The 72089-nt window shown below is 40.0% G+C and overlaps 3 protein-coding genes across 3 annotated transcripts in view; 2 read left to right on the top strand and 1 right to left on the bottom strand.

Moving 5' to 3' along the window:
• The window catches only part of fam53b (family with sequence similarity 53 member B), a 27944-nt gene extending 26187 nt beyond the window's left edge, over positions 1-1757 (top strand). The window contains exon 5 of the mRNA XM_034708084.1: positions 634-1757. Within this exon, the coding sequence (XP_034563975.1) occupies positions 634-984 (351 nt within the window). The 3' untranslated portion in view covers positions 985-1757. The remainder of the gene's footprint in view (positions 1-633) is intronic.
• An 11895-nt stretch (positions 1758-13652) lies between these two features.
• On the bottom strand, positions 13653-56219 carry lhpp (phospholysine phosphohistidine inorganic pyrophosphate phosphatase). The gene is made up of 7 exons (XM_034708780.1): positions 55985-56219; positions 55542-55729; positions 54073-54226; positions 53917-53980; positions 53725-53817; positions 48520-48611; positions 13653-16950 (listed from the first exon to the last, which is right to left on the bottom strand). The coding sequence occupies exons 1-7, from the start codon at positions 56113-56115 to the stop codon at positions 16857-16859; spliced, it is 816 nt and encodes a 271-aa protein (XP_034564671.1). The 5' UTR covers positions 56116-56219; the 3' UTR covers positions 13653-16856.
• A 1866-nt stretch (positions 56220-58085) lies between these two features.
• Positions 58086-67257, top strand: oat (ornithine aminotransferase). Its single transcript, XM_034708457.1, has 10 exons — positions 58086-58213; positions 60699-60930; positions 61030-61254; positions 61338-61433; positions 62881-63008; positions 63679-63801; positions 65378-65506; positions 65623-65736; positions 65844-65988; positions 66074-67257. The coding sequence occupies exons 2-10, from the start codon at positions 60717-60719 to the stop codon at positions 66232-66234; spliced, it is 1335 nt and encodes a 444-aa protein (XP_034564348.1). The 5' UTR covers positions 58086-58213; positions 60699-60716; the 3' UTR covers positions 66235-67257.
• The last annotated feature ends 4832 nt before the right edge of the window (positions 67258-72089 follow it).

Raw genomic sequence — 72089 nt, 5'->3', positions numbered from 1 at the left:
GAACATGGAGCATCTTTAACCAAATACTTGATTTTTTTGGCGAATCAGCACCACATGGTCAAAAGTAGCAAGACTCGGGGTGCTGGTGGCCCAGTGGTCTAAGCGCCCCATGTATAGAGGCTATAGTCCTCGTTGCAGAGGTTGCTGGTTCGACTCCCAGCCGGTCGACCGATCACTGCATGTCTTCCCACTCTCTACTCCCCACATTTCCTGTCTCTCTTCAGCTGTCCTGTCAATAAAGGCAAAAATGCCCCAGAATGTAACTTGAAAAAATAAAAGTATCAGGACTCTGAAAACATTGTACAAAAAGAGTACAACTTAACAACAACTAACTTTAGGGCAGGCAGCTTTAACATTCCCCTTTAACACAAAGGCGAGCTACAGACTGAAACTTCTCTTTATTGATATATTATTACGACTTAATCCTCAAACATATAAAAAAAGTTCTCAATGTCTTTTTTGATCCTTCTAAATGTGGCCCTAAAACTCTGCCCTGTCTTTGAATGTAATTGAGTGTTCTTATATAGTTTCTCTCAGTCTCCATGAGCTGTAAACAAAAACGCCATTGTACCTGTACTGTCCCATACCTGCACAAACAGCAGTTAACATCTACTCTATTCTGCTTTATTACAGAAACTTCGGAATTTCCACAGCCTGAGCTGTCCTGGAATCACCGGCGAGGACATCTGTGAGTCGCACCAGAGCCTCTTCACTCTCAGGAGCCCCGCTCAGTCTGACACGGACGACTCTAACGGCTTTGAGTGCAATCAGCCTCGGACCAAAGAGGGGCAGACCACCGGGAAAATGTCATCAGATCGTACTATTGAAGAAGCGGACTGGACCTCTTCAGACTACGGCGACCTCACGCCCGGGACGACTAACGGGAAGGACAGTGAGCCTCTGTGGGCGGGGCTCTGTAGCATGAGGAAGGACGTGTATCAGCTCGGAGGGGAGCTGGACATTGAGCAAATTGAGAGGAACTGAGCTTGACCGTCTTCCTCTCATGTGGAAGCTTATGTAGCAGACTTTAAATGTATCTCCAGATGGTACAGGAAACAGTACTGATAGTCTTAAGGACAAAGCAAGTGGAAAGCAAACGCCACGAGCGAGACTTCACTTGTTTGTTTTTCTCAAGGAGGGACTGAGCAGACCCCTAGTCAGCTAAAAGCTCAACTTTTTGAGACTTTGTGTCAGAAGCTCCTCCTTCACTGTGGCGAATCTCAACTGTGTCTCAGGAGAACAAGGAAGTCTGGGAAGAAGAATTCAGGTGGAGAGAAATGACCTTATGAATAAAGATATTAAGGTTGGGCCCAGAGACTGGGGTCTTTAGCATTTCTGTGTAACCCTGATCACCTTCCTTGTACTACATTTGTAGAGAATTCACAGCAGGTTTGTACGAATTCTCCACACTAGAACAAGCTCCTGTCTCTTTGACCCTTCGTCAGTCGTACGTCGGTCCACGATGGACAGAAAAGGAGACTACTTTGAGAGCTACTGTTAGCAAAGCCTCTTTCACTCTTAAATGAGCAACAAGCTGCACGCACACACAGCCTGTAAAGTGTATGGAAGAGCTTAACATTTCACACAGTAACATCAGGCTTCTCTTTGACATCAATGCCCCTGTTTATTGGAGAGAAGCTATGTGATGCTAATAGCGTTAATATTCTTTCTTTTTACGATTTGTAACTACAAAGTTATGTAAAACATGAGCATATTTCTATAAGAATAAAGCACAGTGTTAATTGTGTCATTTGAAATCATGTTATTTCTGTCTCTTTGCTTCTGAGGTCTGGATGTCATCTCTGAACTTTAAAAATATGTTCATAGTGAGCACAATAATGTCTTCAAGTCGCATTGAATGTCAAGCGAATATGCAAGTGGGTGGTAATGGACCCAAAGTTACTCAGACTGCGGTGAACACCACAAGTTTCCATTCTGTCTATACAACCTGCCTTTGAAATGAATGTTCCTTCCCTGAACATTCAGTCTGTTACAGTGCTTTCTGCAAAATATAATACAATAACAAAAGGACCGGACGTTGATTTTTTTACATAACTTAGGAAATGCAATTTAACGGAGCTATAGCAGTATTTCGACTTCACTCAAACATCAACTGTAGATGTGTCAAACAAGTCTACTTGACCTTTTAAATTAGGGATGTACATTTTTAAATATTTTCCGTGATCGATTTTTCGTAATGTTAACGATCAATTATAGATTAATCAATAAGAAAAAACATTATTATTCTTATGTCAAAAACAATGCCAAATACGTTTTTTCCCCTAAATTATATTTTCTACAGCAACAAAATGCATATAACTGATGGTATTGAATACGGGTACATGTTTAACACTGATTATCAACAATCGGGCTCATAAAAATATTCTCAGCGGACATAGTCTTATAATGTGAAGGCTCATAATACTAACAGAAAAGTACTTCAGACTCAGTGTCAATAAACATATGTATTCAGACATGTATCAGCTGGGAGCGCAACCGGGTCATAATCAGTCCAGCGGCAGAAAAGCCCAGACGGCTGCTAGTACGCTATGTCTGCAAACATAGCGTACTAGCAATTCCCAACAGTCTGTTGGCTTTGTATCCAAATGTGTGGAAATGCTTTGTTTAAAGTTGTCAACCTTCTTGTCCGTGCCGGAGTAAATCAAATCCCAGGATGGGATTTGATTGGTTTCATAATTTGGCTCCTGATAGCAGGGATTGGTTGGTGTTTTCCCAGGTTTACTCCAGCTCTCTTTTTTAAGAACACATTATGTTTTGATTGCCATCAGGACATAAAGATCATTTTAACCAGTATAACAAAAAGTGTATCTAAATCTGACTACCAACCCCAGCTTTAAGACTTTTTTTTTTGTCTTATTTGTCAATACAAATTTTATCTGTAGTGCCAAATCATGACCAAAGAAATCTCAATACGCTTTACAAAAGAGCAGGTCCAGACAGTATTCGTTGTTGTATATTACAAAGACCCACCTCCAGAAGTAAACACTTTGCAACAAGAAAAAAAACTCTGTTATTAGGCAGAAACTTCGAGCAAGACCAGACTCAAGGTGGACAGCCATCTGCCTCAACTGTCTATCATTACAGGGCTTTAGTCAGTAATGTGCCGTCCCACTCATACCCTCTCAGTATTTGTCCCAAAATCTGACCTGTTTATGTACTTTGCCATAAAAGATCAAAAATATGTCAATCAATCTTCAGATTACTCTGCCGGTGACTCATGTAACTCTTCTTTGCAAAGTTGCAAAGTTCAAGAATCGACCTAACTCGTTGGTAGTTTTGATAAACAAGCAAAAGTTTGGTGCAATCTTGCAGGTTCAGCGAATCAAAAAGTTAATGACAGTGTTGTTCTGAAAGTTTGCACAGGCACCAGAGTCAGGGTGGGGGAGCAGACAAGCAGAGCAGCAGCAGCAGCAGCAGCAGCAGCAGCAGCCCTGACACATGGCCCACATTCACAGCCGCCTCCCACGTCACTGTGCTCCTCAGAGAAAAAGCCCCTTTTGTTTCTCAGTGCAGTGAGGGAGGGGAGGGAGGTCTCTGGGGTGAAGCACCGCTCAGCTACAACCACTCCACCCGCCATCGAAAAGGAAAAAAAAAAAAAAAAATGGAGAAGAAGAAAAGAAGCAGAGACCGGACTTCCCACCCCTGCCCGGCGTCCTCTTCCCTCACTCAGTCCCCGCTTCAGCTCACAAACACAGGCTCATCAGTAGAGCCACTACTACGCTTCTGATTGTCTTTCCTGCTTCTTAATTGGGTCAGTCTGCGCTTTTGCATTAAAGAAGTCTTCAACAATGACCTTTCTGTTAATGCATTTGCTCTGCTGATAGCTGTAGTCAAGGGATTATTTCATTTAGTTACAAACTTGAATAAAAGTTTCCATATTACCTTAAAGTCCTGTTTCAAAAGGTACTCGCTAGACTACACAGATTTCATCAGACTTTAAAGTTCTTTAGAGTATCATAGGTAATACTATTTCTTAAAACTTGTAGATAAGGAAGCCAAAAAATTATGTTCAAGCCCAAATGCTGTAAATTAAAAGAGCCTAAAATGTATTATATTTCGCTAAGTGTTCCAATGAGCCTAAAAGTAAAGTTCACATAAAGTGTTAAATCCTTTTAAAGCTCCTGTCAGGAACTTTCAGGTTGATTTTGGCGCCCGCTGTGGACAAAGAAGTGATACCTCTAATCTCCTCGCTAAATTTGTTGTGTGCCCGGTAAATTCATGACTTCCTGAGAATCTTTGCTGTTGAATCACTTCGTCCCGTCACTTCACCCAACCACTAACCATGAGTGAAAAAAAAGTTTTTCTCTTATCATTCATATTCTCTGAAAAATGTCCCAAAAAAATAACAGATTCTGTCAGGGTATGTAAACTTATGAGCACAACTGTACATATAATAAAAAATATGTCAAAGGCTAAAAACACTTTACAAACACAGTTTTTAAAAATAAATATATACATTATAAAAAAAGGTCCCTTTTGGGGGATTTTGTGCTGTATACATGTGGGTTTGCAAATATCTGAGAGAAAACAAGGAGAGAAAAAAAAAGAAGTGAAACAGAGTTATGGGATGATAAAAGTCATGATCTTGGACTGTGTATGAGTGCAAAAAAGAAGATAGTGGAGAGTGAAAGTAAAAGAAACATTAATTTTAATGATACCATATCAATATGGCCACCAGTTTGGCTTAACGGTTAGATCTCATGTCTCATGTACACAGGGTATAGTGCTCCAAGCGAGCAGAGTGGGATTCCAACCCATGGCCTTTAGCTGCATAACATTCCAACAACAATAAACTGATATTGACGATAACCAACCGTCTCATTCTTCTTCAAAGAAGCCCAAAACTAAACTTTACTATGCAGTCCTGGACACCATTAAGGATTTCAGAGGGGCTGCAAGGCATTGGTCAGTGAGATCAAGGCCTATTGAGCCAAAGCCACTCACACTTTTATTATATTACCAATCAAACCCATTGCATGATTACAGAACAGCTTGAAAGGCCAAAGCATACTCTTATAATGGGATCTTGGTGCTTGCTTAGTAAAGTTATATTTACACTGTTGCAGATCTCCCTGTGCCACATTCAAACTGCTTCTTTTCACCAGTTAAGCCCTTTTTCGGGTAATGAGCGGAGGAGGAAATGGGTAAACAGAGGCCTTGTAAACGTGCTGTGTGGCAGACTGACACACGGAGGGCCCCTCGCCTTTAATCAGCCGAGTGACAGAAGTGAAAGGAGGCTGTGTTCTCAGAGCAGATACGAGTACAACAGGAGGGGCGTGCCATGCCAATGTTCTGCTCCACACTCGTCCACAACCCCCACCGACACTCACAAAGCAAGGTGGTGGTCAGTCTCAAGCTGCTGCTGGAGGTTATGAACGGTCTTATCTGCTGTAATGATGAGTCACATCACACTTCATTCAGCTTTTTCAGCTACAGATGTTTCACAGGGTTTTGTTTCAGATGTTTCAGATGCATTTCATCCTTTCTCTTTTCTGCAATGACTTAGTTACTAAAATATGTTTCCATTTCACATTTTTAGAACTGAGAAGTCTTTCGTCAACACTTTGACCATGGTCGATATAGCGATGTTACATCTGCATATAATCAGGCTCTTCTAACATTTTTGCGAACAATCATATTCTCATAAATGGCTCTTTGGTGCAAACAAATCAAACTGAGTTTTATTTGACACCCTTCTGTTTAACTGTAGTGCAAATTTCACTTCCTCCTCTGAATCCACTCCCACACTTCATCTCCAGTCCAACTGCTGGCAGGATCACAAAGAAATCCACTTCCCTTCACTTGTGTTTCCAGAGAGCACCAGCCAAACATAAGACATGTTTAGAACAAACAATGCCAAACTCAGCATCATATTGTGTTGCTGTGCTGTTTTTAAAAGATGTTTAAGCCATAGGAACGTAGTCTCAGTGATGTCACCCATTGGTGTTATAAAGGTGGGTTGATGTCCAATGATGGCAGTTGGCAAAGTGTTGTTGTAGGGTCTCAAAACAGAGTCAAAGTTGAGTCTTGAGTCCACAGCGATCAAATTTGTGTCACACGAGGTGATTCTCAGTCAAGTCCTCATTACCTGAGTCCACGTCCAGTCAAGTCCCCATTACCTCAGTTTGATCCTGAGTAGAGTTCCCATTACCTAAGTTCGAGTCAAGTCAGGATTACCTAGTCTGAGTCAGAGTCGAGTCCGGTGTCCCAGGACTTGCTGCTGAACAACACAGCATGTGAATACACACGCAGGTGAACACACCTACCAGTCCTCGATTGGAACCATAGACTGTATAAAATATGGACGTAGTATCCGTGACGTCACCCATCTGTTTCTGAAGAGCTGTTTTGAGGCCAATCGTCGTCAGCAGCCATATTGCTGCTGTGGAGCCAGTGTGACGTAAAGAGGCAGAGTTTGAGCCTCCTAACCAACAGCTACAGTGTTCCTGCAGTCAGCTGAGCCTCTCATTGGAAGACTCGTAATCTCAATATTTTCGAAGTTGCCGCGTCAGAAAAAAGTCACCCCTCTCACAGTGTGAGTTTATTGAGAAATGAGCAACCCAGACTACACTTGTCTTTTGTACCAGGCTGTAAACACATCTGCATAGAAACTACACATTGCTGAATGCAATGGAAGCCTTCACACAGGAACACCTTTTTCTTCTAGGAACCCCCCAAAATAGACTGTGACTTGTATACCAGTACAACCTATTCTGGATTTGCCATAGCCAGGCAAACAGCTAAAACGCACACTTACACTTGGGCTTCATTTTTCATCACCAGCTGTTGCTGCTTGGTAAAACCCCACCCAATAAAAAGAGGTTGTTTGGGAATGATTGAAGCCACAAGCTTTGGTTTCCTTGAAAGAGCCATTATTCGCATTATTAAAAGACACTCTAGAGGATTAGACTACTTTATTGTTCTGTTTTCCTGCAAATTTCCAAAGGCTCTTTCCTCTCACAAAAAGAGAAATAAAGAGAAAAACCTCCCTGCAAACATGGCAAGTTAAACTTCTGATAATGACTTTCCTCTTCAGTAGTGGAATTTTTTACAATAAACAACATCAACCATGAACTCAGTGCTAGAGAGAGTTGTTTGGTGCCTACCCTCGCTTGGCAAGTTTAAATGTGGTCAGAGTAAAACCATTTTAGCCGTTGCACCCGGCCACAAAACATTTCCAGTTTGGCAAGCCTTGTTTGAAAGTATTCTAATTAAAAAAAGAGAAGCTGAAAGTTGGGGGAAAACCTTTTTTTTTTTTCCTTTACAGATGCTCTCAATCAGTTTCCTTTTGGAGTCAGTTGTCATGTTGACTCTGATCCACAAACTTATGAGAGCATGAAAGACCAAACCACAAACAGTCTGAGGTACGAGTGACTTCTTCAAAGTTCAACTAATATTATGTCTTAGCGGGAACAGCCTGAGATGTATCAAGGTCCAACATGCTGTCTCAAGTCAAATAGTTGAGAGCTTAAACTAAGAAATGACCCTTCAGCGACAGGTTTATGGGATCTACAGTGTGAATGCTTTGGCTTTCACTAAAGGTAACTGGAAACCTTCAGAGGACTGAGCCCAGGCGCAGGCAGACAGTTCTAAATTGAGGTCAGCTCGAAGCCTGCAGAACCTTTGCAGACCGGGACAGTTAGTTTACACTGCATGCTGACATACGACCACCCTTTTGCTGGATTATACACACGCACACGCTCAGGGAGTGACATCACGGGGTCATGCTTTGTGTCTGGGGAGCGAGTCCCTCTGAGGCTTTAGTGGGCAGTTGAGCAGGGGGTCATGTCCCCTGAGGGGGGCCTGTGACGGCTGTGACCATGTCAGCCAAGTACAGACTGCTCTGTGTGTGAATGGAGACACTTCTCAGATCGCTTGTGAAGACTCTGAGAGGAGGAGTGGGGTGGGGTTGAGGGGAGAAGGGTGGGGGTAAAGAGAGAGGAAATGCAAGGCTCCACTCCAAAACCGACGACATCTGAAGTTTCACGGCCCTCCCACGCCACTGAGTGCTGTTGGCATGGCTGCCCACAAGGGAAGGAGGGTGATGAAATGTGGGGAAACTGTGTGGCTTGGCGGCTGAGAGAAAGAGGCCTCCACATGGACCGGGAAGGGAGGGGACAAATAACGGACTGCTGTCATAACAAGTGTGTGTATCCATGGATACAAATCATTTCAGACTGCAGGTGTGCGGCGTTGTCTGGTCAGCTGACCTGCCGTTTCCTGTCAAACAGGAAGAGTGAAATGAGCAGAGATGAAAGCTGAAGGTAGCACACAGCTGGCAGTTGTTAAGGTGGGTTTAGTGCAGGTGTGATACAAGAGCAGCACTGTGCATTCTGTGTAAGAGCAGCTCCAACCTAAACACATGACATAAAAACATATAAACGTTGGCTGTGAAGCACACTGCAGCAGTGTGTGTACGCTCTGCAGGAAGTAGAACGATCTCCAGAGGCCCTCTTTCTAAAAATAGCTGACTATATTTTCATTTCATAACTATTCCAACAAATAAGATAACACATCATATAGCTCTGATTGGATTTGAAGTTACTAACTTTTCAATGACACATGGAAAAACATGGAGAAAACAATTAGATCAACAAACACAAAACAAGTGTGCATAATGTGTTGTTGTTTTAATTCATTCGTACTTCCATTGAGGCGATTAGATGTATGCAGCACTTAAATGGAGGGACAGTTAGGTGTATCGTATCACATTGTTTCCTCTCCTGTCATCATTTATCATCATCTTATCTGATCGTATGGTATTGTACATATATTGGAGGCAATTAGACAAAAAAAGTGCAGAACAATTTCCAGAAATCTAGAGAAAATGCATGGTATCATAAAGATTCTCTAAACAGATAAAAATGTGCATCTTGTCTTACCGTATCATTTTGTAGCATGTCATTACGGTGGCCCTGAAGTGCAAATCACAACTGCATATCAGAAAACACTACAGCAAATCAGAAAACACTACAGCAAATCAGAAAACACTACAGCAAATCAGAAAACACTACAGCAAATCAGAAAACACTACAGCAAATCAGAAAACACAATGGCATTAACCAAGCTGGAAGAAGAAGGTACCCTCCGGGGACATGATTGAGTCTACCTACTTCTTCTGGTGCCGTTGTGTTTTCTGTTTTGCCGTTGTGTTTTCTGTTTTGCCGCTGTGTTTTCTGATTTGCCGTTGTGTTTTCTGATTTGCCTTTGTGTTTTCTGTTTTGCCGTTGTGTTTTTTGATTTGCCGTTGTGTTTTTTGATTTGACGTTGTGTTTTTTGATTTGCCGTTGTTTTTTGATTTGCCGTTGTGTTGTCTGATTTGCTGTTGTGTTTTCTGTTTTGCCGTTGTGTTTTCTGTTTTGTCGTTTTGTTTTCTGTTTTGCCGTTGTGTTTTTTGATTTGCTGTTGTGTTTTCTGTTTTGCCTTTGTGTTTTCTGTTTTGTCGTTGTGTTTTCTGTTTTGTCGTTGTGTTTTCTGTTTTGCCGTTGTGTTTTTTGATTTGCTGTTGTGTTTTCTGTTTTGCCGTTGTGTTTCCTAGCTGTTGTGTTTTTTGATTTGCCGTTGTGATTTGCACTTCAGGGCCACCGTATGTCATAGTATCGTATCATATTGTATTGAATCAAATCAAATCAAATTTAATTGTATACATTATGGTATGGTCTTATGGTTTCATATCGTATCTTAATGTATTATTTTGTTTTGTTCCCTTTCGTGTTGTATTGTATCTCATCTTATTGTATCGTTTTGTTTCGTATTTTATTGTTTCATATCTTATCGTATCGTTTTGTTCCCTTTCCTGTTGTATCGTATCTTATCTTATCGCCTTGTATCGTATCACAATGTAGAGTTTCGTAGCACTTCGTATCACATCATGTTATCGTATCATATTGTATCATGTCATAGTATTGTATCATATTGTATAGTATTGTATCATATCTTGTTGAATCAAATTAAAAGAATTGTATACAGTATGGTAAGGTCGTATGGTTTCATATTGTATGGTTTTGTATCTCATCGTTTCGTATTTTATTGTTATGTATCTTATCGTATTGTTTTGTTTTGTTCCTTTCCCTGTTGTGTCGTATCTTATCTTTTTTTTTTTTAAGTTATATATTTGAGCTTTTTCGCCTTTATTGACAGGCCAGCTGAAGAGAGACAGGAACTGTGGGGAGTAGAGAGTCGGGGAAGACATGCAGTAAATGGTCGACCAGCCGGGAGACGCACCGGCGACCTCTGTGACGATCACTATAGCCTCTATATGTGGGGCGCTTACACCGCTAGGCCACCAGCGCCCCATCGTATCTTATCTTATAGTTTCGTATTTTATTGTTTTGTATTTTATCATAGCTTAACGTATTGTTTTGTTTTGTTCCCTTTCGTGTTGTATCTTATCTTATTGCTTTGTACCGTATCACAATGTCGCGTTTCGTAGCACTTTGTATCACGTCATGGTATCGTATTGTACCGTATTGTACCATATCTTATCGTATCATTGTATTTAATTTTATTGTATGGTATGGTTTGGTAAGGTAAGGTATGCTGTGCTATCGTGTCGTATAGTATTGTATAGAATGGAATGGAATAGTGGTGTATGGTACTTTATGCTATTGTAGCATAGAATTTTGTATCATTCTATCAAATCTTATTGTGTGGTATGGTATACTATGCTATACCATCATAGTGTTGAATATCATTGTATGACACCATACGTAAAACTGAATCTTATGTATGGTATGGTATGGTGTATTATGCTTTATTATGGTATATAATGCCATTATATCCAATCATTTTGAATCGTATTGACACTTATGGTATCGTATTGAATGGAATTGTATGGCATGGCATCATTTATGGAGGCAGTTAAGTGTATGCAGCACTAGAGTACGAAACAATTTTTCTTGTCCAAATTATTCTACAAAAGATTTTAAAGACTGGATGCAAAAGATTGCTGGACTCTCCTCAATGGGTTTGCATGTCAGTGTCTCCTCATACATGACACACTGAACAGAGCTGTGCATCCCCGTGGTGTCAACTTAAGACGGAAATAAGATCAGCCTAATAAGCTGAGGTTGCATAAGGAGAGTAGGGCTGTTGGAGAGGACGTACTCTCCCAGACAGTCATAATCATGTTCTAGTATCACTGCAGAAGCTAATACTGCATGCATAAATGACTAATGTTACACGAGTCAAGTAGGCGGAGGTCCTGTTTGGGAGAGAAACGACCGGACAAAGTGACTGTAATGAATTTTAAAGTCTGTAAAATATTATATCAAAAATTAGGAAAAATGAAAACCAAATTTATAAAAATGTAACAGAGAAAGGAGTTTAAAATGAAAATTTGGAGGCTTGTTGGTTGGAGCAGGCCTCCAAAAGAACCCAGCCTGTTTACAGCCATGGGGGCAGCCTTGTCATGCTGTGCTTAGCTATAATGGTACTAAAGTTAGCTCAGTAAGCTTCTGCTGTACATGACAATGAACTTGCTGTTGTTAAGAAGGCATAATGTAAGGCAGGGGTTCCCAAAGTGTGGGTCGGGACCCCCTGGTGGGTCGGGAGACACAAATGGTGGGTCATGAGATGTCTTCCAGAATTTTCTTTTTTTTAAGTTACCTAAAAATAGTTTATTTTACCCATTATAGTAAAAAATATGGACAACATTAGTAGCTAAACTTGAAATAAAACCTTGCAAACAGAAAATGTAATGATTTTTCTGCCTTTCTTTTTGCCAGATGACTCCTAAGTTTAGGGTTAGTGAACAGTTAATTATCTAAAACATCAGTAGCAGTAGGTTAATTCTTAACAGCACAGGAAACAGCCACATGCTCATATACGTAGGTAGGCTAATTTGGCAGACCAGCTAAATGAAGCCACATTAAATCACTTTGAGGGAATGTGGAGGGTCGCAAGACTTTGTCACCTATATTTTGGGAAGTTTGAAAAGTTTGGGAGCCCCTGATGTAAGGTATATATACCATTATAGCCATTGGGCAAATTCATTGGACATAGTTGTTACAGTTCTTCCCTTTTGGCATGTTGCCAATAAGCTTACATTTTTTAACAGGAAAAGCAGGAACCTGTGAGTATTTGACATTTTCCTCCGCCACATAAAGCAATCATTCTATGATTAAAAGTGTGTAATGTGATACCACTGGAAATGATGACTGCATGGTGGTGGAAAAGTCTAACTGCCTAATTGCCTTCGACATAATTGTGTTAACTCGGGAACACGTGCACCTGTAATGAAAGGAAAACAACACTGACTAAACTAATGTGCTAATAACCTCCAACTGAACACACTCCACAACAACAGCTTCAGTCAGTCAAGGATTTGACAGTATATTAAGCCTGTCAATATTGTCCTGTGTCAGTGAGGTCATACATGCCCAGACATGTCTCCTGAAATGAGGTCAGCTCTATTATTTGAAAGGTAATCTTGCTTAACAGTCTGCGGTCACAGAGAGGGAATCAATGTGCTTCTAACAGGGAGGAATATCTCCATTTACATCCAATGGCATTCAGCGGAGGTAAACTGCTGCTAATTTGTAACTTGCATGGACGGATGGAAGACCTTGACTAGCCTTAGAAGTGTGGTTATCACTTCTCACTAGCTCTGTGTGTTTGTGTTTAACACTCAGTGATGGCGAACCTGCCAAAAGGAGTTGTTGAAAACTGTGGCCTACTTCCCTCATAGTTATTGCACAAAATAATCTGGTTAAAGCCAAGTGAATTCATTTGAGAGAAGTCAATTCATGTTTAATAGCTGCACACAAGGCCAACAGGCAGTATAATGGACAAAACAGTGAGTCAAACAATGTGTAAGCTGTTAGAAAACTGGATACCAGCTGCTAGTACTTTGCCGTGTACATTATTATTTATTCCCCAATCAGAAATAGGAGTGGTTCAACCAGCAGCTCAGGCACAGTTTCATAATACTTCTCAGCTTTTCATTACCTTTAATTGCCCAATAACATTCAAGCTTGTGTCAGCTAATGGTGAAGTGAACCAGAAAGACCTCAATGAATCACTTGGCAATGGGCTTTTGTTCTTGATGAATCTGTTCGGGGCACTGAAACCTCGGGGGCAGCGATGGGGAATCGTTTGTTTTACGCCCCACTTCCAGAGGCCTCAACGATCCAGCTGGCAAACTAAAGCCCGATAACCAATTTTTTCCCCCTCATCATCTTATTTAACCTCACTGTAGAGACTGAAGTGAATGCAACGTCTAATGAGCGGCAATTATCTATGCAAGAATGACAGGGGCAATCCCCAGTAGAGGCGGTTTACAGTCAGGTAAATAAAGATAAGCAGTTGAGGATTTGCGATTCTTCACTCTGATGATGAAGAGCATGATTCATTTTTGTTTACAGAGAGGGGAAACACGAGCTCAAGCATGGGCGTAATTCATCAAACTCGGCTGGGTTCTGCATTTATCATCACTCAGACCAGCTCACTTCCCATTTCCCAGCCATTTGTTTTTGTAAAGACAAAAGCAGCTTGATATAAATTCCAGTTTAAACCTGAAACAAGGCCCCGGTGCTTAGAGACCTAGATCTCTTTCTCAAAGATCTTTAAGTTCCGCAACAAGAGGTCAGACAAACTGGAAAATAGAGGGAGATAAATGTTCACAACAGCTCTCAAAGTACAAAAATAACTTTATTTATGTATTACTTTCATTACAGATTAGTCCCCACTATTTTATCAATGAAGTGCAGTGAGAAAAAACAATATTAAATTCTGACATAGTCATTAATTATATCAGTTTGTGTTACATCAGCCAAGTTCCAATCCACCACAGATGTTTTACTGCTATGTTTCAAGTTGAAAGCTGTTTAAATGTACAGAAGACTGAAGATTATTTATTATTCTATCACTCAATGATTTATTAGGAGCCAAAAACAATGAATGGTAACAACCAAGGGGAACACTGGGACTTATTTCCAAGCAAGACAGTATAAATCATTAGCTACTGATATACCAGAGCTAATGTTGTCATGGCTCTTTGATAACATGTTACATTAGAGAGAAAATTTAAAATACCTGAAATGTCAACACAAACGTTTGCAACATTTATGTAACCCTCCTATTATTTTCGTTTCTTAGGGACAGCATTAATGTTCCGGGGTCAATTTGACCCGGGGCATATTTAATGATTCAAAGTCAGAACCCCAAAAAATCCCAATAAACATTTTTTTTAATCTCATTATTGACTCCATTACTAACCATTTAAATCAATATTTAGTGCAATGGTGTTTTTTAATTCTCACAGATCATGGTTCAATGAGGATAACTCACTCGTTTTTTTATGAAAATTAATGTTAAATGTACATTGGAAAGACCTAAATATAACTACAATAGTTTTACATGACTTGGAGTTTTGTTAATTTTATTTAGCATTTTATTTTCTATATTTTTATTTTTTTTGAAGTGATGTTGATCAATTATTCTGTATATTGATTGCAATAATTAAGCCAAGCAGAAGAAGTTTTATACCGAACAAATACTTTTAACATTTGTCTTTAGATTTTTTAACTTTAAAATGGGTCAAATTGACCTGCAACATAACAGGAGGGTTAAGCAAGAAAGTCAAACACCTCATCTTCCCTGTGTCATGGAACACTGTCAAAGTGTAAAACATTGAACTAGAAAGTTGTTTAATGCTAATGTCAGCTTTTAAAATAAATTGTATTTAATGTATTTTTGGGGGGCATTTTTGCCTTGACTGATATGAAAGTAGAAGATACACAGGAAATGTGGGGAGTAGAGAGTGTGGGTAGACATGTAGCAGATGACTGTAACCAGAAGTGAACTAGCGACTACTGCGACAAGAACTAAAGCCTAGGTACAAAGAGTGCAAGCTCAAACTGCTAAGCTCTGCCATAACCACCCTGGACAGTTGAAAATAAGCACTGCAGCCTGTTGCTGTTTATGTATATGGATGCTTGTCTTTAGTATGTGTTTCAACTATATGTTCTTGTTTCTGTTTTTGTCTTTATTGTGAAGTGTATGCACCTGTTTGAGACCTGTCAAAGAAGAATGTCTGCCACCATCTGGGGCAGACAATAAAGCTCTATCTCTCTATCTCTCTGTCTATATATCTATCTGTGCTTCATGTTGGCTATTTTCTCAGAGCAGCTAACGGTGAAACAGTTTGCAAGGAAGTTGTTTACTTAATAATGTTAGCAATTATCATAAGGTAGCTAACAGTCTAATGGTTGGCTAGGAAGTGGGTTAACGCTGATTTTAACTTTGTGTAGCAAGTAGTTAAGCAGTAAGCTAAGATAGAAGTTGTCTGAGCTAATGAAAGCTGTTGTCTAAAAGCGGCTAACATTCAAACTGTAAGCTAGGAATCTGCTAAAGATATCTATAGCTGTTGTCTAATAGTAGCTTACAGGATTACAGTTAGCTAGAATGTTGTACAATGCTAATGACAGCTGTTGTCTGAAAGTAGTAAAGAGTCTAGCAGTTAGAAAGGTGGTTGTTTAAGCTGATGGCTATTGTCTCAAAGCAGCTAACATTCTAACAGCTATATGACAATAGTTGAAGACAATGATAGATGTAGTGTGAACGTAGCTTACAGTTTAACAGTAAGCTGTTTAAGTTACCAATAGCTGTTGTCTTTAACCGCTGGTCAGTTTAACTAGCTGTTAAGGCTGATTTATACTTCTGAATCGAATCGACGTTGTAGCCTATGCCGGGGGTTCGCGTTGCTCCCGTACCTACGCAGAGGCCTACGCATGTAGCTGACGTGCACCTCCTCCAAAATGTAACTACGCGTAGAATCGACAAGGACCGCAAGCCCTGTGATTGGTCCGCACATTGGCCGTGTATTTCATCTCCTCCTCTCTATTCTTCATGTAATCATATCTGTATGATAAACAGCAACATGTATCAGCTGTAGATTAACATAACACGCTCTAAATCGCAGTGGAAAAGTAAACCGAGATCATAGAGGGGCCGGAAGCAGGCGACCAGCTATCAGAGAGACCACACTGCCCTCAAGGGTTTCGGAGGTGAATTGCTTCGCGACACGGAGACATCGACGCACAAGTATGTGGCGCTCATGTCTACGTCGACCACTGCTGCGTAGGGGAGATGCAGAAGTATAAATCAGCCTTAACACATTAGCTGTTGTTTGTTAGTAATTGTTTATTAATCATGTTTTTTTTTTGTACTAATGTACCATTATCCATAACTTTTTTCAGCTGCTGATCAATCTAAAAAAAGCTAAAAATTGACAAAGAATTGTCCATTTCTAGCACTCAGCAACTGATCGTTATCTTTGTGATTACAGCATTTGAGCTTTTCACCCTTAGCATGACGTCAGAGGCCTCCATGGGAATATGATGAACAGGTAATCCATAGTTTGGCTGCAAACTGCTTTCATATGCACAAAGAATCCAACCATGTAACATTATCAGGGTGCTTTTACACACAGAAGCACTCTTCCTTATTTTAACTGTCAGTCAGCAGCTGGTTACAGGCACATTCATGTCAGCTTGAGGTATCTTATCTATGACAGTCATGTACTAAAAAAAAAAGGCACGTCGCTGCTGTAAAGTGTTCAGGACTGTGTCTCGTACACCTGGCTTATAGTTCTTCACATCTAATTGTTTTGCACTTTGAGGAGCAACAGATGGGAGGGTGTTTTCATATTTGACAGTATAATGAGTTGTGACAGTTACAGGATATGCAGTTTATGAGGGTTCTTTCAGTTTATACTGCTTTGTACACCCTCCCCATTGGAAACAACACTACAGAACTATATTAAAATTATATTGTGCACCTTCCTGTATCAGTTCAAATTAAGGGAAGAGTCTGCAGTGTCCAGTGCTTTCTACTCAGCACCTTTGACTTAAGATCATGTCCACAGCCTGGGCCAGGTTGTCCACAGTGCCGTCTGCCTTCACCGTTGGGTGATTCTCGTCGCTGGGCCTGAGGGAGGAGAAAAAAAAACTTTATGGACCCACTCTACACGAACAAGCAGGAACAAACAACTGCCACATGAGAGTCGGTACACAAGCAAGCAGTAGCGGTTTGATGCTATCAGATGAGTTAACAATGCTGAAAGTATAAACTGGAGCAGTCTAAGCAGATTCAGGAAAGTCAAAGCTTGAACAAAATCCAGCGCAAAAATAATACACAGGCTGTCTCATGAGAAGTCAAGGGGAAAGTTTGGGTGACACATTGCCTCTGTGTCCTCTCACAATGGTTTTAAGAGCTCACTTATGATCAACAGCAACACACTCAAAATCAAGGTTCACAGTGAATTTTTTCTGTGCTGAAGCCCTCACACTTAAAGGTGACTATGCATCTGCTTGCCAAAAACCCCTGCAGGGCAGTGCATGCTTTCTGTCTCTGTCACCAGCTGTCAAACACTCTTCCAGACTACTCGAAGGCAACTGAAAAGGAGCAAATGGGGACTTGAATGTGAACTGCCATTTCCAAAACACCCAATTCCTTTAAGTAGCAGTGAGGAAATAATTTGGTATACAGCAAGAGGGGGGGAGGGGGGTGGGGGACAAATCACCTAGTTGCAAGAAGCACAGAATTTTAAGGGTAGTGAGTTATAGAGAAGGATAACATGTCTGGTGCTTAGAACTGTCACTTCATGAAGCACCACATCATTTTATTCAGTCATGCATGGTTTCATGACAATAAACTCCTCTGACTTATTTGATCTTCTGACGTTTTCAACTGTGTCATAATCAAGTAAAAATAAAATGTCTTTGGGTTGAGCTAATATGTATCTTATAAAGCTACACTCATTCCCATCAGCCTCCAGCATCCTTTTAGTGCTAAATGCAGATGGTGACTGTTGGAGCCATATGTGTGTGTGTCAATATTATCTATGGACTGTTTACTTGTTTGATGCACTTGTGTGCTCATTAGGTGGCGGGTGTGTCAAGCCAGGTGTAAAAAGCATATAGGGAAGAAGACCCAATTAGTGGCAGGTGAGCTGCCTACCGGGTAGCATACAGTTTTTGACCGTCACCGTCGTCTTCGCCGTCTTTGTCATCTTTGTCACCGTCTCGGCTACAATAGCTTGAAGCCTTTAATTCTACAAGTTCGTAGTAGATGCAAGTGTGGACTGATCAGCTGAGTGTTTATTGTATGTCGATGTAAAATATACCCTTAATGATGTCAATGCATGAAGATTGGACTTCATTTATTCGACCTGCACGAGGAGGACGCGTCAACTGAGTCCCGGTAAAGCATCCCCTCAGTGGCTTATACTGTAGGTGTTTTGTTTCGTTTGGCGAAAGCAAACCACTACAGCGACATTATGCTAGGTGCGCATTAGCATGTAAGCATTAACGAGTAATGGGTGGAAAGCTTTTTTTTTAAAGCGTAGCAAATAGTGATGTACACAATTAATCGATTATCGATTAATTGATTGTTAAGAAAGTACTCAAAACACGTTTTCCGTCACGTGGAACAAACATCATGTGGTCTCATATTACACTCATCTATCAGGGAAGTGTTTTAAGTTTAAAGCATGTTTGGATGCGAATCAGCTGTTAAAGGTGTTGCGCACAGCAGAGACGCTCAGTTGGCGGCTGTGCGTCAGTTCTCCGCTTATTAAAGAGGATCAATACGCAACTGCTGCCAACAAAGACACGGACACGAAGGTTGACAACTTTAAACATGACATTTCCCCACCTTTAGATACAAAGCCAACAGACTGGTGGGAATTGCTAGTACACTATGTTTGCAGGGCAGCAACATCAGAGCCGTCTGGGCTTTTCTGGCGCTGGACTGATTATGACCCGGTTGCGCTCCCAGCTGATACCTGACCGAATACACATGTTTATTTTTCTCAATAAGAACGAGTAGACAGAAAACTGGTCACTGAGAGTCTGAAGTACTTTTCTATTAGTATTATGAGCCTTCACTTTATATATTATAATATTTCTATGAGCCTGATCATTGATAATCAGTTTTAAACATGTTGTACCCATATTCAATACTGTCAGTTATATGCATTTTGTTGCTGTGGAAAATATAATTTAGGGGGAAAACAACGTATTTGGCATTGTTTTTGACATAAGAATAATAATGTTTGTTTTTAAGTTATATTTTTTTTTGGCCTTTTTGCCTTTATTTTATAGGACAGCTGAAGAGAGACAGGAAAGTAGAGAGTACAGAGTGGGGTAAGACATGCAGGAGATGGTCGACCGACCGGGAATCAAACTGGTGACCCCTGCGACGAGGACTGTAGCCTCTGTACGTGGGGCGCTTAGACCGCTAGGCCACCAGCACCCCAATAATGTTTGTTTTTATTGCTTAATTGATAATTGATCGTTAACATTTCCAAAAGTCGATCAAGGAAAATACTTAAAATTTACATCCCTAGTAGCAAACCATGTGTACTGTCATGATATTTAGCATGACTGCTAACAGTTTTAGGTTCAAGTATGTGATATGTTTGTCAAGTATAGGATGCTATGTGAACTTTTTCGCTAGTAGACGGTGTCTAAAGGAAAAACAAGACATGAAAACTGTAGCATGCTAAAGGAAGATTATGAACAGGATAAATGTTAAACATTAGCAGGTTAGCTTGTTAAATGTGTGCTAATGGCTTATAGACTTAGAAGTGTTAATGGCTATTATGTCACAAGAAGTATTTGTGCTTAGGCATGCAGGTTTTTGGGGTATCAAATACTGAGTGGACTTTTGTGCCTCCACATGTGAATATTCATGAGTGGCCATGGGAAAATTGAGACAAAGGTCACAGGCCATCTGAGTAGCATCATAATTTTGTCTAAACTGGGCTTCCTAAATGGTGAAAAATGTGTAGAAGGCGTAGGTCAGCCTTGCCCATCTCCCCCCCTGGCTGCTGCTCTTATTTGGCTCAGGTCCCAGTAAAGGATGCAGATACGTCTGTTTAATCAGCTGGTAGGGGAAATGTGATCCATTTGGCGTGGCCCCAGACCCCGGCCGGCATGCATGACCCTTTTCCTCTTCATCACATCAAAAGACTGTGAAGCCCACTTCATTTATCTGCAGAGGTACCCGGGACTTCGGCTCATTTATGAAGGGGTGCTTATAGATCTGCCCCCCTCCTCTCTTTTCCCTTCATGGGCTGCCCTGACCGGGCTCTGTGTGCTGCCTCTGTTCCCTCAGTCACGGGGCTGGAGCTCCAGATGGGGAGGCTTTGTCTGGCCCCGGGTGTGCGGCACACACCGCCATTAATCCTGCCCTCTGAGAGCCTGCAGAGCACCGTGGCAAATATTTGTGAACCGCCCAAGTGTAGCGTCAGAAAAAGAAGAGGCCTGTGGGGGGGCGGCTGAGGAGAGGTGTTGAATACTGAGGCTGCGGTGAATACGGAGAAGCGGTGCCATGTGTTTACTGATGTCTGTCAGCCACCAGCGCTTGGGTTATGTGAGCTGCTTCACTAATGGTCCGGGTGTTATGTCTCCTGTGCTGGATTACTCCCACACCCTTCTCTGCCCTGGGACTGATTGAGTTCACACACGCACATACAGGCGCAAACACACAAGTAACTTAGTCACATGGTTCTAATGTTTCGAGCACCGCAGCATTGACTGCACCGTCTCTCCAACCTCATGCTCCTTTAAATCTCCAGTGGCCTTTTGCCTCTCCGATATGCATGCATGCATGTGTGTATTCATTTTGCAGCTTTCCTCCATCGCCATGAATAATAAAGGAGTAACCAGGTCAATGTGACCATGCAAAATTCAGCACAACGCAGCTAGTGTTACTGATGAGGTAATCTGCGGCGCACTGCGTGTCCTTCGGGTCAATGCAATATCAATACACTTGGAAGAAAGGTGAAGTCTCGGAGTATGACGGACACTGTGCGGCCTTCACGCAGGGATGAGGTAAGCTATGAGGTAGAAGGTGGGACAGAGTCAAGTATTGAGTGCAACACAGCTGCCACCATGATGCAAAACTTCAGCAGAGTCAGTTAATGATCACAAGGTTCGGTGGAAATATGGACGGGGGCAGAATTTGGATGGATTTGGGTATTCGGGAAACAGTTAAATCATTAGTTTGCTATTTAACAGCATTAACACAACCATGAGTTGAACTAGCTGATGTTTCAAGTAAATAATCTGTCAAGATATGAAATGTGCCAGTTCTGGCTTTCTAGAATGTGAAATTGTTCTACTTTTCTATCTTTTGAACCTTTAAAATTGATTCTCTTTTGCATTTCGACTGCTCATCCGACAAAGCAAACTACTTGAAACTGGCAGTGTTCACCAAAATAATTCAGGTGCCTTGCAGGTGTACACACTGAAGTAAACACCCCATGGTTCCGTCAGCGATCCACAACTTTAGTGAGCAGGGATGAGCGAGAACACATTGTCTTAAAATCGCTTAATTGAGCATTTGTTTGGGTATCTGTGAGCTCTGCAGCGTCCTTGCATGTTTACTTTTTACAGTACTGTGACACATACACCTCGACATGCACGGTGGTCTGTTCTCTGTGTGTTCAAGTGAGGAGCTACATAACAGTGATATCTCACAGACATCTATTGAAGATTTATCATGGAAAACGAGAAACTGGTGACATCATGATGTGTTTCGGGTCATATGACTGACGTTGCACATCCTGGGTTGTGATAATTGTGCAATTGCAATGGTCAAATGATGTATCATCCAGCCGTTATCAGCGCGACCCTTGTCTGGAGAAACACAGCTGGTGGGCTGACACAGAAGTGAGGCTGTGTACTGCTGGGATTGAGTCTGAAATCTAAATTTGAGGCATAATTTTAATGCACACATCCATTAGCTTTTCCAGCTCAGATAAATTGCCCTACCCTACAATGTCTGTGCATCTATGAATGCTGTCACTGGTGCTTATATTCAGCATAACACAGCTGCTCGAGATGAATGAATCAACAGAACACGGTGACATCTTTATTGTTTGAACAAACCAGAACAACAGCAGGCGCTGAATGTGAAATCTTGAAAATGCCATTAAGGACAAAAGCTTAGGCTGCGCCACAGGGCCCATATTGCACTACCCCTCCTCCCAAAAAAAACATTTTTCTGAAGGCCATAATGACCATAATGTTATATTAATATGTTAATGTTAAAATATTTGGGTTTCACCTGTTTTCGGCCGTGTTCATACCCATTGAAAATGAACGCATTTTAGTAAAATGCTAATTCATTAAAGAACCATATATGTGCACTACTGAGCATTAACGTGTTTCATGGAGCGGAAGATATAATGACTCGTTGCCTATAAGTATTGTAATGATGCAAAAAGTCAAACTTCACAGGCATGTTGCCTTTATTGGAATGTAAATGTACATCCAAGCATCAAGCACCCACACACATTCAAGACCCGGAACTGCTGGTGTTGACCAAAAGGGTTTTACTCAACACGAAGGCTAGATTGCTTCAAACTAATCTAGGCTAGCTAAAATGTTTGATTACTTCATTAAGACACTATCACAACACACATAGATGTAACGAGTAAGAAACTTGGCCTCTATCCAGAATGGCGAGTTTTTTTGAACGATGACAAGCCGGAATAATATCAAGCCGAAATGAAATAGAAGTAATGAGGCTATTTTTAAAATGTAAGGAGTAGAAAGTACAGATAATTGCGTGAAAATGTAAGGAGTAGAAGTAAAAAGTCGGCTGAAAAATAATGACTCCAGTAAAGTATAGACACCCAAAATTTCTACTTAAGTAAGGTAACAAAGTATTTGTACTTTATTACTTGACACCTCTGTACAGGAACAGTCGTAATGCCAAAGGAAAGGTGAAGCAGTACTAATACTCAATTTACAGTGGGACTTTTTTTGGGGGGGTGGGGCTGAGAGACAAAGCTAAGCCACGTAGCTTAGCTTCCGTGTCAGTACACTAGCTTGCCTCTCCAAACTTTTATTCAATAAGTTATTATTGAAAGAACTCCTCATGATGCTTGAATAGAGAGCAGATTTAGTGTGTATTCTTTGTAACATCATTCAAAAAACACTAACACCAATCCAATGTTGGCACTTAGTAACCTTAAGTAAATAACAGAGGTGAGGAAAAACACCCTTTAACAGGTGGAAACCTGAGTAGACCGCTGTTTGCTTTGTTGATTATAGATATAGATATTTGATTAGCAGTATGCTCACCTTCGATACGCACCTTTTAAATCGCGCTCAAAATTAATCCAAATCACCCTCAAAGGTTAGCTCAAACCGAGCATGCAAAACTCCTCCATACAACCACATCATTGTTTTTCCAATCAACAAAACCACCAACAATCAGTCGACAAGTTATCAGTGTTGTGTGTCTGTGTCTCCATGAGCTTTAAAAACAGGTACATACTGTGCACATATAATCTCCAGCAGCAGCTAGGACATGACAGTGGATTAAACAGTAATGCAAACTGGACACAGGAATATGGGTATCGTGTGTTCGCTGCACAGGCAACACAAGATTACGGTGGCTTAGAGTGTCATATGGACTCAAATATAACATGATGCTTGGCTCTGTAAAAGCCATGGATATATTTTTATAAGGACAAACTGTGCGTGCAATCATAAAGAGAGTGTGTGTAAAACTCAGACAGATGAGGTCTGATACAGAAATAACAGAGAGGGTAGCTGACCGTGGGGTAAAAGTCACGACAACCTTCCTATCAGTTAATGCTTAACAGGCTAGCACATACGCAAAGACACACGTGTGTGCACAAGGAAGCAAAACTGTCACTCCAGATTTCCATTTACACTTCTCTTCACCTCTCCACCTGTGCTGAGCATGCATTTTGGCGGACACCGTGCAGATAGAGCAGATAAGGAAGAGATGAGACGTTCAACTAGAGCCAACAGTAAACGACATCCAGAGCAATGTTTACTTCTTAAAGTGAAGACTCACAGAGCAACTTTTAGGAAACCTGGCTCTCTTTATCCCAGCAGCTGAATTTCATCACACAGAAATAGCTAGTTAAAGGAAGTTTTGGAATAACCTTGCTTGTTGTTGGAATTGTAGATCTTGAATAACTAGGTGGAGACAAAACACTGTAAACTCAAATCAGGACATAATATGAAGTGTAAGGCAGCCTGAAAGTACAGACACAGAGTCTGAAGTTAGCACTTGATAGAGATTAAAGATGTTTGGCCTTGAGTGCTGTGAGTTTTAAAGTAACAAAGTGTCAGGAAGTCAAGCTCAGAAGGGGCTTCAATCTCCCACAGTGCAATTACACAAAAAAAAGCAAGCTGGATTCTAACACAAAGAAAGATCTTGTTTTTGGGAAACCTTGAAATAACTTGGCCTGCTGTTTGTAGAAATTGTAGATCACATTTTATTAGGTACAGACAAAAAACTTTAAGCTCATCATAGAAAATAAATGTAGACTTAGATGGTTCATTTTGTAGGGTTATGGATGGTTTGATAGTGATGAAAGAGGTCTGGCCATAAGCAGGGGCGTGTCCAAACTCTTTAGACTGGGGTGGCCAAACTGGGGCACTGACTTTTACAGGAGCTGCATGAAGTATGTGCAAAACACAAACAGGTTCATGACCTACAAAAAAGAAAGCTGGATTTCTAAACACAGAAATGTATTGTTCTTGGGAAACTCTGTGGTTGCTGGAACAATAGCTTTACAATTACAAACACTGCTTGAACAACCATGGTTCCTATTAGCTCCAAGCTGGCATTTTCTAGCGATGAAAGCGGTCTGGCAAGTAGGAGGTTTTTCAGCCATGGCAAGACAAGTATCAGAGCTCTTAAGAGATCACCACTTGAAAATTGAAGTTGGAATAGAAGCAGATGCACAGAGACTGACTGATAAACGGAATGTACTTTCACTTTAAATGTAGTGTTTCATTAATACATGAACCACTTCAATAGTTGAAGTAAAAAAAGAGTCAATCATACACTCTGGTAGTAAACATTTGCTATTCTTTAACATGATTTTTTTTTATTATCCATGTGCTGTTTCTTGTGTGTTTTCTACTTGATTAATCATAAGACATTTTCTAATGTACTTTGTTTTTTAATACTCTTTTTAATTAGCCTTTTGCCTCTGTTATGAGTGCTTGGCCAGGTCTCACTCAAAAGATGAAATTTCACTCTCACAAGATGTCCTATTTGATAAAGGCAGAGATTAAAAAAAAATGCATATGACAATTACATTTAAAAGTGGGCAAAAAAGGGGCTCTGGTGGCCTAGGCAGTGGCGTGTCAAGAGGGCACTGGCACCCCTTGAAATCCAATTGGCCACCACAGGGGCCACCCCAAAATCTTAAACTATGATTGGCTGTTTGCCTTGTCAGAGGTGGGGTTTCTGTTAAGATCTAAAATTTGGGATGAGTTAAAAGGCTGGCTGTAGATTTCTTTATTAGTGCCCTCAAATGTGACTTTGAAAAAGCATCTTTTGTAAGTCCTTAAATAATTAAGCTTTGAAGATTTATGCCACTTTGTCATGTTTTTTTTTTAAGTCAAAAGGAATATAACAACTGTTTAATACTGTAATGAAAGTAGGTTGTGAAGACAGAAAGGGTAAATGTTATTTATCTGTAAATGCACTGGCCATCCCTGCCTATGTGAGAGCCTCAGTTGGGCCACCCCGGTCAAAAAGTTCTGGACACGCCCCTGGGTCTAAGTGCCCCACATACAGAGGCCACAGTCCTCGTTGAAAGGGTCGCCAGTTCGATTCCTGGCCCGACCATCTTCTGCATGTCTTCCCCCACTCTCTACTCCCCATACTTCCTGTTTCTCTTCAGCTGTCCTATCCTATCTTTGCGCCAGTGGTAGGATCAATTCCCAGTCCCAACATGATTTGGTACATGTCCTTCCCCTGTCTCTCTATAAAGCTATCCTATCAAAATAAAGGCAAAAAGGCCCCAAAATAATCTAAGAAAAAAAAGAGTTTGTGATTTCTTGGGGTTTCATGTTTTCATGATGTCATATCCTGTGTAATATCCTCTGTCTCAAATAAAACCAGTTTGCTAACACCCTGAGTATTTTGTAATGGATGCTGTCACCTGCTTTTCTGTGAGAAATCACATTTATGAGAGCAATGACAACTCTGACAGGAAAAGTCTGCCAGTAAGAGACGGAAAAACACTCAGGCAAGCTCATTGTGTCGAAGTGTATTTTTCATACCAGACAAGTGAAGGCAAGGTTAGCCAAAACATGGCCTTTTCTTACTAAAAAGCAGACTCTATAACCATAACCCCAAGGAGAGCAGGAGAACTATAGCCTTTATGTTCAGCCAAGCCTTGTGGGTGACATAAGATACTAACACAAGACAAAGCTTTCTCTCTCGCCCCGTGGGTGGGAAGGTTTCTCACTGCATGTGTTTCTGCTGCTTTGTGACGTTGCAGGAGCCTCGGCCTTGGGGGTGAGAATGTGATCGCGGTTTGACTCTGCTATAAATAAAAAGGTCATGGGAGAGATTTATGGCATGTAAGGACTCTTTAGAAAATGAAGGAGAAAAAGAAAAAGATAAAATGCTGTCTGGTGTTATCATCATATTATGTTTAACTCCATGTTTCCTATCCTTTTCCTCTTTAACCTTATATTTACAAATAAGCAGTGAGACACAGATCACTGCTCTGATATAAAACAGCTGCAACCTCTCAAAAAAAAACAGCCCAACTGAACAGAGGAAACCACCATGCTACGTGTATGTTATGGAAACAGACATGACAGATGCCGAGCACATCCTCTGCTCAGTTTGTGGCCTTGCAGCAGCCGTTATCACTTCGCTGTACAGAGGCTGTATAATGTTGTGTCATGATCGGCAAACAGCTGCGGTATGGTTTCACACTTTGCACAGATTAACGGTTCTTTTCAAGCGAGAAGGACACAAAGGGGATTCCCTGGTTGCAGCATGAAGGGCCACTTGGTTTTTTTCCATCCTGTGGCTCTCAAAACCTGCTGTATGTTTGTGTACGAGAGAGAGAGAGAGAGAGAGAGAGAGAGAGAGAGAGAGAGAGAGAGAGAGAGAGAGAGAGAGAGAGAGAGAGAGAGAGAGAGAGAGAGAGAGAGAGAGAGAGAGAGAGAGAATCCTGAACTGTCAAAACCACCCACTGGAAAGTTTCTGTCCTCAACCACAAAAAATATCTGATGATATGTAAACAGGATCTAAACTAAATACACCTTCACTTTCTGTTTCTGAGAATCTAAACGGACAATTCTCGTGTGCTGACAGACATTTTTAAATGGTGTGAACCATAAGAATTGTATTTTTTTTTTTACAAGTTGTTTTCTTTTAAGAAACCATTGATTTCTGTTCAATTATTTATCTGAAAATCTGTGTGATTATTTAAGTTTATGTACAGACTGCTAATGGGATATCAAGATGGTGGAGGGATAGGAATTGTATTTATATATTTAATGTTCTAGTTTATTATCAATGTCATCATGATTAATAATTGATTATTGTTTTTACTATTATAATTATACTTTTACCTATAATTTTTAATTGTTTTATTATTATTATTATTATTATTATTATTATTATTATTATTATTATTATTATTATTATACTATCTGTTGGGCTTCTTTTCTCTTTTCTTTAGGTGTACATGACCCTGTCCTCTTTTATTACTACCCTATGTTCACTGCCATACGGTGCGGGGGTTGGGGGCTGGAGTGGGGATCAATGACATGGCTGAACCATCACTTATGCTATGTTTTGCAATGCCAAAGCCACTGTAAAACAACCGATAAACAATTGATCACAAAATATATATATATTTATCTGAAAATCAAGTGCCACTCCTGAAACAATGCTTTTATTGTCATCCCCACAGCCCTATCAGATGAACTAAAGCCCCCTACATCGAGAAGAACTGTCATACTTCAAACATATTTATTATAATATATTATAATATATATTATATATTTATTAACGTGCATAATGTCACATTAATTTTTTAGCTCCAATTTCAATGTCAACATCCTGGTTCTCTGGTAAATTCTTCTTGTAAGACTACATTTTGAAGCGGTGAAAGCTAGAACCTACAATCTTACTGTTGTTCCCTATATAGCCTCTTTTCAGTATTATTAGCTAGCTATCTTAATGATATAGCTAGCTAATAATCTATAACTGCTGATTTTGTTAAGTTGTTTAAGTGTTTATATCACCAGTGGCAGAGAGTGGACATTTCAAACATTTGTTCATAAGTTTTACCCAAACGCTACATTTTAAGAACTTTAAGCTAACTACCGATTGTCAACTAACAGTTTTAGCTAGCAGCTTTGGCTTCTATTGCAGTTGGCTTACAACTCAGACTGTTCATATTTTACCTTTGAGCTAACTTTTGCTAATACATATTTTTTTAGCTACTTTCTCAGTTTTTTTAAATATCAAACTAACTATTTTTACTGTCACTTTAAGCTAACTATATCAACTTGCTATATTGTCGTACGATAACGTTTAGAAACATTGTTATTGTTCCAATATTCACTCCCACATTTGAATTTTGTAATTGCTTAGTCAGTTTCCACCACATTTTTGGGATTGTTGAACACTTAAAGCTGGGGTTGGTAATCAGATTTAGATTTGCAAATATCTGGGAGAAAAAAAGGAGAGGAAAAAATTAGGTGAAACAGAGAGTTATGGGATGATAAAAGTTCATCATCTAGGACTGTGTAGGCGGGGATAAAAAGAAGAAAGTGGAGAGTGAAAGTAAAAGAAAGATTCAATTTAATGATATCATATCAATATGGCCACCGGTTTGGCTTAACGGTTAGATCTCGTGTCACATGTACACAGGGTATAGTGCTCCAAGCAAGCAGGGTGGGATTCCAACCTGTGTGCAAATTTCTATGTAACAGGACAATGTGTTATTACACTAGCACTTTAATTAACAAATTGATGTCACTTAGAAATTATTTTAAGGCTAATCCTGCAGTGAAGCTAGTTAGTCAAGGCAACATTTGCTGTAATAATCAGGATGCACTGTGGGTAATGCAGGTGCCCTATTTAGACAATCAAGAAGAATGTATAGAATTAAACGTGAGGTGATTTTGACTCTTTTCACTTTCCAACACGAGTATGTGTATTTCTCAAGGCTATTGCATCAGGCTGATAATAACCTAATACTCTTTGGGAGCCACACACATCAACGTTTGAAAAATAAGTTATACAAACTTTTAAAAAGTTGCAATAGTCTCTTAAACTGCTTCACTAGATAAGAATATCACTCGTTATCTGACCAAATTCTGACAAAAATTAACTTCCTGCATCATCTCACTGCTGCATTATCAGCATCACTCTCAATATGCGGCGCTTCATGTGACCCAAAACAAACCACATCCTTTCATCAGTGTGTTTTTATATCAGCAGTGCTGTCACTGATGTCTTGCTGAGTCTTTGTTGTTTGCATGTATGTCTGTTTCTCACTGTGTAGGAGTGTTTTGTAACCCATATGGGACTGCTGAGTCACTTAATTCTTGTACAGAAAATGCTAACACACATGTGCTACCATGCAAACACATCCACACGAACCATTGGGAGGAAAAATGGCTCCAGCTGAAACCAGGCAAAGGACCAAGTCCCCCCAGCCAAGCAGCCTGTCTTCTGGTAATTGCAAGAGGGATTGGAACCCCATTGAAGGAACTAAGGGCCTGTGTTCATGTATTTAAGAGGCAGTGCTATGTTTCAGCCTGCCATCTGTGGGCTTTAGCGCTCCCATTCTCTCCCACTCTCACTCCTTTTCTCTTTCTCACTCTCTCTCGCTCTTTCTCTCTCAGGGGTGGAAAAGTACCATCGAGGGGCTCAGTGGCCAAAGCCCGGCCTGTTCCTTTGTCTCGCTGTGGGAGTCTGGTCTCACTTTGAAAAAAGCTCAGGTTAATTATTAATATCTCATTGACTTATAACGCACAGCAGGCTTCAGAGGAGCCTGTGGGACAGAGGAAGCTTTCACTCTGGGGTGGTGAGGGATGGTCGGCTGAGCTCAGGCACCCAGCGGAGTGTCAGGCCTTATTTAGAAAAGAACGGCCCAATAAAAGCTGAAAAGCCTTTCCTTTGTGTTTAAAAAAGAAAAAAAAATCAGTGTTACTATGACAACTTTGTCAAAACGATCACCATGCACACAGGTCTGCAAGGACAACTGAAAATGCTAGAGTATGCATGCCAGGCCAGTAGTTGGCAGTATAACTTTGTAGTGAATCACCACTGACACCTGTGCTTAAAGGCATTCTACAACAGGATGGTGAGAGCAAACAAGACAGTGATAGCAAACGCACGCTCAAACTCAGAATTAATAAACTAAGCAGAATCAGCAGCACAAACACAGTTCAGTAGTCCACCATTGTTGTTGTTGCTAACCTCCCACTCGTGCAATGCTATTTGACTGGGAACAAAATTTGCATGTATGAATGGGGCAATGACCTCACTGTTTTCACAGAATCTGCGTACTGCCAGGTCATACAATGACAAAAGGGATGGCCTTTTCAAAGATTCCACTCCAGAAGCCGGAATATGGTTTCAAAAGTTTGTGTGTTCAGCCGCCAAAATGCAGTTTCTGTTCTGTCTGTCTGATTTCTATCTGATATCGCTATGTTAGGATACGGTATAATATGATTTGACACAATACAATATGATTCTTTTCATCATGAAGAACATAACCTGAATAAATATAAAGGAGATAGTATACTAAAATAACTTGATACGATACGATGCGATACGATACGATGCGATACGATACGATGCGATACGATACGATACGATACAGGACGGTACGGGACAGGACGGGGAAAGGCCGGACTGGACAGTATCAATCAATCAATCAATCAGAATTTATTTATAAAGCGATGTGGCGATATTTGGCTGCTCAGACAGGACGAGGGCCCTCTCTCCCCATCGGAAACAGGCCCTTAGTACAGGCATGGTTGCAGCCAAAAAATTAATATTACTTCTTTGGAAGTCTCCGGTGTCCCCATGTTTCAGGACATGGCTTAACGAAATGCGTTCTATTGTTAAATTTGAACAAACTCGCTGCGAAAGACAAAACTCATATAACCACTTTCTAAAAGTGTGGAAGCCATTTCTGTTATTTGATGAGACCTAACTATGTTACCTATAATCTTTGCTGCTGTGATAAAAATGTGTTTATGTGTACGTACATTATAATTTAATAATGTAATGTATGTGCTTTTTTTGTATTTTAATCAATGGTCTGACTGTGTCCCACCCAATTTATTATGATTATTTTTACACTATTGAAAGGAGTTCTCTGACTAAACTAATGTCTCGAGTGTAAAAATACAACTCTCCCTGGGGCCAGAAGGGTGTTGTTACTTGATTCTTAGAAATGGGCGACTCAGTTATGAAATCAACTTTTTTAAAGTTAAAGTTCTGTTTTACTCATGCAGCCTTTTCCAACTTCTCTTGTGTTGGTTGATATGATTCATATGTCCCTGAATATTTAAATTTGTGTGGAAATATTGTGAAACAAGCAACTTCTGTTGCTTGCGTGATAAGCTGTTGAGCTCTAACATTTAGCTATGCTGAATTTCCTTCCAAACCAAAAACCTCACCTGCTAACCATTTGAGCAATAAACCAACAGTCCGTATACATAGCATAGGTTTATGTTAATATGGAGCATTAGAGGGACAGTGGAGAGGAGGTGGATTGCGTTAGGGGTTTGAAAGTTTGTATGGACATTTTAAAAACAACACGTTTAATGCCATGAGTCACCATTTGAATCTACTGCAGCTGTTCATTCGCAGCTCCAGTTTATTACAACTGTCTTCCTCTGTGAGGACTGAGTTAGCAAGCAACCTCACAGGCGGTACATGTTAGCCACTCAGACTAGTTGAATTTTCTATAAAATGCATTGAAATATAGATGTAAATGTTAGAGATGGAGAGACAAAGGGAGAAAAAGCAGTTCTGGGTCTCAAGCCAACAACAGAGTGCTGGCTGGATAAGGGGAGCAGAACGCTGGATTGATTGTGTTTACATTCCCCACAAAGCTGCTGATTCCAATCCATGGAAATGGGATGAAAATGTAGCTTATGCTAATTGAATCAGTGGTACTGTATGGAATTATGGTAAATGCTTCCATTAAGCTCAAGGCTGATGTTATCTAGCATATGTTTTCATGGTAGAGAGAATTTAAGAAAACATCATTTCTAAAGTTATAACACTCAGTTCCACTTTGGAGGTTGATTAAAATGGGAAAATTAATTTTACTGACTTGAGGCACTGACAGTTTTAATAATATATATTTAACATAAAACCATCTACGGATAAGAATGAATACAGTGGGAGCTTGCAGAAAGGAAAAAGATCCAAGCAACCAAACCCAGCCCTCATGTGTTGTCTGTTAAAAAGAAGGGAAATCCAGGAGTGGAAATAGAAACCTTATGCAACATGTATTTTCCTATGTTACCATGCAAATGTCCTGCACAAGGTTCTGACGACTGACCAACGAGAGGAAGAGGCTGGTCAGAGTTACGTGGACAGGACTGGAATGGGCGAATGACACAAGGACAAGTACACTTCAGCCCTCAAGGTATTTTTGTGATGCTATGACAACATGAAATACTTTAATTTAGATGATCATGTATATTCAGTTATTATCTCTGTTGCTCTGGGCCTGTAGTTTTTTTTTTACCTTGTGATAAGCAAAATTGCAAAAAATGACTCAATCTACCAATCTACCACAAAATAAAGAAAACAATATGGGATCCATCTTGAGGCAAAACTTTGCTAGCTTGCATACTTTGAGTGTGTATGCTGATCAGTTTGTACAAACCACAAGGCAGCACCCTTGATTAATACAAGCCTTCTTCAGGTGAGGAGAGGGAAGTCAGAAAGTATGGACTTAACAAAAACTGCAATGTGGTTATAGGAAATATTGAACTCCTTGCTTTTTGTCTGCATGCCTGCCGAGGTGGATGGATGGATGGATGGATGGATGGATGGATGGATGGATGGATGGATGGATGGATGGATGGATGGATGGATGGATGGATGGATGGATGGATGGATGGATGGATGGATGGATGGATGGATGGATGGCTAGTTGGATGGATAGATAGATAGCTAGCTGGATGGATAGATAGATAGCTAGCTAGCTGGATAGATAGATAGATAGATAGATAGATAGATAGATAGATAGATAGATAGATAGATAGATAGATAGATAGATAGATAGATAGATGGATAGATGGATGGATGGATGGATGGATGGATGGATGGATGGATGGGTGGATGGGTGGATGGATGGAACATAGACTGGATATTGAAATGGATGCCACAAATGTTAACTGACTGTGAAGCCAAAACTTTCAGAACCCCCTCTCTGACTGGTTGCAGTATAGGTCATAAAGCCTGCCTCCTCCATGTAGATAGATGGGTTAAACTTTAAAATTAAAATACAAGCCAAAATAGTTTTTTTTAAACATGCAAATCTGTTCTGTTGTGGAGTTTACCAACCTGAGGGATCTTGATGTTATATCAGTAAGTTAACTGATTTGATTGGGTTAACTGATTTTGGTTAGGGGGTGAGCTATCAGTCCCCTGGTTCTTCCAGCTAGATCACTTCAGTGCATACTTAAGGTTCCACCAGGGAAATATGTCAGTGTTCACCGAGCCGCTCTTTTGGCTTCATATCTCACAGAGGGAGGAGTGTGGAGGCATGGTGTCTATTTAATATTTAGTCAGTGGGATGGAATGAGGAGCACAAAATGGGAAATTGTGGAAATTAAAATGAAAATAAAAATGATGATAATAAAAAACAGTTCCTTTAAAATAACCACCTCTTTGTCTTCGTTTTCTACAAATTTATTTGATAGATTATTCAGTTTTCATTGGATTTATTCATTTATTTTATCAGTGCATGTTTCTTTAGTAACAGAAAATATACAAACCACCTTGTGATTTCAGTCCCTCTGATGATCATGGGGACCTTGGACACAAAAAGCCCCCCTGCAGATTCTGTTCAAAGGGCATGTAACATTATTGTGCACAGAGCCTGACTCACTGCGTTGGAGAAAAGGCTCTCTGTGATGTTGCAGAAGCAAACTGACCTCAATGACACACGAAATACTGGAAATACTGTAGCTGTCAGGCTGACAAGCTTTTAAGCCCACAGCCTGTGCAGGGGAGAGAGAAATGAGGTAACTGCTGTTAGTACAAAGCTAACATGCTAACAGGGGTTAACAGGACAGGGCGTGAGACACTGTTGCTGTTGTGTTAGACACTATAAAATGCATGAGCGCTTCTCCCTGTAAAAACAAAAAGTAAAACTCATGGCTAACCTGCATTTTGAATGAAAGTATGAAAAGAAGTTCCATAACAGTCTGTGTGATCCATAAAAACAAGGCTTTGAAATATGGTAAGTCATATAAGTTGCAGACAACACTCCCTGTCTGACGGGCACACACTTGAAACCATGTTCATTATCACAGCCTGTGACGCTATAGGACACCAGAGGAGCGCTGAAAGATAAGCTACGCTGAAATACAGTATGTGCTCGAGAGCCATCCCAGGGGCAGTTCATAAAGGCCAAACCCACAGCCATGTACAGCCACCCTGTCAAGGTTCAGTGTCACAGATCTGCAGAGGACAAAGCCCATCCATTAACCCAACACTGCTCAGCTGTGTTAAGTCTGATGTCTGTTTGATTCTAAAGAAAGGTTATCTGAGGAGGAGGTAGTTTATGTCAGAGAGGGGGAAAGCATCACCTTTCTGTGGACACTCAAACACAATCCAGTGAAATGTTTTAACCATGGAGCCTTTCACTCAGTCAGCCATTCAACACAGGTATTTATCCAGGGTGGAGAATTGTTAACTCTCTTTTTCACAAGCGTCCTGAGTACACTGAACAATAAAAACAGACGTAAAACATGTTGCAAACGGTGTAAATGCAAACAAGATAAGGCAGCAATGCTAAATCATGCAAAGCAGAAACTGGAACAGGAGGGTATCACAGGTACACAACCCCAAACACACAATCCTGTTGTAGCACAGTGCATTGAACGATATGCAATCTTTTTTTACAATGTTCAATAATATATATATACTTTTAAAATGCAGATTTTTTTTTAGTTTTATTTTTGGTCACTTTCACCTTTAATTGCTAGGACAACTGAAGAGAGACAGGAATTGTGGCGAGCAGGGGGAAGACATGCAGCAATTGGCCATGGCGGACACTCAAACCAGTGAGCTCTGCACCTAGGACTGTAGCCTCTGTACATGCATAAATGGCTAGGCTAACAGCACCCGAAAAGGAAAATAAGTATATAATTTTTTTCAGGAAAATAAACACTGTTTGTTTTCACCAGGCTTTTAGTTAATGAGTAATGTTTTAACACAAGTTTAAGAATTTTTCATGGTATTTCAGAATAACTTTTTCCATCATTTTAGTTTTGTTTGTTTTCTTACCTATTTTAAAATATATATATTTATTGATTTCTAAAATTATCATATTGATGTTGTGAATTTTTTCCAGTTTTGCACGATTAAATCTCTTATTGTCAATTTTGTTCTTGATTTCAGCCTTTTTCATTCGTCTATGTGAACCACTTTGGACCAAATTGATACAAAACTGACTTTCAGCTGAGTTGAGCACATCTTGCAAGATGTACATCCAAATCTGTCTGAGTGATGTTTGTGCAGTTTCCACTGAAACTTGTGAAAATACACCCACTATTAACGTTGTATTACGCTTATACAAACCACAACGTTATATGAAGCTGACAGCAAAGACATTTCCACCATGAGACTCTGTTTGTACAGGCTGATGAGCCATTTGCTTCTCTAATGAGCTGCACTTCCTCCTATATGCTGCACTGATAATGGCTTTATTTGCATGACTTCAAATACAAGGACCAGCAGAATTCTGGAAATCCCCATTCATCACAGGCCATGTGCCACTAAACTCAACCAGGGTCTTTTTCTCCCTTGATTATGTGCATAGGATTGATTAAAGTTCATGGATGTTGAGAAAGTGTATTAAAAATGCTGTAACGGCTGTCTTCATGGATTGAAGCTGTACCATCCAATTCAACTTGCTCACAACTATATGAAAGACCTAATTTGTCCCATAAGATGGCTTCAAAATGGCATGAAACCACATCCATTTTATTGTGTTGGACCTTGATGCCACTTCTAATAACTCTGATTATAGGTGTAGCAGTTACAGTGATAGCTATGAATATTTGCATAAGACCATCTGGTGAGAACGTTGTGTTCTAACTGATGTTATTCAGTGTGTCAGTGCATACATCTGTGTGTTTTTGCATGGGTACAACATCATCTTTGATAAGGTGTGTACTTAAGTGTAGTTTACACTGTTACTCAGTTCACTCCAGTCATAAAAAGTACAGGCAATCTGCTGAAAGGGGAAGCAGATAAAAGCAGTGTGCCTGAAATGAATAGGTTGTTAAATGTGTTGTTCATTATCTTTTCAGTTGCTGATCACTTAATACAAATTTTAAGATATAATGATTTCCATTTTTTGAAATCTACAATATTTCTCCATTAGTGAACTTGGGTATTGTTTTAAGAGACAGCAGCTGCAACATTATTAAGTAGCTAGCTTAGGTGTAGCCTCTGTCTAACTGTATTTGATGTACCTACCAGGCTAGCAAAGAAGGTGTTTTACAATGATGAATACTTTGCTCTCAGGTTGGAATGTAGGAAATATTACTGATATACTGAATACAGATGGAGCTTTTTGCCCATGCGGTGCATTAATATTCTCCATATTTCTGCACCCTTTCTGGAACCTTGCAGATGTGGACCAAATGTTGCAGTACCATTGGAAATCAAAGGGGGCAGAGTTGAGAAGTGTGGTCAACACTTCCAGCCAGACCATAGAATGTATATAAAATGGACGTCATCTCGCTCGGCACAAAAAATGCTCCCCCTAGTGGCTGGCTGCAGTATATGTCAAAAACTCCATCTCCCCCATTCATTTGAATGGGTCTGCGGTTAAAGTTAAAAAAATAAATACAAGTCGTACGAACGTTTCTCACATCCGTATGCTGTGGTGATATGTAGTTATTATTTGACTGTTTTGTGTTCAAGGACTCTCATTTCTGAAAAGTTTCTTTTTCGTTAGTCATTAGAGGTTAAAAAAACGGGTTTTACATCCAGGTTTGCATTGATTGACAGCTGCCGTAGAGAGAAACTCCGTAGGACCTCGGGACACTACGCTGTAGGGCGGAGCATTTTACCGTGGAAACACACAAATTCCCTACTGCGCATACTCTTGCTGCAGAAAATGTACAAGATGTCAGCGTTCTGGAACGGGATATTTTGACTTCAAAACCGTTCAATGGGAAAAGGCGGAGCGACGCTGTCCATTTTATATACAGTCTATGAGCCAGACCAGCAATACACAATGAAAAAGAATACTTTGAACATGGTGGAACTTTTTGAGGAAAGATTGTGGAGTTGGTTGGAAACTATAAACTCATATGTACATGATGTTACTTCACACATGCCAAGGGACAGGAGCTAGAACAGAACAGCTAGGCATGGATCAGATGAGAATTGAATGTCAGTTGAACAGCAGTGAAGGGGAAATGGAGGTCAACACAGGACCAGTTTGTTGCAGAGCTCTGTAGTGGATGCATTGTTTGTTGCGTGGAATGTAAAAGATGCATGGGAGTACGTGGTGGTTATATTTTTTAAAACATGCATACCTATTTTTAAATGTAAAGGAAGCATAAATTAGCTTTAAGTTGTATGAGCTTGCAGAAACAGCAGTAGTGCAACATTTAAAGAACAGAAAAATACTACTCTGAAAAGTACCCACATGGCCGCTAACATCCCTCACGTCCACTTCTTGTTACTTTAGAAAAGGCAGCAGACTGATACAGAAAGGGCATGAACCAGGGTGGTTTCAGCAAACTTGTTCATAGTTTCTATCAACAGGGACTAGTTCTCTCTTGGGATGTTTAATCTGGTTTGCCTGCTTGCAAAACAGTTTCCCAACACTCACACTAGCAGCCAGGCGCTGGCCACAGGGGGAGGTTTACTATGTAAACTATTTTGAAGATGGTTGTTGCTGTGTGAAAATGTTTGCTGTGCACTCTCTGCCAGATTCAAACGGGAATCCAGTAAGGGCTTCCTCTAACTCATTGGCAGGTATTCAAAATACCCATCGATGCTGTTCTGGCATCCAACACATCACTACACTATTTTCTCCTGGGTGGAATTACAAATGCCAACACTGATGGTGTGTGTTTGAATCAAAAGCCTGGAATCTGACTCTTTTGATTATCACAGACACACAGAGACAGGCTGCATGCCTACACCAAAAGGTTCAGGAACTAATGGGGCCGGCTAGCAGTAGCTATTTTACTGGTTTACAAGAAGTGCATGAAGGAACAGCATGATGTGGACCTGCTTTTATGGAGCTTCAAAGCTCCCCAGTTCTGCCCTGATGCAGTTCCCTCAAGATAAGAGAAAAGAAACAAGAACACAGGACCAGTTAAGGATACAAACTATTGATTTAAAAAAAAACAACATACAAGACAGAGCAAAGGGAAAACTAACCCATATGTACCTGCTCTGCCAGTATCATAACAGCATGACCATTAAAATGAAGTACAGTTCCAGGGCTTTAATCTACACGGTCTTGAAGCTTAATTTAAAAATGAAGTTAATGATTAGCTGATGAAAAAAGTAAATAGTCAGCAACTACAAAGACAAATACTTCATCTCATGAGGCGGTGGTGACCAAACCAGAGCTCAAAGGAATGTGTGTAAGGGTCAGGTGGCCTGAAACATGCTAGGTGGCTTGTAATCTTTACTGATTCTGCAGTAAAATGCATCATCAGTGGGTGCATTACTACATTTTGCTTTTGTTGTTTTTATTTGTAGTTCAGTTTTTAGTGGGATTTAGCCACAAGCAGGAAAACGCTGATGCAATTATCTGGTCACCTAATAGTGGTCTAGCTTTAATGCATTTCTTGTGTCTAGGCAAGGCAAGGCAAGGCAAGTTTATTTATAAAGCACCATTCAGACATGGAACAATTCAATGTGCTTTGCAGAGTTAAAAACAAAAACAAAAACCAGAACAGTAACAATCAACAAAAACATACAGCAAGCTCTTCAAACATTAAAATTTTATATGCGGCCAGTTATGTTTGATCTACTCTCTCTCTCTCTGTGTACTTATGTAACTCAACATACATAGTAAATAGTGTTGGGTCTTATTATTTATTTAAATTAGGAGGGATTATTATAAATAATCAGCCCCCTTTGCTGCTCTGAGGTCCATAACTTGCAGAGTCTTACTGTCCCGCTGGACACAGAATCACAACTGATCTTGTCTTAACAGAAATGAACCCTTAAAATATTCGATTCATCTCAGAACTTCTTCCCAAGGGTTAAGACTCAGACACATTGAGTCTTTTCTGTGTCGAGTCGCAGCCCGAAGCTGGCTCAGACCTCTTGAAATTTACATGAAAGTGCAGCTCACAATCTGTGTTTAGGTAATGTTTCCCAACTACAATTCATTCTCACTTCTCAATTCGTCTGTTGGATGGTAAACGTTAAAACTAAATCCCGCCTTTTATCGTTAAATGCTGGTCATGCTCCGGAAAGTTGGTCATCCCTCCCAGAGGCATCATCATCATCAGACGAAAGCCAATGGGTTCTGAGATTGAGTTCTCTGTGACTGTTTTATATAGAGGGTAACAGTTTAATAAAAGGTGATATGTCACTGTGTATTTCTGTGCCTGCTCTGCTGCCCCCTCGTGGTAAAGAATACACAAACTGGTACAGCATACACAATTTTCAAAATGATGGTATATAACTTATATGATTTTGTAAATTCATCTGCCTTTCTAAAATAATGATCAGTGATCAAAGTCAGGGAATATATCCTTTTCAGGATACAGCAAACAAGACAATACTATTTTTGCTGACTCTGATTTGCAACAGTTTTGGATATTGTGGACACAGTTAAGACTTCCAGCCCAAAGGATTGATTTGCAGCTTTGATGTTTGGGGTACAATTCAACCCATACAGCAACAGAGCTACAAGGCTGAGCAGCGGTTAGACAAGAGTACAGTGTTTGCAAATTGTTCCCACGTTGATCAGCAGTCAGATCTCCATAATAACAGTCTAATTTCAAACCACTTTTTCGTGTAGGCCCTCCATTAAACCTGTTCTATATTAAAGAGCAAAGGGTTCTCTTGCTCCCTGAGGGTAGTTCACTAACTTATGCTCATTATTCAAGAACAAGGGAATTTTTTACCAGAGCACTACTCCAGTACAATTACCCCTGTAAGGTATTACACCTATAGTCTCCATCGACTGTTTCTAGCAGACACGGAAACATCATTTAGCTTGGCACCAACTCTTGTATTTAATCTGTCGGAGCCATCAAAATCACGTAATAAGCACATTTTTAGCGCACATAAAATGAAAATGGGCAGCTATACATGAAACCTTCTTGCTTCACTTAATAACAACATGCATTCATTTATTTAAAGCTCCTGTGAGGAGTATTTACTCGGTTATTTCACTGACCGAACATAGCACTGATGCCTCTTTATGACCCACAAAAGCAAACTGAACCATCAGCAACATGATTCATCACAAAAAAATGTCTACTTTACACATGCACTGGGAAGATCACTAAAGAGATAAAGCATACCACTTTCTCCACAGGGGGTGCTAAATTCAATTCAAAATACTTTATTTATCCCCAGGGGGGAGATAAAAGGCCAGAGAGCAGTGGTTAAAAAACAAGGTTAGGTCAATAACTGCACAGCAGCCACAAAAAGGACACAAACCCAATGTTTCTTACATGAGCTTAAAACTGAAACGTACCGAAGAAGAGAGGGGGGAAAGTTCTGTGCTAACGAGTGAGCAGGAGAGATCCCACGTTAACTGGTGGTGCCGGTGTGTAAACTGTGAGTTCATGCCAACGAACCCAGAGAGCTTCTGCTGTCAGGAGTGGGACTTAGTGACAACAATACTTCAGGACCTTTCTGAATCAGAGGATACCAGCGGCTCACATACGGCTCCAGTCTGCATCACTTATCATCCAGAGTTCCCTGCCTTACAGGAGGTTTGCTTGTTTGAACAGCCAGGATAAAGACAAGTACGTACCATCTTTTAAATTGGCAGAAAAGGGAGTTTTTTATCCGTGCTCATGCAGCGTGGTGCGTCGGAAAATAGTGCCAAAACAAAGGGGGTTTCTGACGGCAAACTGAATAGCTCCAATTTTTCTACTGGTGCATGCATTTGCACCGTGATGAGAGCCTGGACCATATTTTCGTAACAAAAGCGAAATTACGCGAAATAGGCGGCCCTGTCCCCAGAGAATTGTAGCCTAGCTTGCCTGCCAGTCATCTGGGAATTTTCTCATTAAAGGGGAAGAGCTCACCGGCACGCATTGTGGATACCAGGAGCACTTGTATACTGTAACTCACGCGACCACACTTCAAAAAAACTGAAATATCCCTTTAAAGCCCACCTTCTCCATGTAAACAAATGGGACATACTGTAGGTCTAAGTTTAAAATGAAAATACTTGTCCAAGAATTATATCTCTAAAATGGTTCATGTCATTATGATCGGGTTCTTTTGCTAAATTATACTATTTTTTTCCCCCTAAGAACAGAACGGTGGGATTGATTAGCCACACAAAATCATGCTTTGTTGATCGGCATGCAGCCTGACACACACTGATCATCCCAACCATCTGCCAGTGAGGCAAGACCATTTAGCCTATGAGCAAGAGCCACATGTCAGCTCTGCTGCAAGCCTGTACGATAGCTAGCTAACACTGACTGCCACTGCTGCCTTACCAAATATTAGACCTAAACCTATTCATGTTTCTTGCATTAATGTTACTTGCCATAAGCAAATTGATGATGCTTGCTTGTCTGGTGAAGAAGAGCAGCATACTTTTTCACCTGTTTGCTTCCTTTAACAAAGTCATTGTTAGCTTTAGCTGTCCGGCCGTCTTTAGCTAACTGTGGAGACCTTTTTATTTACAGTCTATGGTGGAGACTATTTGGGCCCTTTTTAAAAAATTTCAAATGCACGGTCTTGAGCTTATGCCGCAAGGTGAACTAGGACATGGATTGAAGTTATATCCATTGAAACAATCTCTCTGACTTACCAAATTAACAGATGTGTACATTTAGGCACCAGACACAGCAGTATTATTTCATATCGTATTTAAAACTCACAGACACGGACAGTATTGACAGATTCTAATGATAACCAACATTTCATGCACTTTACATAAAAAAGACAGGTTGTCCTATTTTTCATATAATCATGTTTTACCAAAGACAGTGATACAAAAAGGGAGCATTTGATAGATCTAGAATAAGTCAAAATCTTTAAAATAAGCTGATATGATTAGATTTGTCTGTGATTTGTATCTTTTTCCCTTCCTGTCTTGTCACCAGGCCTGGGCTATTTGAAGCAGCGTTTTCCACAAGCCGGAGGCCTGCTCAGCATCTGGTTGACTTGGAAACAGCTGTGTTTTCAGAGATCTGACTGAGGGTTTATAGCCGCTCCCAGCAAGCCCGGGTTCACAGGGCCTGTTTTGCTGAAAAATGTTAAATTTCACGTCTGCCTCCCTCGCTCACAGTCCCATGGAAACACTGTTGCTGTCACAGTTTTTCTTCCTGTTCTCAGGGAATGTATAAACTATAATAGGTCTAAGAGGTGAAGGATCTAAGGATGTTTTGAGCTGATGTTAACCGAGGGAATTACAGCCAAGGGGCTCCATAAACCCGAAAATGATAAATACACTTATTGCTGGCTCTTTTCTGTGGCTGACATCCAAAATCCAAATGTCTGTTCTTCGCTCTCACACAGAACCATAACGCAAATGCTACACAAAGAGGATAATGCAGAAAGAAAACATGGCCAAAAGCCAGGGGACACCTAACTGTCGTCCTGATATGAGCTTATTAAACATCCCATCCTGAAACCATTGGCATTAGTTGTCACAATTCCAAGAATGCTTTCCACAAGACTTTAAATGTGTCTGTGCCAATTTGTGCCCCTTCTGCCAGAAGAGCATTACTGAGGTCAGGTACTGAAGTTGGACGTGACAGCCTGGCTCTGAATACATGCTCTAAATCCTCCCAAAGGTGTGCTGTGGGGTTAAGGTCAGGGCTGTGTGCCAGCTAATCAAGTTCATCCCACAGCTCATGGAACCAAACTGTGGACCTTGGTTTGTGCTCTGGGGTACACTCAAAGGGCCTTCTCCTAACCACAAAGTTGGAAGCATCCATATGATTAAAATGTCTTTTCATCCTGCAGTCCAGAGTCCAGTAGCTGTCTGATTTACGCCACAAAAGCAGGACCACTGTGACTGTGACTCAGTAGTAGAGGGGGTCGTCTCTCAATTTGGAGGTGGGCAGTTCGTTCTCATTTCATGCTGTCACATGTTGAAGTGTACTTTGGACCCCAAATTGCTCCCAATGACATAGTCAGCGGTGTGTGAATGTGTATGAATGGTACTAGTTAATACTGACGGTCCCCTATGATAGCATCTTCTGCCATGGTGTGGATGGGGGAACGTGACAAGTAGTGTAAAAACACTTAGAGTGGTTGGAAAGACAAGAAAAGTGCTATCTAAGCAAAAGTCCATTACACTTGACATTTGGCATTGTGCATGGTCATCCCGATTTCATTAATCCCCTGGCACGGATGATGTGCTACTTTTCCTTTCAGATGTTGTTTTGCTGCATAGTGAGCAATGCAACAAATGACAGACAACCTGAACAAATAAAGACAAATAAGAAATTGTTTGTCCAACTTTATGACATTTTGCATGGTCCACCACCTCTTGACTGAGCTGTTGTTGCTAATAGTTGATCTGCCTTATAATAATAGCTCTTACAGTGGACTGAAGCAGCTATACTTGGGGGGAATAACTTCACAAAATGACTTGTGGCTAAAGAAGGACGCCAAATTTAAAGTCACAAAGCTTTTCAAGGACTTATTCTTTATTCTAATTATTTCTCTCTGGAGATTTTTAACCACTGTGCCGGATCATTGAACTACTGTCAATGAACATGACTGAAAACACCTGAAATCAATAATACGTGGGCAGGTATGCAACAGTACTTGGCAAGACAGTTGAAGTCAGTACCCGTCAGGGACCATTCTTATCAGGGAGATTAAAAATGAATTGCAATACCTGTTCTCAAACAGCAGAGGGCACTAGGGGTTGGAATCGAAAACTGGATCCGACTTAGAACCGGTTCCAATTGATCAATTCCATTGGAATTGTACACCTCAAATGTTATCAATTCTTCTTAACGATTCATTTCCCAGCACGACATCACGTCGCGGTAAGTTGCATTAAGTCTCACTCTGTGATGCAGAACTCTTAGGTGCAAATACCTCAAATATGCTGAAGCATTTGTCGACTCGGACTCGGCCTCGAAGCTTGGGGTTGGCGTCGGGCCGAAGTGGAGGAGGGTTCCATGTAAACATGTTTGCATCGGGGATGCGGACCCCCGCCTACCTCTCTTTCGGAGTCGGGACGCTTTCCCTCAGGCTCACGCGGCCGAAATGAGGCACCGAGAGCAGGTAAAATACCTCCATGATGACCCCCGGAGGAAAAGCGTTTTTCCTCTCCAAATTCAAAGTCTTTTCATCCAGGCTCCAGGGGCCACGTCCAGACACACGTAGCCGAGAATGAGGTCAACCTATTATTCAGTATGTTCAAGTTGAATATGTTCATGTTCAGTCTTGTGCAGACATAATTTTGGAAAAAATAAAATGGTTCCTTTTGGTGCGAAAGACTGTGTAGAACTACTTTTTTCCCCTTAAAAAAACCCTCAGGAATTGTTAGGAGAATTGATAAGGAATTGGATTGATAAGCAGAATCGACAATGGCATTGGCATTGATAAAATCGTATCAATTCTCACCCCTAGAGGGCACCATTTGCTATACATTTCTCTTGTTTGACGACATTATGTCTCTTGTAGCTGTAGCTGAATAGAATCGTTTAGACATGATGGCAGTGGGGGAAAATTTTGCAGTTGAGGATTTGATGCCAGTGATTACCAGACGTGGACGACACTTGGGCACCCACCAAAGAATGTTGGATGACTTTTTAAGCGTTTTTCCCCCCATCCTGCTAAGATTATCAATAAACTAGTAGAAAATCTCTCTCTCTCTCTTTGCATATGTGACAAGTTTTAGCTCCACACCTGCTGTGCAAGTAGCAGGGAGCAAAAGAAAGACAGCGTCACTGCACTGTAAGAGCTCATAGGGGCTGATAAGCACTACAGGGAAGCAATTATGTGACCAGTTGGGTATTTGCCTGCTGTATCGCTGTGTATTCATGTGTTTTGTGACATGAGCTTTTTACTCATCAGAACATTTGATCAAGATAACCACAGCTGAAAGACAACACTTGTTGGAGACATGTTCTTCTGCAGGAAACTGTCATTTATTTTATCCAGTTCCAAAGAAAGCAAAAAAATAACAAAAATGGATGAACTGTAATAGAGTTTAAAGTGACACAAGCGTCAGTGCATAGCTGAAACAAGTATCTGGGAGACAAATGGAGTCACATAAACCTCGTAAACTCTGCAGAGTCCGCTGAGAATACACATACTTGCTTCTAAGTGAAAACACTGCATACTGTCTGCTTGTGAACTCATTTACCAGCACAGAGTGTACATGTAACACACATTCACAGACATGCCAGCAACATTCGCAAACCCTCACACACATGGGAGTGGAAACACACGGCCACATGCTTGTGTCACACAGACAGGAATAACCGTGCTCTGACAGAGGACAGCTCTTACACTCGGTGACTGTGCTCTTAGTGCAGGATTAGAGCCGACTGATGCTCAAGCAGATTACTCAGCGTGGTCACATGACCCAAGACCTGCATGCCGGTTTTAGGCATTGGAGCAGGTCATCCGGCGTGGTGCTCTTTACACTAATCTGTGGGTTAGGGCCAAACACAGTTTTAAGAATATAAGGGAGGAGGAGGTTTGAGGTCCTCCAAAAATAACAAGTTAACTTTTTTGTGTTTGTTCTGTCTCGTTATGTACCATCTGTAAGTTTAAATGCCGGAATGAATATGTCCATTTGATGCAACATTTTAACTTCTTTTTTTTAAAGTTATGTTTTGGGGCATTTTTGCCTTTATTGGATTATTGGATAGGAAAGCTGGAGAGAGACAGGGAATAATAATAATAATAATAATAATAATAATAATAATAATAATAATAATAATAATAATAATAATATTAATAATAATAATAATAATAATAATAATAACTGATATTTATATAGCGCCTTTCAAGAAAACCCAAGGTCGCTTCACAGGGTCAGGTAGGGGGTCTGGGGGGTAGGTGGGGATATCTAACGGGGAAAGGCCTTGAGGAAAAGGTGCGTTTTGATTGCTTTCTTAAAACTGTCCAGGGTTGGGGCGCTGCGGATGTCAGGAGGGAGAGAGTTCCACAGAGTAGGGGCTGCCACACTGAATGCTCTGTCCCCGAAGGTCCGCAGCTTAGTCCGGGGGATGGAGAGGAGACCCAGATCTGAAGACCTTAGGTTCCAGGATGGAGTGTGTTGGTCGAGGAGGTCAGCCAGGTATTGGGAGAGAGGGCATGCAGGGATTTGTAGGTGAGGAGGAGGAGCTTATATGATGCATTACTTTACAGGGAGCCAGTGGAGGTGAATGAGAGTGGGGGTGATGTGCTGCCAGGGCTTGGTGTGCATGAGAACCCTGGCAGCTGAGTTCTGCAAGTATTGGAGCCTGTCCAGGGCATTACTGGGTACCCCGAACAGGACTCCATTGCAGTAATCCAGCCTGGAGGGAATGAATACATGGATGAGGGTCTGGGCAACTGAATCGGAGAGAGATGGACGCAGCCGGGAGATGTTCCTGAGGTGATAGAAGGCAGACTTTGTGACTGATTTGATGTGTGAACGGAAGGAGAGGGTGGAGTCAAGAATGACACCCAGGTTGCGGACTTCAGGAGATGGGGAGATCGAACAGCCATCCACATGGAGGAGGAGATCTCCAACCTTCCTGTGCAGTGGCTTGGGGACCACAACCATGAGCTCCGTCTTTTTACTGTTGAGTTTGAGGAGTTTAGATGTCATCCAGGCTTTTATGGTGTGAAGGCAGTTGACCAGAGACTGAGGGGGAAGCTGGGTGGATGGTGAGGTGCTGAGATAGAGCTGAGTATCATCAGCGTAACAATGTGGAACGTGGGGGAGTAGAGAGTGGGGAAAGACATGCAAATAATGGTAGAGGCCGGGAGTTGAACCTGCGACCGCTGCAACAAGGACGGTAGCCTCTACACATGGGGTGTGCGCTTAGACTACTAGGCCAATGGCGCCCCCAGCTTTTTAGCTTCTGTCCACCAAGTATTAGAGGAAATGCAGCTTATAGTACTAATTATTGAGGCTTATTTATTAGTGTTCAGCAAAGAGAGCTTAGTTTGGAGGTGTCAGTGTACATTTTTATTTCCCTATTGATGCTTTAACTTGAGAGGAATCAAAATCCTTGTTTTTCTGCTGCTCTAAGTTTATAAATCTGTGTTTGAAATCTAAAAGTGTAAAAGTGTAAATGTTAGGGATTCAATTTCCTTAATTATCTCCTAAGTACACAATTAAACTTTGTGCTGAGGTCATATTACTCAAAAATCTCCATAATGTCATGTATGGCTCTACAACAGTGTTTCCTCATCCTCCTAGTATCTTTCCTCCTTACTTAAAGCCATAAGAACCACATACATCTTCTAAAATATTCAGCCGTATGTTTCAGTAATTACACCATGTGAAGGGTGCCTCAGTAATCTCCAGATATGGGATCATAAATCTTTGGTGACTCTGACCTTGTGGGAGAGAAACAGTCAACATGTGGAGTGAATAAAGTTATTTTCAGAGGATTCCCAATCAAATAAACAAATCTGGAGGAGTTGGAGAACGGGGGGTGGTTTGGTTCACAGGAAGATGGTGTGTTTATGGTGGAAGCTTTGGTTCACAACCCTGGTGTGAGGGCGCCCTCTACTGATAGGCAAGGGAATCGCTTTTGTTCATCCTGGTTTTTAAAATGCCATCAAAGTGGATTCATATGTTATAGAAAGTGCATTTTAACCCGTAATTTTCTTGTGTTTGCTTAAAAAGAGGCTTGCTGAAAAGATAAGTATAATGTTTAAAGATTTGCGTGCTGTGCTTTCATATTTTAGGTAATCTAGGACATGATATTGTGTGATTGTGGAGGTTTTTCTCCAAAATGAGTAGTGTAAAACCTAAACTAAAAACAGTTACTGCTCTCTGAAACATAAATTAAAGATTAACCATACTTTTATTAATGTCTGATAGGCTTTCATATACCCTAAATAAAAACAACAGATGTGTAGTTCAATGTAATATGAGCACTTATACAAGGGAATTCTTGGTCTGGGTCTGTGAAGGCACAGGATGTGATCAGGACTGCAAGGGTTAAGCATACTTCAGCAGGGAACTCACTGGCATGGTTAAAGAAAAGCTTGACCTGTTGCTCACTGAGGAGTTGTGTTCAGGTTTGGCAGATTATGCCACCGAACGAAGTAATGGTTCACTAATTTCAGGACACCACTTACCTGTACTTTCCAGTCCTGACTTGTACACCAAGCATTCCACAGTTTTGGGCTCCGCCTACATCGCTCACCAGATCATCGCCGATCATCAGCCCCTGCAAACGCAGACACAAGAAGAATGAAAGGAGGGATCATTTCATATAGTTCAGCAGAAGAGCGACAATAATGTGATAATGATGGAAGTGCCTACAGTTTGATGGCATGCACTTTACAATGGGGTTTATGAGTGTGGGGGGATACATAGGACAAAGATCTTTGTTTGCTAAAGAAGATGGGTTTGGTACGGTGGCCCTGAGAGCTCATAGCATTGCAACTTAAGAAGACACATGCAAAAAGACAAAACACAAGCAAACATCTTCATCGGTTTGACAACACATGTGCAGCATTTAGAAAACGCGCTGCAAAGACCAAAACACAACGGAAGTGTTTCCAGAGGACACTTAAAAGTGATGCACACATCCGGACATGCTTGTTGACGCGGATTTTGAGTCACAGCGCTATGAAGGTTCTCTTACCGTCAGTGGTGTTGTAAAATTTGATAAAAAAGTAAGTGTTTTTGATTAATTTTAACATTGTTATCGCAACAGCAGATCACTGCAACAGGCTGAATCATGCGATCACTTTTTTTTTTTATATTAATTAATTTATTAATTTATTAATTTATTTGTAGTGCCCCACATACAGATGCTACAGTCCTCGTCGCAGGGGTTGCCGGTTCGATTCCCGGCTTGTCGACCAATCCCCTTTGTCTTCCCCTCTCTCTACTCCCCATATTTCCTGTCTCTCTTCAGCTGTCCTATAAAATAAAGGCAAAAAAGGCCAAAAAATATAACTTTATAAATTTTTTTTTAAAAAAACCACTTACTTTTTTATCTAATTTTTCCAACACCACTGATGGTGGTGATGTGCTAATGTTGCTGGGGGGGGGGGGGGGGGGGGGGGGCAAAAAAAAGGGTGCTTTTAGGCCACCTGCCTATTTAATCACCACGTGACATAATGACATCTCTTTGTATTATTCCACACTGCTCATAACATGCCTTGTTTGGTTTGAACACTTTGTTCCTTGGAGAAACCACAAACTTGACATGTGTCCATAAAACTAGACCAGAGGTTTTCTTGACGATATGACGATGCTTGCAATTAAAGTCCTTCATATACGTAGGTCTCCACTGTGAGTTTCACTATGAGTTTGGTTGTCCTTCTTTCTCTTTCTTTTCATGCTTTTTTTTGAAGTGGATATAATCATGAATTCTAGTAAGAACAACTGACTCACTGATTTTGTTTTTGCACATGAAGTGATTTTCTGGATTGGTATCCAGATGCTGTGCCAAAGCTGCACCAAACAGCTCATAGGTACAACAAAGCACTCCACACTGAGCCGCACCTGGATCTAGCAAGTTAAGTTTGGACCACAAAAATGTGAAGACAAAAAGCTTATGCAACTGTGTACCAGCTCTGTAAATGTGTCAATGTTTTGTTGGCCCTTGTGCACAAATGTAACCGTCACATTAACTTAAAAATAACAATAACAGCCTGTGCACACTGCAACATGAGGTGGGGGGGGTCTAAGCTTGGCTTGATTTTGTCCTTCGTGATACGCCAAGGACAATCATAAACACGCATCAGGGATAGCATTACTATCTGTCATTTGGCCATGCATAATAATCATTCTTATTACACCAAGAGTGCTGCTACTTTACCCTCCTGTTCTTTTAGCTTACTACCTCAGCACCACGAGCTTGGAAGATCCATTTCAGCCTGCCCTTCCTCCCTCTAAAGTTTCTTTGAAAGCTATCCTTTCCCCTGCTTTGAGGCCTGGCTTACAGAGTTCTCCAGTACCTTATATATGGAGAGGATCAGATATGAGTTGTTGGGCATAACAACCAGATTCAAACTGGTATGGCAGCCCTTCCTTGACTACATCACAGCTCTTAGAGGACCCACATGACACCTTAATGCCTTTGCCTTTTAATCACACAATATAATTGCACAAAAGGATGACCATAGCAATATGTATGTATGTATGTATGTTTGTTTGTTTTTCTGCTTTTTTGTTTTCGTACAATTGGATGGGGGAAGGTGGGTATATTCTTCTTTGTTAACCTTCTGAATGTTCTATGTCTTCTGAAAAAGCTATAAATAAAGTTGTTGTTTTTTTTAAAAGCTATCCTGTCCACAGACCAGTGCCTGTTACAAAAACTTAAACCCCTGACACTGACTTTTCAATCAATCAATCAATCAATCAATCAATCAATCAATCAATCAATCAGACTTTATTTGTAAAGCAGAGTGCTTTACATAGAAAATAATAATACAAGTAATAAAAAAAAAAAAAAAAAACTAGAAAAAAACAGAAATAATGATATATTGGTCCACAATATATGAATAAATAAATACAAATTAAAAATAAAGTTAATAAACACTACATATGTATAATAATAATTCAAAACAAGTAAGTATATGACTTTTTAATATAGACTAAAATATGAACTGGGTATGCAACTGAATAAGGTAATATAGAATAAGACTCAAAGTGAGACTAAAACTGTAGGTCTTTTAGTCTCAAAAATATGATTTCTGAATTAGTGATTTATAAGTGGCTGACATGGTAAGGAGAGGAGGTACTATGATTAAGCTGCTCTGAATAAACTGGATCTTTTAAAGGAGGTTTAGCTGTTTTTTCTGTGAGAGGGGTGCATGTTTTTGTAAAAGGAGGCTTCTCAGGAACTGGGAAAGAGATAACACTGTAATTTCATTCTGATTATTTAGTGAGTGACTCAATGAACAGGGACTTTCTGTTTTGCACCATCTCTGCATCAAAGCAACTAAGGAGCTTTAGGCGCATCTATGTACATATTCATGTCACGTTCAAGGTACAGAAACCCAGAGAAATTTGCAGAACTTGAACTGAGATGAACCCAGCTCTCTCAAAGTGCAACCTCCCAGCTCCCAAAAATAGAAAAGCATGGACTGACTGGGGTGATAGAGCGCCATCGTTCCTCTCAGGATACTCTGGGATCAGCTGATACCACGGGAGAGACATTAAACACATGTTCAGACACCTGCTGAGGGTGAGACAAAAAAAACACAGGAGGGTGCGTCCTTGCTCTGCTCTGTGATTGGTTCCAGGATAGAGACTCTATCAAGTGTCAGTCGCCTGTGTGAACTCATGGAGGTTAAATGTAAGAAATGTAATTCTGTTGTATTTTTTCAATATAGAGCCTCAGCAGGTGAAACTTGAACAGTACACAGATGAATAGAGAGTTTTTAATCAACTACTTCTGAGGTGGTCAATTGTGCCATTTTTCAATCAAAGATAACCCCCCAAAAATGCAGATTTCTTCTGTAAATGTGTGGAATTGTTGTGTTTCTTTGTTAATCATTACTGTAAATTAAAATTAATTAGGTTTTGGACTGTTGGTTGAAACGCAGGAGGCGTTTGAGGACATTATTCTGAGCTGTGGAAACTGTTGGATGGGCTTTTTTTGTCGTTTGTTAAAAAAAAATGTACCTACTAAAAGCTGAATCAATTGATCACAAATTAATCTACAGATAACTTAAAGCTCCTGTGAGGAATTTTCAGCTGGTTATAAAATAGGCTGAAATTAATACTGATGCCTCTTTATGACCTACAAAAGCCAACAAGACCATCAGAGCAAAAACTGATTACTTTTAGAGTTATTTGTAGTGTCTGAAGCTGCTGTGGCGGGGTAGGTGTCAACTGTTAACTTTGTCCTTGTCAAAGATTCTTGATAGATCATATATTTCATTGTTTGGAGACAGCAGGATGAGATTTCTTTGTTCAAAAACCCACCACTTTCACATGTGCAGGGTTAAATCAGGGATTAATACTTTGTCCACAGGGGGCGCTAAAATCAAATGAAAGTTTCTGAAAGAAGCTTTAAGAGCTTGTGAGCCAAGACTTTAAGATGTTTTATTACCCGGCTGTCTTACTGATCTTCCAGTTGTGTAAGATGCTTGATTCAGATTGGACGGCAACAGGCAGATGAGAATCCATTACAATGGGACTCTAACTGACGTGGAATCACTGAGACTGTTTTTTTTATAACTGTGTACATAAATCACTTTAAATCAATAAAATGATTTTTTAATCAATGTTTTTTGACAACTTGTTTGTATTTTAAGTTAGTAGCTGGGTAATAAGTCTTGTCTCCCCCTGTTGGCATTCTTTTTCCCATAACAACCTGCTAACCATACATTATCCCTTAAGTCATTGACCTGACGCCTTTAAAATTGTGGGGTATTTATTCTGGCTTCAAAGCAATCTGACGGAAACTTTTTCAGTTTCCAATCCCATGAACTTGGATTTATGCCACACTTGGATTTGTTTGGGATAACTTGAAACTTGTGATGACAGACTTACTGTTCTTTAATTATGCCTGTAAAGCTTAATGTGGATGACTTGGACCTTGACTTGTACCTCTGATTCCAATTCAACCCACTAAACTACAATGACTTGGGTTTGTTTCAAATAACTTGATTTCATAAAATGAACTTTCATATGAAAGTAACTGTACTGTTGTGTCTCTGGAAAAAAAGTGAGTGCAGTGTTAACAGTGTACTGATATAGCTTTATGTTCTTCACTTATGTGAGAAAACACAAAATGAAGCTAGAATATGTGTGTCTTTGTGCATCTTTGTATGAAGTATATAGTTTTACCACTATACAAGACAAGTAACATGACAATGAACAAAGTTTGTTTGAAATGATGACCCTTCTTTCCTCTTTTTTATGAACAGACTTAAAAAAAATAACCTAAAATAGCCATTCATGAGATGTAATTATGTCACTTCTCTTTTAGCTGCCAATACATTCCTGTAGATGTAATTCTGAAACTATTCATGCCGTTGATTGAGGAACGTTTTTTAGAATTTCAGTGTTTTTATTTCTTGGATACATCCCTGTAGACGCTGACTGCTCCATGTTTGTCATTTAAAACACAGTGACCAATGCTGTAACATTGAGCATGGTCTGTAAAGGGCAAACCCTCCTTTTCGAATGCTTCCACCTCAGTAAGAGTATCCCTGAGTTTCCTGGCTTACCACCCACTACAGTTGAAGGTTAAAAGAAGTCACAGCATGGAATAATTCACACAGCAAAGATAAGCTAGATGTGTCTCTCTCTGGCTGAGATCAAGGTGTGTAGTATTGCACAATGAGCATTAAACTCATCTGTTGTCTACCTACCTCATGTGAGTGTAACTTCATGTCAGTGAGAACAGTCTGGTAGAACATTGGGGAAGGTTTTCCAATCACTTCAGCTTTTGAATCAGTGGCATACTGAAGAGAACAAGGGTTAACAACAGTTAGCCATGATTAATATCTACTAAACTGCTGTTACTGATAGATATACTCGTGTAAATTATGCATCTAATGTACCTCCAGAGCCTTCGTGTAAGCACCAACATCTAGTTTCAAACCATCTGTCTCCTTGTAGTATTTCCTATGAGGACAGAAGTTTGTTTAGTTCTCTGTAAATATGACACATTTTGCCTGTAAGAAAGAATGTGACACTGATTACTGATATTCTCTTACCCTTGGCCCATAGAGATCAGCAATGGCTTCTTCTGCCATGTAAGGACATTGAAAGCATCATTCATGTTCTTGTAGGTAAACGCTTCAGCTGCGTCTCCAATCACCACACAGTTTGGGTTGCTTTTGTCAACGGTGTCAAACTCAGGAAGCACTCCTGCAGGAAAGGAACAAACATGGATACTATGAACCATTGGGTTGTTCTTTGAAAGTGATACCCTTACATATAATCTTTCAAAAAACTGTACTTATTATGTGCTGTTTGGCAAAAAAAGTCATAACACTCATCAACAGCCATTAATAAGTGAGGTATTTTGAGATTATGGCAAGATCTCTGTGTTTTCCTATGCCTCTTTATCCAGCAATCTATAAATTCCAATCGCTCCCGTCAGCTCTGACCAATCAGAACCAATCTCCTGGTTAGTCCTCCTACATCATCCTGATTGAACTTGCACTACGATCTGTTTGTGGGCAGGGCTTACAGGAGCAGAGAGGGGGGAGAGGGGTGTAGTGAGAGGGAAAACTGGTGTGAAGGGGTAGTGTTGACATTCACAATCCCTCCCTGAACTGATGTTTATTCCAGGGCTACCAACAGCAGCTTTAACTGTCCATTGTTGATTCAAAGGGATATTTCAGTTTTTTTGAAGTGGGGTCGTATGAGTTACAGTAGACTATTGCTCCTGTTAGCCGCAATGAGTGCCGGTGAGCTCTTCCCATTTAATGAGAAAATTCCCAGATGACCGGCAGGCAAGCTAGGCTATTTTCTCTGCGGACGGGGCCTCCTATTTTGCGTAATTTCGCCAAAGTTAAGAAAATATGGTCCAGGCACTCATCATGGTGCAAATGCATGCACCAGTAAAAAAAATTGGAACTATTCAGTTTGCTGTCAGAAACCCCCTTTTTTTTGGCACTATTCGGACAGACCTCGCAGACCGGTGTTCTTCCGCTGCATGAGCACGGATACATGCCGATCAGCTGTTTGGATCGACAAGCATGTAGCAGGATCAAGTAGCAGTATCGGTCTTTAGAGTGAATTAAACTCACTTTCCTGCAACTTTAACGACATCGGTCTGTGAGGTGCATCCGAATATAGTGCCAAAACAAAGGGGGTTTCTGACGGCAAACTGAATAGTTCCAATTTTTTTTACTGGTGCATGCATTTGCACCGTGATGAGTGCCTGGACCATATTTTCTTAACTTTGGCAACTTTGGCAACTTTGGCGAAATTACGCGAAATAGGCGGCCCCGTCCGCAAAGACAATAGCCTAGCTTGCCTGCCAGTCATCTGTGAATTTTCTCATTAAAGGGGAAGAGCTCACCGGCACGCATTGTGGCTAACAGGAGTAATAGTGTACTGTAACTCATACAAGCCCACTTCAAAAAAAACTGAAATATCCCTTTAACATTAGAAGATGCACTATCTATGGGATCAAGTGCAATAGTTACTGTAACTTAAAAGTTTGAAGCACTACCATCATGAACCAGCAAGTGGGGCCGTAACCCTCTCTCCTTCAGGACAGCCACGACTGCAGGTGCAGGAGAGAAGACCTCAGATACGGAGATGTCATAACCCAGTCTTCCCAGTTTGGCAACGAACTTCTCTCTGCTGGCCTGCGTCTCATTGGTGCAGAAGCGGAGCTGCAGGTCAGATGTCCTGAGCCTTTAAATGAGAAGAGGAGGAGGGGGAGTCATGTTTTGAATGGAGCAGACAGCTTGTGACAGTACAATGACAGCGAGTTGTCTCGAACAGCAACGTGCACACTAACCATTAACAGGCATACAGGAGTCTACCCTTACAGACAATCACTGTGCACGTGCGCTTTTCTGTATTAGGTTTGACATTTATGTACGCACGACATGCGTTAGGAGAAAACATGCAGCTACGACCGAAACTACTCGCTAAGTGTTCACTCACTTCCTCACAGCTTCCACTGAACCTGGTATGGCGACACCGTCACCCTCCCCTGCGTCGTACAAAACACCACACATGTCCAAAATGACACCTTTCAGATTCTTTGCACAGTCTGGCCACTTTTTGTCAGCCATGGCGAAAGGACCTGTGGTAAACTGTCTATGGGCGACACTCGGTAACTTGGCGCATGCGCATAATATTAGGAATCTTCTCTGTACCTACACGTGTCGTCATCGTTTACATTCTAACTGAGACATTAGGATAAACCAATCAGGCTTTATTTATAAAGAGCTTTTCATACAATGTCACTGTAAGCCAAAGCGCTGTACATAAAAACAACCTAAAATAGAATAAATTAAGAAAAAAATCCCACCCCCAGCCCCGACCCCAAACCCATCCCACAATCCTAAGGTTAAGAACACAATATTTATTGATTTATTTATCATTTAAAAAGACCATGCATATTAAATAACACTTCTGTAAATATGCCAGACTTAACCAAAATGCTCTTTTACATCCGTAGTCCCTTACCAGATGTTAAAAAGGCTCCATAAAAAGATCCAGATTAATCAAAAACAAAAAAATAAATGAAGTAAAATAAAATCAAAATAAGAAGGGAGAGGAGAAACCAAAACACAAACAAAAAAAGAAAAAAGAAATGAATAAAAAAAGAAAAGAAAAGTACAAATAGTACTTTATGGAACAATAATAATAATAACAATAAAATAAATAAAATAAATGAATAATAAAAAAGAAGTTGCTAAACAAACTGAGGAAACGCTCTCATGATATCTTAATGAGGAAACACTGGAGGTAAAATAAGATGTTTTCAAACTCAACACAGGAAATTAAAATCACCAAAATAAAATAAATTTCTGAGATAATAAAACACTTTAATATTAAACCATTAAAAGAAAATAAGATGCTATACTTTAAAAAATAAAACAGAATAAAAGTGACTAAAATTTGAACTAGATCATAAATAAATAATGAATAAATAAATAAATAAATAAATACATAAATAAAACTGTTATGAGAATAGAACTCAGTTAAAAGCGAGAATAAAAAGGTAGTTTGCTTTTAAAAATGTTGATGCTCTGTGCAGCCCTAAGATCTTCAGGTAGGGTGTTATGATGCCAAAGTTGCCATCTTAGAGGCGCCGATAGAGATATTGAGACTTTTAAATGTAAACTAAAAACTTATTTATTCAGTCTGGCTTTTATGTAGGGTTTAACAATTTTATTACTTACCTTTTACTGTAATATTGATTTAAATGTTGCTTTATTATTTTAGTAATTTTAACTGTTATCTTATTGTATTTTATGTATTTATCCATTCATTTATTACATTTTTATTTATCTACTCAGTTTTATTGATATTTTTAGCCCTGGTTTTATTTTTCAACTTTTATCCTTACCCTTTTTAAAATCTATTTATTTTAACTTTTTATGTTTTAACTTATTTTAATAACACATATTTTATTTTGGTGTGCATTGGTCTCTATTTTATTTCATTTTTTGCTGTTCCTATTTTTAATTTGTATTTATTAACACTATTTTTCTTATTAGTATTATTGTCCCCTAATATGTCTTGCCATTGTTTCATTTCTGCTTCTTTCTCGTTTTTCAATAGCTGTAAAGCACTTTGGGTTGCATTTGATTTGTATGAAAGGTGCTATATAAATAAAGCTTGATTGATTGATTGATTGATTGATTGATTGATTGATTGATTGATTGATTGATTGATTGAAAGTTATCCTGTCGTTAACAGCACAACACGTGCTTTAGTAGTACATTCATTTCATATTAGTGGAGAAATGAATGCAATGTGAGTCATCGTTTACATTCTGAGTCATTAAGATGCCAAAGCTTCCTGGTGTTAACAGCACAACACGTGCTTGAGTAGTAAATTAATTTCATAATAGTAGAATAATGAATGTAATGTGTCTGACATGATTTCTAAGGTTTTTAACAGGTTTTTAACAGGTTTTTAACAGGTTTTTAACAGGTTTTTAAGGTGCCTTTGCAATTCTGGGAAAGTGTTGCAACATGAAGGCGTGCCCTCTGACGTAAGCACGCACGTAACGGCCACAGCCTGCTTTACACTGCACGCGCTACAGACCTTTATAAATATAAGCCGCGGCGGGGACCAACTGCTTGTACTTCTACCGCTGGACAGGGAGAGACATCATCCTGTTTCAAGAGTGTTTCAGCATCGCTTCACTTCCTTCGGGTATTGTTTTACTCTCTCCTGTGTCTCTTCACTTCTGCTCGACGAAGGCTTCCTTAATGTTATTCAAGCTGAGGTTTAGAAAAGAGAGTAGGAGTGTGCTAATCTTAGCAAGCTAACTAGAGGAAGCGAAGCTGCTCAGTTTTGTTAGACCATGATGACACTCTGAACTTGAAGACATGTATGTTTGGTGTCATGGAGGCTGCTACAAACATTTCACCTACACGTTATCCTTCTCTTGCATCGTTTTAGTAAGGAGTTTCAAACAAGGAAGACCTTTCAGTCATTAGTATGTGTCATGATGATGCAGTATTATATAATGCATGGTGGCTTGACAGATGCATGGCTAGTAAGGGGACTATCATCTGATGGGTTTGGGTCTTTATTTAGCTACTTGCCATAATGGTGTGGGTGTGTTTTGGAGGCAGCTCCCCAGCGACCTATCATCTGTCAAGAGCAGGATTCATGTTGTCTAGGTGGCACGAATATCTGGCATGGGTCCACTGACCATGCATGGTGTAGACTAGTCCAGGTGCTCTCTGTTTGCTGTGTGTATTTATTCACTGTTCAGGGTTATTGATTGTCTAGAGCAAAGTACTGGATCACTCATGTTCCACTCAAGAAACCTTTTTATTTCAACACTGCTGTACCTGTCTTATCATGTTGCATGTGATGTCATGGAATTTTTCTTCTACTCTAAATGTCTTGTAAAATATTTATCCACCTGAAACCGCAGTCCCAGCAGGTTTAGCTGAAGACTTTATGTGGCTCAGCTTCTGATAACTTTACCATCCCTTAACTTTACCATCCCATCTGAAGTCACACATTGCATTTCATTACGGGGGCCCTGAAGGACAAAGCAAATGTACAAAAGATTAAATACTTTTATAAAGTTAAGAGATAAGAGATTCCTTAACTCGTACCACAACGGGGAAATTCAAGTCTTACGGTAACAGAGTAGACAGTGTAAAATAAATATATAAAGCAAACAAGAGCCTATAAAGTAACAATTATTAAATAGTTATCAGCAATTAAAATTAAAAATAAAGAGGTAAAAAATAAGCATATCTTAATATCTTTTTGTCTCAACTATATCTTCTTATCTTTTTGGAGACAAATTTACATTTTGGACAACTTTTTCACATTTTATAAAACAAAATTACATCAGCAAAACACTTTTACCAAGGCCAAAACAAATTTGCATTTAAGGAAACAAATTTACAAAATCAAAAAAACTATTTTACAAGCGGTGAGACAATTTTACAAACAACGGAACACTTTTACCATTTCTGAACCAAATTTACATTCAATTTTTTAAAGTTATATGTATTTGGTGCAGGCCAGTGGATAGTGCTGGAATGTGGTAATAAATGTTAATTTGTTTAAAAATAAAATCTCAATTTTTTTTAATTTAACAGATTTGTTTTAATTTAACATTACATGAACAGAAACAGGATTATATAGGTGATTAGATATATCTGGCATGTGCTTGTGGCGTCTAATACCTTTTAAAAGTACCAATTCGGTACCCATCCCTACTCTCCATCCAAACAAACTAAATGACCCCTCACTTGATTACTCCCTGATCCCTTAAGGTATTTGTTATATTTCCTCTCCAGTAAAAATAATGTAAATTTATTTTTATTTATTTTGTATTTATTAGTGTATTTGACAGGGGCCATGCAAAACAAAAATGTCAAGCCAGATTTAGCTATAAGCTAATTTTCATCTGTGGTCCCTGGGCAGGAAGACAGTTTCAGAAATGGTAAAAGTGTTCCACCATTTGTAAAATTGTCTCTTTTTTTGATTTTGTAAATTTGTTTTCTTAAATGTAAATTTGTTTTGGCCTTGGTAAAAGTGTTTCTTTGATTTTGTAATTTAGTTTTATAAACCAACCTTTTTGTTTTCCAAAATGTAAATTTTTCTCCAACTTTGCAAAAGTGTTTCATCTTTTGTGAATTAGTTTTGTCCTTAAGGGCCACCGTAATGAAATGACTCATGCAATATATTACATGTGATCATAACCTGTGATTACAACACAATGCAGGCTTTGTGAGTCTTATTGTACTGAACACAATAAGTGCATCTGAACATTAAAAATGACTCAACTGGGCTTGTTGGGACCAGACAGAAAGGTCTGGATTGTCACAGATAAGTTCACTCACAGTGAGATTAGCTTTTGTAAACCTGCTCCCAGCGAAGGTCCGCTCCTCTATTGTGTTGTGTTTGAAAGAGAAGCGTTGTTCAGCAGACCTGCAAAGCCTGTGTGCTCTGTGGAATCTCATTACGCCCTACTGTTGTGGCTTCAGCTAGATATTCAGGAGCATTTACTGTAATTTTTAATTTAGTTTGGAGCATTACTTCCAGTAAAAGGAGCAGGTATAACAAGTTTATGACAGGGAGTTGTTTATATATCTGTTTCCACTCTTCATTTGTTAAAATAGAAAACTTAAAACTTAAACTGACATCCCTTGTTTTGTGTTTGCAGGCATAGCAACAAAGCACCATGTCAGGAATGATCGTCAAGCTCAGCCGCAGCGTGAGCCGCGCTGCCCCTGTTCTAAGTCGCAGCGTCCACTCGGGCAAACGGTCGGCCTCCACGGCTGCCACCAAACTGAGCTCGGAACGCCCGCTTACCTCAGAGGAAATCTACGTCCGTGAGGAGAAACACGGAGCACACAACTACCATCCCCTTCCTGTGGCCCTGGAGAGAGGAGAGGGTGAGTTAGTTTCCCTTTCAAGCTCTACAAACGACCCATGATTCATCATCAGCAGCTTCTAAGAATTTTGTTTTTCTTTGTTTTTCTTCTGAACTCCAGGTATCTATATGTGGGATGTAGAAGGAAACCGGTATTATGACTTCCTGAGTGCTTACAGTGCAGTAAACCAGGGCCACTGTCACCCAAAGATCATTGCTGCACTGACAGCCCAGGCCTCCAGACTCACCCTGACCTCCAGAGCGTTCTACAATGATGTGCTGGGAGCCTACGCAGAGTACATCACCAACCTGTTTGGCTATGACAAAGTCTTACCCATGAACACAGGTACTGCAAGGACACGTGATGCTCAATGTAAAAAATATAAACATCCTCTGTGGCTGCGTGGTTGACATTTGTTCTTCTGTTAGGTGTTGAAGGTGGAGAGACTGCCTGCAAGCTTGCAAGAAGATGGGCATACGATGTGAAGGGGGTTCCCAAGAACAAGGCCAAGATTATTTTTGCAGGTATGTATTTATAATATGTCATGAAGGGTTGCATCACAGTTTTAGAGTTGTTCTAATTTGTTACCTTACATGGTGTAACATAGGAAAAATTTAGCTTTAATCAAGAGTGTGTTTTTAGATCTTACCGTCAGGAATTTCCCTGCCAGGCACGTGATTTGCTTTAAGCAGGAGTTCTAAATATACACCAAAAATTGAGCTAATAACTTAGTCAAAAGATGCTAAAAGGAGAAGGGAAGGGCAGAACAAATACGTAGAAACAACCACAGAAGAAGAAAAGTGGAGGAAGGAGGGGTTGTTAACCACAATATAGTAGGGAAGCACTGAAAATTCAGCCACCGAAAATGGCCCAAAAGTGCATTTTGTCTGTCTGATATGTTCAATGAGATCCATGATTTTAGTGAGGTTGGCACAAAGTCAGAGCCATAAATGCAATTGTAGGGGAGACCGGGGACAGTTGTTACATTTTTGACATTACTGTCTATAACTTTGAGCTCTTTTAACCCAGTGTGTTCAAACTGCTATACAAACTAGCTTCAATTGTCTGCTAATAAATTGCCTAGAAAATGCCTGTGCAACACAAACAGAAAAAGCATGGCTTAATCTCAAATCCAAGGAGTGAAATGTTACAACTGTCCACGGTCTCCCCACTAATAATTGGCATAATAATTTATTTTGGTGTTTCAGTTTTCGGCCTTGGTTTTCTCATTTTTGGTTTTCGGTTTCAGCCAAGAATTTTCATTACCGTGCATCCCTACAATACAGGGTGATTTTTGTGTAGTTATAACAAAAGAAAATCCACAAACAACAATAACAAATCATAATAGACTCTGATTATGAAATTTAGCCCTAGCTTTAGCATGTGCTCCATTCCTCTGGCTCATATATTATACAAGTTTGACACCTTGGGTTCCTCTGTCCTACGCAATGTAACGCTGTGACTCGACAACAATGACAAACCTGCCACCTTTACTCGTGTTGTTTAGATGGAGACTAAACAAATAGTCTATCTTTAGATCTTACTGTCAGGGAATTCCAGCTGTCACAAAGGAGTCACATAGTTCTCCTTCAATCAGTTGATTTGTTTTGAGCAAGAGTTCTAAGTGTATACAAAAGAATATGATTCATAAGGGGAGAGATTGAGATAATAACTGAGCAAAAAGATGTTAAGAGGAGAGAGCAAGGGCAGAACAAATGCGTAGAAACAACCACAGAAGAAGAAAAGTGGAGGAAGGATGGGTTGTTAACCACAATACAGAAGAATGTATGTGTAGTTATAACAAAAGAAAATACTCAAAAAACAATAACAAATCATAATTGACTAAACTCAGCTTTAGCATGTGCACCATTTCTCTTGTCCATATATATTAAAGTTTGACACCTTGAGTTTCTCTTTCCTGTCTAAAGTAACACTGTGACAAACATGCCACCTTTTACTCATGTTGTTTAGATGGAAACTTCTGGGGCCGCACCATGGCAGCCATCTCCAGCTCCAATGACCCCAGCAGCTATGAGGGTTTTGGCCCCTTCATGCCAGGCTTTGAGAATATCCCCTACAACGACATCCCTGCACTGGAGGTATTCCTCTTACTTTCATTTCAGGGACACTGCACCCTGGAGTTACATTTAAAGTTTAGAGCAGTTTCTTCCTGGTATGTCTCCCCCCAGCTGTTTCGTGTGCCTTCTAAAAAGCCAAAATTACAGAGGAGAGTTCCTGCTTCAGTCACTGCAGACTAAGCGTTCTCTTGCGTTCAACAGCATGCACAGAGTTAATGTTTTGAGCGCAGAAGCAGCATCATGTCACAAGCAGTGGAAGTTTCATCATATTCCTGCTCAGAGTTAATGTGCAGGAGAAGGATCCAACAAGCAGGATGCTGCCAGATCACACAGCGCTTGCTTTTTTTATCTCCCTCACAAGACTTTGAGAACAAACAACAAAAAGACAAGCTGCTATTCAAGCGTGTCATCAGTGAGGTTAAACATTTGCACTTTACACAGCCTTCTATTTGATCGATCAATACATCCCTCAAGTTTTAAAGAGTATATCTCAAAAGATCCCTCAAAAGTAGCCGACACAGCACCCTCATTATCTGTGTCAACAGGAGGACTCAGGATGCTGTAACAGCTCATTTTCTATGTCAACATGTGAACTTAGTGACTGACTGATGCCTCAGGTATTTATTGACCTGGTTTCCTTGAGTGACTGATAAAATCATCTGACTGTTTTGTTCTTCCTTTTGTTCTCCAGAAAGCTCTTCAAGACCCGAATGTTGCAGCTTTCATGGTGGAGCCCATTCAGGGGGAGGCTGGGGTGGTGGTGCCCGACCAAGGCTACCTGACCAAAGTCAGAGAACTCTGCACCAAATACAATGTGAGTCTTTCAAACTTGAACAAGCAAGTATGAAGGAAGTGTTGGTAGATTGAGGAGCTCCGGTGTGAATCTGGAGACACAGCTGTTTGTTTTTACAAGTATTTGTAGAGTTTCCCATGAGCCGTGCTTTTCATGTATGGCCTATAGAGTAAATGTAATGATTCAAAACATTGCAAAACAACATTTAGCACAAATGCAGCAGCATGTTCTTGCAAAACGACTCATTTCAAATTAAGAGTAAACTGCTCTTTAGTCTTAAATTAGTTTAATACATTTTTCCTCCACAACTACTTTAAGAAAGTCGTTTCATTCAACATTTTAAAACTTTTCTTTTTCCCTTTACCTTCCAAAAAGTTTTTTCCCGGAGAGCAGTCAAACATTTCTCACTGTGAGGAAAATTTGTTCACTTGAAAAAATGTCATAAACTTGTTCCGCTGTGATGTCTCTTTAGCCAACACCAGGATAATTCCTAGATCAGAGTGCTGGTTTAGCTCAGTGTTCACATTGCTGGCACCATGGACCGAGGCTACAGCCCTTGAGACGGCAGCCATATAATTAACTCCCACCATTGTCCCAAGAGGCAACCTCCGGTCAAATATGAAGCCAATGCGGAAGTGCTAAAAACTGCAGTTCATTGAGCATCCGCTTGAGGCTGGCTGCAGAAACACCGGAAACCACATACACAACGATTCAAAAAGACAATCTTTACAGCAATAATAAACATGTTTACAGCCTGGTTCAAAAAATAGTTAAGGTCTGAGTAGCTAATTTCTCTGTCAAGGGGTTAATTTTTTTAGAACTCAGAATTTTCAAAGATATCAAACTTGCAAGTTATGCCCAAATAAGGGCATGGCTGACTTGATTGACAGGCGGGCACCCTGTAGCTGTTAGCGGAAAAGGTTGAAGGCCCGTCTCTTTACCTCACACTACCTTGGGCGAAGTTTGGCTGAGTTTAGCATTTCCAATATGGCTCCCGCCGACAATTGGCTTCAAAACAGCGCTCAGGAACAAATGTGTGACGTCACAGATATTACGTCCATTTTTTATAGTCTATGGTAATACCCCTCTCTCTCTTTCTGACCCTATCCAGTATCCTGTCCTCTCAATAAAGGTGTTGAAAGCTCTATAAATAAACTTTAAAAAAATTGTAAATCCTAGCTGTAAATAAAAAAATATTCAAATTTTATGGACTTTACACAGCTATTCAGAATCCCAACTTTATCTTTTTGTAAGATCATTTTTGGCCCTTTTGTCTTTATTTTATTTGATACAGCGGCTTAAGAAGGACAGGAATTGTGGGAAGAGAGTGCAGGATGACATGCACCAAATCATGTCGGGACTAATCATGTCAATTCCTGGACTGTAGGCTCTATACATGGGGCGCCTGCTCTACAAACCGAGCCAAACTGGCACTAACTCAATCCCTGACTTTTAATGGCCCACCTCAAACAGCTTGAGAAATAGTGGCCCCATCAGTCAAATAAAAATCCTGGAACTAGGGCGACATCTGCTGTTCTAATAGATCTAAACTCGCAGTAACTCAAAGCCACTGTAACATTCGTGTTTTGTTGTCCAGGTGTTGTGGATCGCTGACGAGGTGCAGACAGGCCTGGCGAGGACTGGCCGGCGGCTGGCTGTGGACCATGAAGAAGTCCGTCCAGACTTAGTGATTCTGGGCAAAGCTCTCTCTGGAGGAGTTTACCCTGTAAGTCACACTGTATAGATTTGTTTGCTATCACAAAGTCCAGTTTGACTTTACAGGAGTATAGATCCGAGTTGATGTGTGACTTTTATCTTACCTGATTGATCTGTTTATCTCAGGTGTCTGCTGTGCTCTGTGATGATGAGATTATGCTCAACATCAAGCCTGGAGAGCATGGGTCCACATTTGGGGGCAACCCAGTGGCCTGTCAGGTCGCTATGGCTGCACTAGAGGTCAGTATTAAAGTCCAAGTTATGTCCTTTTGAAGTCTAATAACAAATCGCTGTTTCCTGTTTTTGTTTTGTTTTTAAATTGTTTTAATAACTGGTTTTGTTTGAAGGTGATGGAGAATGAGAAGCTGGCAGAGAACGCTCAGAGGATGGGAGAGCTTCTGCGGACTGAGCTGAACAAACTTCCCAAAGACATTGTGAACACAGTCAGAGGGAAAGGCCTACTGAATGCAGTCGTTATCAAAGAGACCAAAGGTACAGCACTGAACTGATTTTAAGAGGGAAGCTCTTTAATCATATGCACCCTGCAGTCACTAATTCTGGCATTTCTTCCCCTCAGACTATGATGCCTGGAAGGTGTGCCTACGCCTCCGCGACAACGGACTGCTGGCCAAGCCCACCCACGGGGACATCATCCGCTTTGCCCCTCCACTCATCATCAAAGAGCATGAGATGCAGGAATGCGTCGACATCATCCAGAAAACCATCCTCTCCTTCTAAAAACACCACCTCTCCAACCCCTCCACCATATCAACAATGCACAGACAACCTGCAAACTGACATTCACTATTAACCGAGGCTGCTGTATGGCCTGTCCAAAAAAATTCACACTTATTCGTCGTGTCTAAATCAAGTTGTTTTTCAAAGATGAGACTCTTTGAAGGTTTTGACGGTGGAGACGCTGTATACAGACTGTGTAGTGCGCCCCTATGAGGCGACACTGACACTTTTGTACAGGAAAACTGCTGTAAGGGAAAAAGACTGAAACACGGGGAAGACTTGAGAAATAATTCATCTTGAAAGATGCGTTTAAAAAAAAAAAAAAAGGGTAAATCCACATTTCTGCTGGTAATTGGTGATGTAAATAATTAATGTGCTATCTTTAAATATTCCTTTTTAATTTTAAAATGCTGCTTTTACAAGCAAAGAGTGCTTTCTAAAGCTTTGAATACTTGATTTCAAAATGTATCAAGTAGTAATGTATGGGGGGTCACACAAGTAGAGAGTCATGTTACATTTGAGGTCTGTTGGTCTACAGTAGGGTTTCTACAACACTGAAATGTAAATGGATTCCAGATCTTGAATGATCTTTTTTTTTGTAAAGACTTCTAAAGGTTAAAAAAATGCTTAACTTTCAAATCTCCTTTCCACATTTGTAGTGCTTTCCTTTTAATTGAATCTGTTACTGTGAAAGGAATGCTTTCTTGCAGCTGTAGAACTTGAACTCTTTAATTGAACTTATGTCTTTTTCTTTATGCTATTTAATTTGGATTAGTTTATTCTATTTAATTTGGTGTATTGTATGTCTACAAGGTCACATGTAAGGGATGTAAAGAGTGTAAGGAGGACTCTGGCTGCTAGCGGAAGCTGGTTTGGTTTGAAGTAGTTACAGAACCTGTTTATTGTTCTGTTGAGCATTTCGTTGTCTGTTAGAAATGCAAATATTGTCTTTTCAAAGACAATGTGACCGTTTATGTTGTTACATGATCCCTTTTTTCCTCCAATAAATTATTGCAGGTCTTATCTCTTGTCATACTTTTGAGTTTTAGTGCTGGAAATATCTCATAAAGTGGTTTCAATGAGTCATTCAGTTTGTCTGTTCTGTTGAGACACTGAGAACGTTTTTTACTTAAAATCAAGGTCAGGTGTTTCTGCAACATACTACAAACCTGACCTAGTAAAATTGTCAAGATTGTTTGTTTAACTCTATAAAAACAGGTCATGCCTGCGGTTCTTTTGCGTGTGTTTGTTGAACCTGCAGGGCAATGCATAATGACAAATTTCTTCTATGCAGACATCACCATATCACCAGGAGATTATAGTCCCATACAAATGCATTGAACAAATCAATGACTGGATGAGCCAGAACTTTCTTCAGTTAAACAAAGAAAAATCTGAAATGATTGTTTTTGGAGCCAAGGAAGAAAGGTAAAAGGTTACTGCTCAGCTCCAATCTGCAATGATGAAATGTTCAAACCAAGCTAGAAACCTTGGTGTAGTCTTAAACTAAGACCTTAATTTCAGCAGCCACATTAAGACAATTACAAAGTCAGCCTACTATCACCTTAAGAATATATCAAGGATTAAAGGACTTATGTCTCAGCCGGATGCAGCAAAACTCGTCCATGCATTTATCTTTAGCAGACTGGACTACTGTAACGGGGTCTTTACAGGACTCCCTAAAAAGTCCATCAGACGACTGCAGCTCATACAGAATGCTGCTGCTCGAGTCCTAACAAGGACCAAAACAGTAGATCACATCACTCCAGTTCTTAGATCTCTATACACTGGCTTCCTGTCTGTCAGAGAATAGACTTTAAAATCCTGCTGATGGTTTATAAAGCACTGAATGGTTTAGGCCCAAAATACATTGCTGATCTACTGCTACTTTATGAACTTACTACTTACTAGTACTAGTACTTCAGGTACTGGTCTGCTTTCAGTCCCGAGAGTCAGAATGAAACATGGTGAAGCAGTGTTTAGTCATTATGCACCACATATCTGGAACAAACTCTCTGAAAGCTGCAGGTCCGCTCCAACTCTCACCTCTTTTAAATCAAAGATTAAGACTTTTTTATTTGCCACTGCCTTCCTATCTTAGAAATGCAGATTTTAATTGTATTTTTAACATATTTCTAATTTTCCTTTTCTTTTCTGTTTTATTATATTTATCATTTTAATTGTGCTCTTTTATGCTTGTGTGAATGTTTCCAATGCTTTTAATGTTTTAATGTAAAGCACATTGAGTTGCCCTCGTGTATGAAATGTGCTATACAAATAAAGCTGCCTTGCCTTGCCTAACAAATACTGCATTCACCTGTTGTTTGCCTCTCTGCATCATTGTGCTGTGATTATGATTCAACACTAGAGGGTGCTACACCCTCACAATACAGAACCTCAGGCGACTTACTCTGTCGTGGCATGTACAAACACTTACTGGGTAGGTGTTGAATGCAAACCAGAATTAACAAATGCATGTATAAGATGCTAAAGCTCAACAGCAGAATAACTCAGCAAATCTAGTTAAATAGACCCCAAGGCTACGTTGTTATAACTCCAAACTTCAGCGGAATAATTCATCTTTAAGCCCCACAGTCCTCCAGAGACCCGACATATCTGACACCTGTCAACCTGCTCAGACCAGCTGCTCTGAACTGGATCTCGCAGGCAACAGACTCAAGCTAGCTGAGTGATACAGCCGAGGGCTTTTTGCCCTGAGTGCTGACCTCCAGGCAGCACATACCCTGCAGCACTGAATGCAAACACCAGTATTCCACTATGTACACAGCAACTGAAGCAGAACTAATACAGCAAGTAGGTCATGATTGTATATGATAGTGAACATATATAACCACTGACTATTAAATGTGACTTTTATGTTTGGGTTAGTTAAAGGCTGGCTGGAAGAACATCATTGAATCATTGTAGAGGCACAAACTTAAACTCAGCTCTCATTACTCAGCATGAATTAACACACTCATGTGGCCTTCGGGTTTCTCCTTCCCTTCTTATGCGACAGGCAGCCAGTATTTCAATCTCAATCAGATGTACAAGAAAACATATAGCCTGCTGTTAAGGATCAATGAAACCCACTCTAATTAGTTTAATGCTTTGCACTTTTAATGGCGTGCTTGGTGCCAACTCCTGTTTTAAAGGCTTTGTATTGAGTGCTTTCTTTGGGTCTTATATTTGTCAAGGGGAGTCTCAAATGAGTTTTTACTGAGCTTCTAAACAAATTTTATGGCGTTACTCAGTGGACGGAGTTTGCCTTGGGTATCAGGTGCCTAAATCTCCATTAACCTCATTTGGGATGCTTATTGGAGCTTCCAGAAAGGCTAGTTTGTTTTTTACTTTGAATTCAAATTTTAAGCATTATAATTCCCCCTTCTTGATAGTAATTAATTCTATACATAACAACAATAATTAACTTTATACAAATGGTTTCAAGCTATATCTAATACTCTCAAATCTTCATGCCTATTATTAATGATCAGAGCTTGATTGTTCAAAAGTAATCTGATCAGATCAAACCGATGCTGGATTGGATCCAATTTAGAGACGGTGTTGTGTGAAAAAAATCTAAATTAAAGTGGCGTGCACCAGAGCCGGCCTGTGGCATAGGCAGTATAGGCAAATGCTAAGGGCGCCAGCTGCCCATGGGGGCACCGCTTGCATTTTGAATGAGTGTGGTAGAGAATAGGAATAATAATATCGTTTTATCTAATATAATGTGGGTTGAATTGCAGAGTGATGCCAGTATACATTTAAAAGCTTGTGATTCACTTAATTTTTTTTAAATGGCTTGCAAAGCAGTTTTTGAAGTCTGTAAGTGTTCATGATTGAACTGTTTTTGTTTTGTTTTGTTTTGTTTTGTTGTTTCTTTACTCTTTGGAAGCTGGTAGCTTAATCAGATAGAAAATGTAGGCTAGGCTTAAATAAGCATTTTGCATCTGGCTTTTAAGTCATCACTTAATACATTACTGTTGCTTTAATGAAAGTGCCTGTACTGTGAAAATTACTGTGTTATATAATGCCTGGATAATTTAAAATTGTATGTTTTTTTTCGTTCTAAATATCAGTGGTATTACTATTTTATTAATGTTCCTCTTTTTTTAATCGTAAAATAAAGAAAAACCTGTAAAACATAAAGCTGTATGTCAGTTTTATTTCAGTGTATATGTGATGTGATTGTTGGTGGAGTTGGTTACAATACAAGGGGCACCAGTTGAAATCTTGCCTATGGCACCAAGTCGGTTAGGGCCGGCTCTGGCGTGCACCCATTGAGAAAATCTGTGCCGATACTGGTATCAATACCAATAATGGCACAAATACTGATACTGATACCAATAGATTTTTAACATTTTTGTTATTGTTGTTGTTGGTTTTTTAAACCAATTCCCCTTTTTGTGCCATTGACCCTAATAAATCTTTCTCATAAAACATTAGTGAACAGTGTTTAAGTCATTCAGGCCTTTTTTTTTAAACTGTATAATATATATAGATAAATAATCACCCATTCAAAAATGGACAAAACCACCTTTAATTTAAACATCTTTAACATTTAACACAACTCTATTTGAAAAAAGAGGTTCAAAAGTCTCTTAAACCTCATTTACAGTCACTTACTTGGTTAGAAGCAATTTTCAGAACTTATACAGCTCAGTGAAATGTTCAGTGTCTTTAAGAAAATGCTAATTTAGATTTAAAATCAACACACAATTAAAAAAAATGAACATAAAAAAATATATATATTTATAAAAATGGAATAATTAAAAACATAAATAGGGTTACCATTTGCATGTTATGTCATTGCTTCAGTCAGGGTCTGGTAGGCAGACACCCTGTCTACTTTTAAGAGTAGGCTTAAAATGTTCCTTTTTGATAATGCATATAGTTAGGGATGGTTTAGGTTTAGAACAGGTCTTAGTTATGCTGTTGTAGGCCTAGACTGCCGGGGATATAGACACAATGACACACCTGGATCCTATCTCCCCCCTCCCTATCACTTACTTTAACCCTCCCTGGCCCATTAAAGATACTAACCATAGACCTTTCATGGAGTCCCTGTGCTCCCTTGTCTTGTAGGTTCCTCTGGATCTCGGCCTTAGAGCGCTTGCTACTGTGGACGTTTCAGACTCAAGCTGCAACATCTACCACTATCTGTCTCATCTATCATCTTCCTCTCTCTTTTTTCATCTCCTCTATCCCTCTTTCCAACCCCATCTCGGTCGAGGCAGATGGCTGTCTAACATGAGTCTGGTTCTGCTCAAGGTTTCTGCCTTTTAAAGGAAGTTTTTTCTTGCCCCTTTAACTAGCTAAATACTGCAAAGTACTCTGCTCATGGTGGATTAAGACGAGATAAGACCGAGTCTTATCCTGTCTTGAAGTTGGGTCTTTGTTAATAATTTAATATAGAGTACTGTCTCAACCTGCTGTTTGTAAAAGCATCTTGAGGTAACATCTGTTGTGATTTGGCGCTATACAAATAGATATTGATAAATTGATTGATGGTTGATTCTTGTTGCCTTAAGCTAAATAAAAATCAGCAATGCAAGGCAACATTATCTGTATAGGACTGTTCATACAGTAAGGTAATTCAAAGTGCTTTACAGAGTAATCAAACTTAGAAATACAGTAATACAATCAAAGTACAATAAAGAAAAGCATGAGTAAAATATTTTGATTCATTTTGATTGGTCACCTGGTAATGGTCTTTTAAAGCCAGTATCTGGTTAAGGTGGATCAAATCCATATTTCTTTGAAAAACGGGGACATATGTAAGAGGGATTACCTGATCCTGGATTCTCATATTCAGATTAAACCTCTTGAACAACCAGGCCCAGAGTTTTGTTTGT

Source organism: Notolabrus celidotus, chromosome 18, assembly GCF_009762535.1.
Source record: "Notolabrus celidotus isolate fNotCel1 chromosome 18, fNotCel1.pri, whole genome shotgun sequence".
Classification (NCBI taxonomy): Eukaryota; Metazoa; Chordata; class Actinopteri; order Labriformes; family Labridae; genus Notolabrus; species Notolabrus celidotus.
This window is presented reverse-complemented; position numbering and strand designations above follow the sequence as displayed.

Coding starts and splice junctions, on each gene's coding strand:
- lhpp (XM_034708780.1), bottom strand. CDS start 56,115: ATGGCTGACAAAAAGTGGCCAGACTGTGCAAAGAATCTGAAAGGTGTC. Junction 54,227..55,541: donor CCACTTGCTGGTTCATGATG/GTAGTGCTTCAA, acceptor CCTTTCCTGCAG/GAGTGCTTCCTGAGTTTGAC. Junction 48,612..53,724: donor TGAAGTTACACTCACATGAG/GTAGGTAGACAA, acceptor CTGCGTTTGCAG/GGGCTGATGATCGGCGATGA.
- oat (XM_034708457.1), top strand. CDS start 60,717: ATGTCAGGAATGATCGTCAAGCTCAGCCGCAGCGTGAGCCGCGCTGCC. Junction 65,507..65,622: donor TCTCTGGAGGAGTTTACCCT/GTAAGTCACACT, acceptor TGTTTATCTCAG/GTGTCTGCTGTGCTCTGTGA. Junction 65,989..66,073: donor CGTTATCAAAGAGACCAAAG/GTACAGCACTGA, acceptor TCTTCCCCTCAG/ACTATGATGCCTGGAAGGTG.